Source organism: Triplophysa dalaica, chromosome 13 (genome assembly GCF_015846415.1).
Source record: "Triplophysa dalaica isolate WHDGS20190420 chromosome 13, ASM1584641v1, whole genome shotgun sequence".
Taxonomy (NCBI): domain Eukaryota; kingdom Metazoa; phylum Chordata; class Actinopteri; order Cypriniformes; family Nemacheilidae; genus Triplophysa; species Triplophysa dalaica.
In genome coordinates this window covers 5,382,711-5,454,799 of record NC_079554.1, presented here as the reverse complement: position 1 = coordinate 5,454,799, position 72,089 = coordinate 5,382,711, and the positions used below count along the sequence as shown (strand labels likewise).

The following is a 72,089-nucleotide window of genomic DNA, read 5'->3' as shown; positions in this document are numbered from 1 at the left end:
AGCTGAGTGCCCTTGCACTTTTGAGAAGTTTCAATCATTAATCACTTAATGTGATTAATGATTGAAGTGCTCCGAGGATCGGCATCGCTGCCGGCGGCTAGTTTGTATCCTCTGACACTTGCTTCACCTCTCATTTGTTCCTGGTCTTAATATTAGTGTATTCTACTATCACTGTCGTTGCCGAATTATTTATAACTTTATTTTCTAAATCTATATTAATTGAAGCGTAATGCCGCTAGCATATTAGCGTGTTAGCTTGCCTTCTGTTTACGTTGTGGAATATCATCTCCCCCTATTTGTCTTGTGTGCTAACTGTTTCTCTTTTTAAGTGTATATACTAAGACTCATCAAGCAACCTTGGTAAGTTAGGATTGCACTTCATACCCGGTGAGTTATGGCTTCTATTCCTATTGTTGTTACTTGATCCTCATGTCATATGTTTAGCTTAGCCTTCTCTGTCAGCGGCGAGGGTTTTACATGTGATAAATGCAGGGAAGTAATTAGGCTGACGGAGAAGATCTTAGAATTAGAGTCTCACATCCAATCTTTATTTGAGGATAGTAAGAGTGTTAGGACTGTAGAAAACACTTCGGATGCGAGCAATGTTAGCGCACACAGCTCGGTTCCGGTTGAAAATCCCCCGCAGCTGGGAAACTTTGTGACGGTGAGACTGCATAATCGCAGGACAAAACATCACTCAACCGTTCCGATTAAAGGTTCGAACAGGTTTGCCCCGCTCAGTGACGCACCGACTGAGAAACCTGCTGAAAGTGCCCTAGTGATCGGTGATTCTATTGTCCGGAACGTTAACACAGAGACACCAGCCACCATAGTCAAATGTTTACCGGGAGCCAGAGCGCCTGACATCAAGTCAAATTTAAATGTGCTGGCTAAAACTAATCGTAAATTCAGTAAGATTGTTATTCACGTCGGCACAAATGATGTTAGACGTCAATCGGAGATCACTAAAGATAATATTAAAGAGGTGTGTGAGCTCGCAAAAACGATGTCAGACACTGTAATATTCTCTGGCCCCTTACTGCTTACCGTGGTGATGAGATTTATAGCAGATTATCATCACTAAATGGCTGGTTGTCTGAGTGGTGCCTGCAGAATAATATAGATTTTATAAATAACTGGAAGAGTTTTGAGGGCAGACCTGACCTGTTGAAACGAGATGGTCTCCATCCCTCCTGGGATGGGGTTTCCCTCCTCTCTAGAAATTTGGCACACAGTCTTAATAATGCTAAAGTCTGACTACCTAGGGCCCAGGTCAGGAAGGAGACAGAATGGCTTAACCAACTGTCTGCTTGCCGTCTCGCGTTACAGAATACACAAAATATACAACATGTAATAATCCCTTTTTACAAACAACATAAAATAGAGACTGTGTCTGTCCCCCGGATTAGCAAACATAAGATATGGCGTAAACCTCTTGCAAGTAATTTAATAAACGTTAAACAAATCAAACATCAACAAAATACAGATAATCAACTGTTACGACTCGGATTGCTTAATATTAGATCTCTCTCAAATAAAGCACTTTTTGTTAACGATTTGATAACCGATCATAAAATAGACATGCTTTGTTTGACAGAAACATGGCTAAAGCCAGATGATTATATAACTCTAAATGAATCCGTTCCCCAAGATGATTACTATAAACATGAGCCTCGTCTAAAAGGTAGAGGGGGAGGTGTCGCTGCACTTTACAATAATTCTTTTATCACCTCTCAGAAGTCTAATTTTAAATACAATTCTTTTGAAGTCATGGTACTTCACGTATCGACACCTAATACTAAGGACAAAACATATTTAAAATTTATTTTAGCTATTGTATATAGGCCTCCAGGGCACCACACAGATTTTATTAAAGATTTTGGTGGGTTCTTATCAGAACTAGTACTGGCCACAGATAGAGTCCTTGTCGTCGGTGACTTTAATATCCATGTAGACAATGATACAGATGCCTTGGGACTGGCTTTCAAAGACACTCTTAACTCCATGGGCGTTAGTCAACATGTGTCAGGACCCACTCATCTTCGTAATCATACTTTAGATTTAATACTTTCTTATGGTATAAATGTGGACGATGTTAAAATCGTTCAGCAGAGTGAAGATATTTCGGATCATTATCTGATATTATGTTCGCTTCAATGGCCTACGGCTGCAAATCAAACTCCTTGTTACAAATATGTTAGAACGATTACTTCAACTACCAAAGATGCGTTTCTCGATAATCTGCCTGAATTTTCAAAAATATCTAGCATGCCTTAAGCCATCAGATGTATTGGGTAACTTAAATGACGCGAAATGGACGGCACCAAATGGACGCTGATTTTTCCCAGGTCGCGCGGCGGTCCCGAAACGAAGGGGAAGTTGCCCGAACGCGATCCGCAGTGTCTCGGCGCGCCCACGCCGCCCGGGGACCACGTGAAAAATGCCCGAAAAGCGCCCCACGGAAACAAGGTTAGGGGCAATACGAGGCGAAGCAACCAGAGGGCGACTGCACGTACGCCTGTAACCTAAACGTCCCCTTGCAGCCTAGGGCCCGGCTCCGCACCCGGCGTACACGAATCACCTACGCATCCCCCTTGCCACCTATTTTGGGCGGGGCATCCCAATGGACACGCCTCCGTCCACAAAACGCCTATGCATCCCCCTTGCAGCCTAAACGCATCGGAGGCCCACCCGACGCCCCGGACGCCCCCCGAAGCCCCAAAGAACCCGAGACGTGGCGTTCTCGTTGCCGGCCGCCGACTCCCGCTCCGTATCGGTGCCGACTGGCCATATTCGAGCCGATAGGCCCCGAGCGGCGGTGCGACGCACGCCCAAACACCCAAGAGCCCTTCGCTTTGAATTTCGAGTCATAAAAGCGAAATGTGTATCCAAATCTAGTTTTCTCACACCTGCGATTTATTCGAAAGCGGCCCCGACTGGTGCACAGGGCGAGAACCCAGTCCAGTGGTCTTGTCTACTTCGGCAATGAGTTATACAGCCTAAACCAGCTGCAGAGTGCCATAGAGACATGGTCCTTCGTGATGATGCACTTTAAAGCTCATCTTTGTGCTCCAGAAGCATAAAAACGGTGTGTCCATTATTTACCTATGGAGACCCTGTCAAATAAGTTATGTGTGGCATGTACATTCCTAACTTATTTTATGGGGACCTCGTAGGTAAACCATGGACAATGCCTAGTTGTGTTAATATTCAATGACTTATTAAACTCAAACCAACTGTAAAGCACACAGGAGACACTGGGCTTCGTGGTGATGTGCTTTACAGCTCACAGTTGTGCCCCATAAGCCTAAACAAGGTGTGTACATTTGAAACCTTCGGGTAATGTGTCAAAAGTGTTATGAGTGGGATGCATTTGACTTATTTGGCCACACCTGTTAATTACAGCGTTATAACACCTTTATTAAGCTTAATATCGGTTTGTCCATTATTTACCTATGGAGACCCTGTCAAATAAGCTATGTGTGGCATGTACATTTGTAACTTATTTAATGGGAACCTCGTAGGTAAACCATGGACAATGCCTATATCTGTTTTACCTGTTAATTACAGTGTTATAAGACGTTTATTAAGCTTAATATCGGTTTGTCCATTATTTACCTATGGAGACCCTGTCAAATAAGTTATCTGTGGCATGTACATTTGTAACTTATTTAATGGGGACCTCGTAGGTAAACCATGGACAATGCCTATACCTGTTTTACCTGTTAATTACAGTGTTATAAGACGTTTATTAAGCTTAATATCGGTTCGTCCATTATTTACCTATGGAGACCCTGTCAAATAAGTTGTCTGTGGCATGTACATTCGTAACTTATTTAATGGGGACCTCGTAGGTAAATAATGGACAATGCCTAGTTGTGTTAATATTCAATGACTTATTAAACTCAAACCAACTGTAAAGCACAAAAGAGACACTGGGCTTCGTGGTGATGTGTTTTACAGCTCACAGTTGTGCCCCATAAGCCTAAACAAGGTGTGTACATTTCAAACCTACGGGTAATGTGTCAAAAGTGTTATGAGTGGGATGCATTTGACTTATTTGGCCACACCTGTTAATTACAACGTTATAACACCTTTATTAAGCTTAATATCGGTTTGTCCAATATTTACCTATGGAGACCCTGTCAAATAAGCTATGTGTGGCATGTACATTTGTAACTTATTTAATGGGGACCTCGTAGGTAAACCATGGACAATGCCTAGTTGTGTTAATATTCAATGACTTATTAAACTCAAACCAACTGTAAAGCACACAGGAGACACTGGGCTTCGTGGTGATGTGCTTTACAGCTCACAGTTGTGCCCCATAAGCCTAAACAAGGTGTGTACATTTGAAACCAACGGGTAATGTGTCATAAGTGTTATGAGTGGGATGCATTTGTCTTATTTGGCCATTACCTGTTAATTACAGCATTGTAGAACCTTTATTAAGCTTAATATCGGTTTGTCCATTATTTACCTATGGAGACCCTGTCAAATAAGTTATCTGTGGCATGTACATTTGTAACTTATTTAATGGGGACCTCGTAGGTAAACCATGGACAATGCCTATATCTGTTTTACCTGTTAATTACAGTGTTATAAGACGTTTATTAAGCTTAATATCGGTTTGTCCATTATTTACCTATGGAGACCCTGTCAAATAAGCTATGTGTGGCATGTACATTTGTAACTTATTTAATGGGAACCTCGTAGGTAAACCATGGACAATGCCTATATCTGTTTTACCTGTTAATTACAGTGTTATAAGACGTTTATTAAGCTTAATATCGGTTTGTCCATTATTTACCTATGGAGACCCTGTCAAATAAGTTATCTGTGTCATGTACATTACTAACTTATTTAATGGGGACCACACTTTATGTCTTATTGCCACACTTTATGCCACACTTTATGTCTTATTTAATGGGGACCTCATAGGTAAATAATGGACAAAGTGTACATTCATAACATAGAAATGGTGTGTACATGAGACACCTACGGTGGCACCGTCAAATAAGTTATGACTGGGACTTCCTGTGACTCATCAAAACACCGGAAGTGACAGTCATAACTTATTTGACAGTGGCGTCGTAAGCTGTCATTGGACAATACTTTAAATGGAAACATTCTAGAAACAACCCATAAAGATATATTACACAATTCAGTCTGTTAAAATGCTTTTTTTGCATACAAGTGAACTTTTGATAGAATTATGTCTCTGCCCAGCTTTTTATTCTTATTTATGCTTTATTTTTGTGCAAATGATTTGGGGCTTCGAATGCTAGTCCTTCACATCATTAAGTAACACATATTCAAAGGCCATACCCCTCGCAGTAGGGCAAATGCTCGAAATAAAATCACAAAAAATATTCCCAAAAAATTAACGTCTCACATTGTCCCCAAAACGGGCAATATAGCACATAACGTGGCCGTACGCACTCGGTACGCTAGGAAACGAATGAGGGGGCTGTGACTAGACATAGAATTTGAATTGGGGTCATTTGAACCTCCAGGGTCAGTTCTTTGGTCATCGTACGATAGCCACCTATGAGCACACCAGAATAAGTTACGCGTGTCAGAGGCTTCCGTACGGCCCGCGCAGGCCCCAGGAGCCCGAAACCTAACATAAAGTTGCGGCACGAGGCCCTCGACGATATACCGAGGGGGCTAGGTCGTGATGCAAAGTTAAATATTTTTCCTTATTTTTCATGCATTCCATTTCCTCTCGTCGATCTCTATGGGCTGTGGGCCTGAAAATGTTTCATTTTAAGACTTTGAACAGTTTTTGTGTGACTATCTCACAGATATGCATTCTAGAAGCACCCCAAAAAGATATATTACACAATTCAGGCTGTTAAAATGCTTATTTTGCATACAAGTGGACTTTTAATATAATTATATCTCTGCCCAGCTTTTAATGCATAATTATGCTTTAATTTTGTGCAAAAGCTTTGGGGCTTCGAATACTAGTCCTTCACATCAGTAAGCAACACATATTCAAAGCCCATAGCCCTCACAGTAGGGAAAGAGCTCGAAAAAAAATCACAAAAAATATTCCCAAAAAATTAACGTCTCACATGGAACCCAAAACGAGCAATATAGCAATTAACGTGGCCGTACGCACTCCGTATGCTAGGAAATTAATGAGGGGGCCAGGACTAGTTATAGAATTTGAATTGGGGTCATTTGAACCTCCAGGGTCAGTTCTGGGGTCATCGTAAGATAGCCACCTATGAGGACAACAGAATAGGTTGTGCGTGTTAGAGGCTCCCGTACGGCCCGCGCAGGCCCCAGGAGTCCAACACTTAGCAGAAAGTTGCGTCTAGTAGCCCTTGACGACATACCTAAACGGCTAGTTGGTGACATGCTATTAAATATTTTTTCTTCCTTTTCATACATCTCTCTTCCTCCCATTGTTCTCTATGGATAAGGGGTTAGGCTAAGGGATTGGCAAATAATTCCAGGAAGATATGGGTCTCGGGAAGTGTCTAGAGACAAGGAACTCGAGATCCCGATAGGGGAGCCCCTGGCGGTCAAACTTTTCGCATATCCAGGCCCTGTGACCTTTTGACCCCTGTATTCTTGAGCGTACATTAGTAGTCTATTTATAGGCTGTCGGTGTCTTTTATGGCAAACAGAGCGGTCAAATAGGTCGGAGGGGCGCGGAACTCCAAGACCCGACCCGGGGGCCTGTGACGGGCCACATACGTGAAAATTAGGCCAATCGGACCATTCTGCGGCAGTGTCCATCATGAGCCTATGAAAATGAATGGGATAGGTTACGAGTGTCAGCGGCCCCTGTAGGGCCCAAGGGGTCTCTAGAGGCCCCCAAAGTTATGTTCTGGTAGTCTGTAGGCCCCTGTTTCACATACCAAAAGAGGGGCTTTCTAGAGCCAAAGCAAACATTTTTCAGTGTGATTCACATAAATCTCTAAATCAAGCCTCTTTGACTAAAAGACACAAAGAGGCTCTTTCATTGGCAAAATGAACCAGAGTGAGGTTGAATCTTTTTTTTACAAAAATGGCACCTAGAAGTGACCTAGAATGACCACACTCGCTGTCAAGGTTCTTGGGACCCCCATCGTATACCCTGACGGACATCGAGGCCCTGTGACCTTTTGACCCCTGTATTCTTGAGCGTACATTAGTAGCCTATTTGTAGGCTGTCGGTCTCTTTTCTGGCAAACCGAGCGGTCAAATAGGTCGGAGGGCCGCGGAACTCCAAGACCCGACCCGGGGGCCTGTGACGGTCCACATACGTGAAAATTAGGCCAATCGGACCATTCTGCGGCAGTGTCCATCATGAGCCTATGAAAATGAATGGGATAGGTTACGAGTGTCAGCGGCCCCCGTAGGGCCCAAGGGGTCTCTAGAGGCCCCCAAAATTATGTTCTGGTAGTCTGTACGCCCCTGTTTCACATACCAAAAGAGGGGCTTTCTAGAGCCAAAGCAAACCTTTTTCAGTGTGATTCACATAAATCTCTCAATCAAGCGTCTTTGACTGAAAGACACAAAGAGGCTCTTTCATCGGCAAAATGAACCAGAGTGAGGTTGAATCGTTTTTCACGAAAATGGCACCTAGAAGTGACCTAGAATGACCACACTCGCTGTCAAGGTTCTTGGGACCCCCATCGTATACCTTGACGGACATCGAGGCCCTGTGACCTTTTGACCCCTGTATTCTTGAGCGTACATTAGTAGCCTATTTGTAGGCTGTCGGTCTCTTTTCTGGCAAACCGAGCGGTCAAATAGGTCGGAGGGCCGCGGAACTCCAAGACCCGACCCGGGGGCCTGTGACGGTCCACATACGTGAAAATTAGGCCAATCGGACCATTCTGCGGCAGTGTCCATCATGAGCCTATGAAAATGAATGGGATAGGTTACGAGTGTCAGCGGCCCCCGTAGGGCCCAAGGGGTCTCTAGAGGCCCCCAAAATTATGTTCTGGTAGTCTGTACGCCCCTGTTTCACATACCAAAAGAGGGGCTTTCTAGAGCCAAAGCAAACCTTTTTCAGTGTGATTCACATAAATCTCTCAATCAAGCGTCTTTGACTGAAAGACACAAAGAGGCTCTTTCATCGGCAAAATGAACCAGAGTGAGGTTGAATCGTTTTTCACGAAAATGGCACCTAGAAGTGACCTAGAATGACCACACTCGCTGTCAAGGTTCTTGGGACCCCCATCGTATACCTTGACGGACATCGAGGCCCTGTGACCTTTTGACCCCTGTATTCTTGAGCGTACATTAGTAGCCTATTTGTAGGCTGTCGGTGTCTTTTCTGGCAAACCGAGCGGTCAAATAGGTCGGAGGGCCGCGGAACTCCAAGACCCGACCCGGGGGCCTGTGACGGTCCACATTCGTGAAAATTAGGCCAATCGGACCATTCTGCGGCAGTGTCCATCATGAGCCTATGAAAATGAATGGGATAGGTTGCGCGTGTCAGAGGCTACCGTACGGCCCACGCAGGCCCCAGGAGCCGGAAACCTAACAGATAGTTGCGTCACGTGGCCCTCGACAACATACTGAGGGAGCTAGGTCGAGAAGCAAAGTTAAATATTTTTCATTATTTTTCATACATCTCTGTTCCTCCCGTTGTTATCATTGGGCCTTTTGCCTGAAAAAGGTTAATTTTCAGACTTTGAATAGATTTTGTGTGACAATCTCACAGATATGCATTCTAGAAGCACCCCAAAAAGATATATTACACAATTCAGGCTGTTAAAATGCTTATTTTGCATACAAGTGGACTTTTAATAGAATTATATCTCTGCCCAGCTTTTTATGCATAATTATGCTTTAATTTTGTGCAAAAGCTTTGGGGCTTAGAATACTAGTCCTTGACATCAGTAAGCAACACATATTAAAAGCCCATAGCCCTCACTGTAGGGCAAGTGCTCGAAAAAAAATCACAAAAAATATTCCCCAAAAATTAACGTCTCACATGGAACCCAAAACGGGAAATATAGCAAATAACGTGGCTGTACGCACTCCGTATGCTAGGAAACAAACGAGGGGGCCGTGACTAGATATAGAATTTGAATTGGGGTCATTCGAACCTCCACTGTCAGTTCTGGGGTCATCGTACGATAGCCACCTATGAGGACACCAGAATAGGTTGTGCGTGTCAGAGGCTCCCGAACGACCCGCGTAGGCCCCAGGAGCCTGATACCTAACAGAAAGTTGCGCCACGTGGCTCTCGACGACATACCGAGGGAGCTAGGTCGAGACGCGACGTTAAATATTTTTCATTATTTTTCGTACATCTCGATAGCTTGCTTGGACCTCTGAGTGCCCTCGCACGCCTGGTGCGGTCGGCGTGCATATCCGACGACTTTTTGTCAGATACCCCACGAGGGCGCGTTTCGGCACTTTCGCGGTGTTGCGCCATCAATAGGCAGCAAGGGGCGTCAAACTGCCAACTCTAGGTGCGCAACGGACGAGAGGAAGACTGTGGTAGAGTTAGGTGGTTAGGGGACGCGAAAGGCACCTTTTGTAGCTAATGATGAAGATTAGGCAGTTAGGGGGATGTTTAGGCGTTTTGCGGCCAAGCGCCATCAATAGGCAGCAAGGGACGTCAAACTACCAACTCTAGGTGCGCAATGGACGGTGAGGAAGACTGCTGTAGAGTTAGGCTGTTAGGGGACGCAAAAGGCACCTTTTGGACGCAGTGATGAAGATTTGGCAGTTAGGGGGATGTTTAGGCGTTTCGCGGCATAATGGTACATTTCGCAGTACTTTACCACCCCTTGTGGTGTCCGCACGATGCCTTTGATGGAAAATGGACCCTAAACTACGATAAGGGAAAAAGTGCCACTTGACATCGCAAAGTGCGCGAATTGGGCGTCCAAATGAGGCATACGATCCCTTCGCACCCCTAGTCGTCCAATGGCAATCAATATGAATGGGGTTTTGTCCACCGTTTACCTAACTTCCCTTACATGAGTAAAAAGGTTGACGATTTTGACAGTACTATTGAAAATTTTAACTCTACTTTCTCGGAAATATTAGACACAGTTGCTCCTCTGCGTTTAAAGAAAATTAAAAATAGCAGCCCAACACCGTGGTATAATGAACACACTCGGACTCTAAAAAAAGCGTCCCGGAAAATGGAGCGCAACTTTAAGAAAACTAATTTAGAGGTATTTCGTATAGCATGGAAGGATAGTACTCGAAATTACAGGAATGCCATAAAAACGTCTAGATCCGCCTACTTTTCAACACTAATAGAGGAAAACCATCACAACCCTAGGTTTTTATTTAACACCGTGGCTAAATTAATAAAAAATAAGTCGTCATCGACGTCAGATGATTCTGATTATCAGCATAACAGTGATGAATTTGTGAACTACTTCACGAGTAAAATCCAAGATATTAGAGAAAAAATTATAACAATGCAACCTGTAGTGAAATCCGCTGAACAAACTAACTACAGCACCCCTAAGGAGAAATTGCAATTATTTTCTTCAGTAGATCACGATGAACTGTCTAAAATCATTAGATCATCTAAATCAGCAACATGCATGCTAGACCCTATACCTACAAAACTACTGAAAGAAATGCTCCGAGAAATTATAGATCCTCTTCTCAGTATTATTAACTCATCTCGGACATTAGGACATGTGCCTAATGCATTTAAGGTGGCTGTTATAAGACCTCTTTTAAAAAAAAAAAAACTCGACCCTAAAGAACTAGGGAATTACAGGCCTATATCGAATTTACCTTTTATATCTAAAGTTCTGGAAAAAGTAGTCTCAACTCAATTATGCTCCTTCCTCCAAAGAAATGACATTAATGATGAATTCCAGTCTGGATTTCGAGCATGTCACAGTACAGAGACTGCTTTGATCAGAGTTACAGATGATCTACTTTTAGCGTCTGACCGTGGCTGTATTTCATTATTGGTGCTGCTAGACCTCAGTGCTGCATTTGACACCATTGACCACAGCATACTTCTACATAGACTCGAAAATTACGTTGGCATTAACGAAATAGCATTGAAATGGTTTAAGTCTTATGTATCTGACCGTTTTCAATTCGTAGCAATAAACAATGAGGTGTCCCGCAAATCACAAGTCCAGTACGGTGTCACACAGGGCTCAATCTTGGGGCCTCTGCTCTTCGCATTATACATGCAACCTCTAGGAGATATAATAAAGCGACACGGAATTAGCTTTCACTGTTATGCTGTTGATACTGAACTTTATATTTCCTCGAAGCCTCATGAAACCCAGCAGTTCGATCGAATAAAGGATTGCATAGTTGACTTAAAAATGTGGATGAGTAACATTTTTTTACTACTAAACTCGGACAAAACAGAAGTGTAACTTACTGGACCGAAAACTGCTATGCGTAACAACCAAGAATACTGCTTAACGATTGACGGATGTCGCATAAAATCCTCGTCATCAGCTAAGAATCTTGGCGTTGTATTCGACAGTACTCTGTCATTTGAAGGCCATGTTGCCAACACCTGTAAAATTGCATTTTTCCATTTTAAGAATATATCCAAATTACGTCATATGCTGTCACTGTCAGATGCAGAGAAATTAATTCATGCATTCATGACATCAAGACTAGATTACTGTAATGCACTTCTAGGTGGTTGCCCTGCGGGCCTATTACAAAAACTGCAACTGGTTCAAAACGCGGCAGCTCGAGTTCTTACACGTACAAAAAAGTATGAGCATATAACCCCGGTTCTGTCAACCTTGCACTGGTTACCTATAAAGCATCGCATTAACTTTAAGATCTTGCTTATTACCTATAAAGCCCTACATGGTCTAGCGCCGCAGTATTTGAATGAATGCAGAACAGTACTCTACTCTCAGCCAGTCTTGTCTCTTTGTTCCAAGGTTACCGCAGGATGCAGTTCATGCCCAGACCTGATGGCAGAGCTGAGAATGGGAAGCGGTGACCTGAAAAGAGCTAAGAGGATAGAGCTGGATAAAGGACGCGACAACTTTGTTTTTCCTACAACATTTAAAATGCTATTAGATTGTTAATGATAATCTTAAATCCTTAATTTTTATATTTTTATTAAGCCTTGTTGTGCAAGCACTGTTGAGCCTGTGCAGAGGCAGCAGCTTTTGCCAGAGGGGAACTGGAATCCCCTGGTTGGGCCTGGGTTCCCCTGAGAGTTTTTTTCTCGATGGGAGTTTTGGGATCCTCACCACCGTTTGCATATTGTTTTGCACTATCTGCCTGGCCGGGGGGGGCTGCTTTAGAATTCATACTTGTATTCAATGTGTCTCATGTACAGCTGCTTTGTAACAATGAAAATTGTAAAAAGCCCTATATAAATAAAGTTGAGTTGAGTTAATGTCATATGTATAGACACCATGGCAAGACAAAAAAGGACCGCCATAAAACAAACCTCAACCCCAGAATGTTATTTTGTCATATTAGGTTAAGGATTGCAAATTTGAGAGCACTGATTTTTCAAGTCTGTGTGCACACTTAAAATGGCATATAAAGAATGGTAAAAATGTGATCTGTCCTTACATAGGTTGTGCTAAATATTATTATATATCAACCTTTTCCTCTCATTTAAGTAGAACCCATACATTTTCACAACCTGATACTAGAAGTCATACCGCACCTGACAGCCAGCAAAATGAGCGGTGCACATTGTCTGTTGAAATGCTCCCTGAAGCTGTGCTTGATGTGCAAGACACGGAGCAGAATGCTGTGCCTGACTAAGGGGAGTTTTTGAACAACTTAGCTCTATTTTATCTTAAAATGCAGGCTAAAATGCTCCTTCCTGCTAGCACTATTTAGAAAATCATAGAGGAATTTCAGGAGGTGCACAGTTGTGGAATGAAGCATGTACTTTCAAAGGTTAATGAGAGGTTAACTTTGCAAAACCTGCAGAAAAACCATGAAAGCTAAAACTTTGATAAAAGAATCCCCCTCATCATTGTCAATAATTCTGTACCAGGATTCCTTTGAAGTTGTCAATCCTCTTGGTTCTGGCAAAAAGAAGCATAAAATACTGGCTGTATACTTGACTCTTGGTGCAATTTTACCCCACGATCGCTCCTGTACTGATCCGTTGCTGTGCAGGGAGGAAGACTTTCGTTTCTTTGGCCAAGAGAAGATATTTTCCCCTCTCTTAGCTGATTTTAAAGATATAGAAGAGTTGGGCTTTGAAACTAAGGATGGTAGCAGTCTGAAAGGAACACTGATAGCCATATCAGGGACAATCCGGGATCACACTCTATCGGAGGATTCACAGAGAATTTTAGCAAAAGCAAAAACTTCTGCCGTTATTGCATGATAGACAGGGACACATTTAAAAGACATCCTGGAAAACTAGGCCCAAAGAGAACATTTGAGAACTACAGCGAGAGTGTTGAGCAACTTAAGGGTAGCCAATCAATAGTCAATGGAATCAAATTTGATTCGGTTTTCAACAACCTAACACACTTTCATGTGTGCAGTCCAGGTCTCCCATCTTGTTTGGGCCATGACCTGTTTGAGGGGGTGGTCCCATTTGACTTGGCAATGTGCATTAGCCATCTTGTAAATGTTGAAAAACACTTTACATATGTCCAGTTGAACAGGTGTATTTCACAGTTCAAATATTCAGGGAGTGATTTGAACAACAGGCCATGCGAAGTTAGGGAGGATGGGGGAAAACTTGCAGGTCACGCAGCACAGAACTGGTGTTTTTTACGTTTGCTTCCTCTTTACATTGGGGATCGTATTAAGGATCCAGTTGACAACCAAGTTTGGCAACAGTGCCTTAAACTGAGAGAAATACTTGAGCTGATTTGTGCACCAAAAATCAACCAAGGCCAGATTGCTTACCTTAAGATTCTCATTGAAGATTATATACAATCCAGAAGCACCATGTTCCCTGACACTCCACTCAAACCCAAACATCACTATTTGGTGCACTATCCAGAGCTAATTCTACAATTTGGCCCTCTAATTTGACTGTGGACCCTTCGATTTGAAAGCAAGCACTGCTATTTCAAACAGTGTGCAAGGAGACTACGCAACTTTAAAAATTTGTGCAGCTCACTTACAGAAAGGCATCAATTATTGCAGGCATACTTATGCTCAGGCCAGTAACAAGCAACTTTGAAAAGAGGCTCTATAGTCATGGTATTCAACATGCACTCAGCAGGACTTTGACCAGCAGGGCAAACATAACAGAGTTATCTGCTGTGGTGTTCAAGAATACTAAATATTCTAAAGGGATGGTTGTGGCAGTGGAAGTTAGTGACAGTGGAATAGTATTTGGAAGTATTGCATTGATTTTACTTGATCAAAACAGAGTGCTCCTGGTTTTGGAGAAGCACCAGTCTGTTAAACTGGTGGATGTTGGAGTTCATTACCTGATTTGAGAGGGTGACTACATTTGTGTGGGCATAGACAGTCTAATTGACTATTACCCACTACCAGTTTATGAGTTTTGTGGCTTTTCAGTTGTTGCCCTTCATCACTCTATTTGTGTTTAATTTTGTAGGTGTCACAATGCCTGAAGCTGTTGTGGATGCAATAACAGCAGCACTCCCAAAACTGGATGAAGATCGGCTAAAATCCTTGCTTGAGCGACTGCTTTTGGTTGTTGGAGTAGAAGAAGTTGCAGATCTAATTTATGTTAAGGAGGATGACATAAAGGACATCCTGACACCCCTACAGACCCGCAAACTCATAGATTTCTTTCAAAGGAGAGGTTTGTACAGTTTTGTAGAAGTTAAATATAACACTTAAAATCAGTTTTATATTTTCAAAATTTTATGCACTAGGTTATGTACTGTTGCAAGGGGGGCGTGGTTTGATGCGGTCTGCGGCGAGAGGGCGTGTCGGGAGGATGACGGTAAGTAAGCAGATCAACGGCTTAGTTAAAAAGCACCTGATTCTCGTTCTAGTAATTGGCGAGGAGACGCATTTAAGGCGCGATGGAAGGAGCAGGAGAGAGAGAGAAACCAGGCTGGGAGAACGGACGCAAGAAAACTTAGCCGGATGCAACGTCGAGGAGTATCCGGAGGAAAGAAAGAGTCACAACCAAAGAGTGTGTGTTTATCTGTCAGTGAATAAGTGAGCGGGTCTGCAACCCGGAAGTATTGCAGCAATAAAAGTATACTTACGTTTTCCCAGCCATGTCGACCCCGCCTCCTTTCTTCCTCAGACATTGAACCTTTTTACAGTGGTGCCGAAACCTGGGAAGAAAGGAAGGAGCCGCCACCAGCATGCAGTCGCCGCCAGGATCGCCGTTTGCCGAGGTCATCAGCTCTCTCGCCGGTCTCCACCAGGAACATCATCAGGCCCTGTTGAGCCTTAGAGAAGACCAGGAGAGATGTTTCCAGGCCCTCATCCAGACCCAGCAGGAGGACCGGGAGTCGTTCCGGAGCTGGTTGAGCCAGGAAGGAGGCCACCCAACATCGGCTGGTTCACCGACGGTACAGTTACACAAAATGGGAGCCCAGGACGAGCCGGAAGCCTTCCTGGACTTATTTGAGAGGTCCGCGGAACTATCCGGGTGGCAACCGGACGCATGGGCAGCCCGCCTCATCCCCTTCCTGTCTGGAGAAGCCCAGATGGACGCCCAGCAACTTCCGGTTGAGAACCTCCTTTAGTACGCGGACCTCAAGAAGACTATCCTCGAGCAGGTGGGTCGGAGTCCCGAGCAGCACAGACAACGGTTCCGGTCCCTGGAGTTCGGGGAACGTTCTCAGCTGTTTGCCTTTGCTCACCAGCTCCAGGATGCCTGTCGTAGATGGTTGATGACCAGAGCCAGCACCGTTGATACCATTATCGATCAGGTGACATTGGAGCAGTTCGTGGCCAGGTTACCCAAGAAAACCTCCCAGTGGGTCCAGTGTCACCGCCCGACGGTGTTGGCCCAGGCGATCCAGTTGGCGGAGGACCAGTTGGTGGCGTGCCCCGGGGCCGGCGTAGGCCTACCATCACTTTCTCTCTCTCCCTCTATTGTCCCTTCTCCCTCTGTCAAACCCGTTCCCTTTACCAGGTCTCGAGGGACGTTCTATCCGCGTCCAGCGCCGCGGACTCGGCTCTTCCCAGAGGCCGGACCACACGGGGGCGTAAGGTCCTCGGAGGGACCCTCCGGCCGGCCGGGCAATGGCGCACATACTTCTTACCTTCCGCCAGCCTCTCCTCGACAATTCGGGGGTCTGCTTCCTGCCGCTGGGGCGGCGGGGACTCCTGGGCCGGCCTGTTGATGCTACCCGATGATGGAGGTCGGTATGATGGTGCGGGTGCCCGACAATCCTCAGGCTGCCCTCGGTCAGGACGGGCTGTACCAGATACCTGTGAGTATCAGGGGGGTACATATCAGGCCTTGGTGGATTCAGGATGTAACCAAACCTCAATCCACCAAAGCTTGACGTGTCGTGAACTACCCTTTGGTGCCGGTGACCATAAAATTTCGGGGACAAAAACATAGGATAGAGGTGGCTATTAATGAGCACCTCCGACATCCGCTAATTTTAGGGACAAATTGGCCGTTATTTTCAATATTAATGGGACAGTTATGTGCGGATGTTTCTGGGCGTAACCAAGTGCGGTGGGGAGGCAACCTGTATCCTATCCATATTTCGCTATCTTGAAAGACCGGTTGTATCAAGTGACCCAGGACACTCAGTCAAAGCAAGATACAACCCAATTAGTCATACTGAAGAGCCGTCGTGAAATGCTTTTCCAAACTGCTCATTCTAACCCAATGGCGGGGCACCTGGGACAAGATGCAACTATAAATCGCCTAACGACCAGTTTCTTTTGGCCGGGCATTCATGAGAACGTGCGCAGGTGGTGCGCGTCTTTTCCTGAATGCCAGCTGGTAAACCCACCGGCCACTCCAAGGGCGCCATTATGCCCACTTCCCCTTATTCAGGTCCCCTTCAAGAGAATTGGTATGGACCTGATCGGGCCGTTAAAGCGATCCGCACGAGGGCATCGATTTGCATTAGTCATCGTGGATTATGCAACCCGATACCCTGAAGCAGTGCCGTTGCGTAATATCTCAGCAACCAGTGTTGCGGACACCCTGTTTCGATTAATCTCCCCATGTCGGAATCCCTAAGGAGATTCTAACAGATCAAGGCACGGCGTTTATGTCACGGACACGCCGCGAATTGTACGTATTATTGGGGATTAAGACGATCCGGACCAGCGTCTATCACCCACAAACAGACGGACAGGTCGAGCGTTTTAATCGGGGAGGTGCGTCCCCAAATTGATAAGACGGCAGCGATTGCAACCGCCCCGAGACCCAAGACCAAAAAGGAGGTGCGGCAGTTCCTGGGGCTGGCGGGATATTATAGACGGTTTGTGCCCAATTATTCGGACCTCACCAGCCCGCTGACTGACCTCACTAAAAAGGGGGAACCAGATACCGTCCAATGTAGCAATGGAGCAGTGCCAGCAGGGGTTTACCCAGGTGAAGGCTGCTCTATGTGGCGGACCGTTATTGCACTCTCACGATTTCTCACTCCCTTTTTTGTTGCAGACTGATGCCTCGGATAGGGGCGTGGGCGCGGTCCTGTCCCAGGAGATAGACAGCGAGGATCGTCTGGTGCGGTACATCAGTCGAAAGCTGTCTCGGACTGAGATGAGGTACAGCACCATCGAGAAGGAATGTTTAGCGATCCGGTGGGCGGTCCTCACCCTCCGTTATTATCTTCTGGGGCGGGAGTTCACGCTCTGTTCGGACCACCCGCCCCTCCAATGGCTCCACCGCATGAAGGACACCAACGCGCGGATCACTCGTTGGTACCTTGCTTTGCAACCATTCAAATTCCAGGTGATCCACAGGCCAGGGACCCAGATGGCTGTGGCCGACTTTCTCTCCCGGAGGGGGGGGGGGAGAAGGCTGCAGTCCGGATGGAGCCTCGGCCTGAGTCGGGTGGTGGGGGTATGTGGCAAGGGGGGCATGGTTTGACCTGGTCTGCGGCGAGAGGGCGTGTCGGGAGAATGACGGTAAGTAAGCAGATCAACGGCTTAGTGAAAACACCTGATTCTCGTTCTAGTAATTGGCAAGGAGACGCATTTAAGGCGCGACGGAAGGGGCAAGAGAGAGAGAGAGAAACCAGGCTGGGAAAACGGACGCAAGAAAACTTACCCGGACGCAACGTCGAGGAGTATCCGGAGGAAAGAAAGAGTCACAACCAAAGAGTGCGTGTGTATCTGTCAGTGAATAAGTGAGCGGGTCTGCAACCCGGAAGTATTGCAGCAATAAAAGTATACTTACGTTTTCCCAGCCATGTCGACCCCGCCTCCTTTCTTCCTCAGACATTGAACCTTTATACATGTACATACAGCCATAAAGCCCAAGTAATCAGATGAACCTCAAATTGTTACTCAAAGTCACTCTCACACACTACACTCTCACACAGCCACACACTACACTCTCACACACCCACACACTACACTCTCACACACCCACACACTACACTCTCACACAGCAACACAATACACTCTCACACACCCACACACTACACTCTCACACAGCCACACAATAAAATCTCACACACTACACTCTCACACACCCACACACTACACTATCACACACCCACACACTACACTCTCACACAGCCACACACTACACTCTCACACACCCACACACTTCACTCTCACTCAGCCACACACTACACTCTCACACACCCATACTACACTCTCACACACACTACACTCTCACACACCCACACACTACACTATCACACACCCACACACTACACTCTCACACACACTACACTCTCACACACCCACACACTACACTCTCACACAGCCACACTACACTCTCACACAGCCACACACTACACTCTCACACACCCACACACTACACTCTCACACACTACACTCTCACACAACCACACACTACACTCTCACACACACACCCACACACTACACTCTCACACAGCCACACACTACACTCTCACACACCCACACACTACACTCTCACACACACTACACTCTCACACTGCCAAGACGACACTCTCACACACCCACACACTACACTCTCACACACTACACTCTCACACACCCACACACTACACTCTCACACAGCCAAGATGACACTCACAGAACTGCTTACACAATTGTCTTTTTTTATCATATTTATATATACCAGACTGTACTGTTTTATTTTTTTTATCCCACATTTTTTGAATAAGAATGCAGTGAAATTGATTTATCAAAGGAGTCCCTGGACTTTGTTGACAAAACAAGATTGTTTCCGGATTTTTTTTTTAATCCAAATAAGTAACATTGTTTCTTTCTGTCCAGGTCATTCAGTCATGACAGCATCCAGGTGGATGCTCTCAGTTGAGGGAAAAGTAGTAATGACACTGGACGGCAATGACAACTTTGTAGCTGTCTTTGCAATGTTTTTTGCAAGCTACTACATCCTCAATATTGAGTACCAAGAGGCTGCTGCTTGTACACTGCAGTTTGTTCAGAGGCAAGTGAATTTTCTGTTTAGTTAGGTGGGGAACAGTAGAATAAGAGCAAAAGGTTTCAGGAGTAAATTCATGGCTGAGTTGAGTGTATTTGAATCTTCTGCATATTTGTAAACATAATACATATAGGCATATTTGTTGACTTATTGTGTTTGATATTGCTAACAGGTTTCTGGCCAGAGTCAATCCTGAAGATGGGAAAAAATGCACATCCAGAAAGGGAGTAAGCAAAAAGACAGGGAAGGTGGTGCAGAGAAAGGCGGTGGCCATTAACCCCCATGTTAACAGCTTCATGTAGTCCCTGATGGAGTTTGAATGGAAGACTTCAAACTAAACATTTTTAGCAACAGACCAGTGTTCTCTTAGCCCTAGTTTAATGACATCTGTTACTTTGTTGGTATTGATTCTGTTGATGTGTAATGTTGTAATGTTTAACTTTTTATAGTCACTTAAATGTTGTAATACATACATAGTCATTATTCAATTTTATCAATATAAATAATTATATATAAATTTCAATGAAATTATTCAATAAAAAATATGTTTGATGCAAACATTGCTTGGATTGTCTTTTGAATTAAAATGTCTAATATAGCAGTTTTGTATTATGAATAACTAAAGATTTATATCTAAACTAGCTAGGATATATAATATTTTTTTTTATTAAATAGTAATAATGTGGCATTAAAGGTATTACAGCAAATAACAGTACAATACAAATACAGTAAAAATAGACTAAATTACAAAATATTGTAAAAATACAGTAAAATACTGTTTTGTAGCTATACAGTAATATTCTTTGTACTGTAATAATGTATTACAGTACAGTACTGTAAATCAAAATACAGTAACTTACTGGCAACCGTGCTGCCAGTAACGTACTATTAAAATACAAGGAAATCGTCAACAGCGTGTAATATCACAAAATAAATTATAAAAAATGTTTTCCACTTGTTTATTGTGCTAAGAAATCATTATTGGTGTTAATTTAATGTTATAGCTATTCTTAACTGTGATGATTATTCATACTAAGATTTTTTTCAATAAATTGGTTCACTTGACATGTATAGGTGGCAATTTTAACCTTTCTTAAAGGGCAAACTTCTCTTTTCTTTCGCTGTGAGTGAATGAAAGTCTCACGGTACAAAGGTGCACAAGCATGAAACAGATTGTCGTAAATCGACGCAAAACAGAATTATCATTTGCGCATCCGCGTTTTCTACTACATCATTACATGCGCGGATGGGTCGTGCAGGCATTCCGGATCATGTACCGAGTTTAAGTACTATCTAGAACTAAACTTCAAGCTTTCCTGTAGCTCAGTGGTAAGAGCATTGTTTTAACAAGGCAATGTTGTTGGTTCGATCCCAGGGGATTGCATATGCCTAAGTATATATGTATAGGTTACTGCAATGTAAGTCGCTTTGGATAAAAGCATCCGGCAAAATGCATAAATGTAAATAGACATCATAGTGACATAGACAAGGAAGATGGAATAATGGCTTTAAATACTGCAGACATATTCTTTTAAATGTTCTCTAGCACACCTAGAAAATACTGTAATGCACTCAAGTGTTTACTATAGTAGCCTATATTAATGTATATAGTGATAGTAAGCAGTTGTAGGCTGTATTATGGAAATTATATTTCTTATGTACATTGCAGTATTCTGTTTTATTAAATCTTGTAAACTGACAAGCTGTGGTATACTATAGTATCTATACTATATTTACTATGGTAATGTTCAAAATCACTATAATATCTAATAATTTCACTACAATTTATTGTAGCAAATGCTTAGTATACTACACTATTTTTTCACATGCGGCGAGACAGCTTATGGCTATGAGAGCGAGTGCAGCAGAGCACACCAGTCGATGAGTCGCGGAGCACTGTTGGAGTAGCAGCGTGTGAGACAGGTCGATGACCGGCTGCGAGGGACTATCGTGAGCGAAAGACTACCGTGAGGGCTGAGGAGACGAGTGAAAACTGACGTGGTTCTTCTGCCGTGAATACATTGGACTGGATAGCAGCCCTTGCTGTCCAGGCATGCTGTGAGTACGTTGACTTTCATCTAGCAGTGTGCCTTTTAAATCCAGTTTTATTGCCGGTAACGGAAGAGATCGAGCTTGCTTGCAATAATTCTACTTGATGAGTGACTTTGAATCAGCCAACATTTTAAGGAGTCTCGAGTGAAAATTCGCCTCTCTGTGGGACTGAGAGTATACGGACGTCAGCTGCAATTCAGATGCCCAGCAGAGACTGAGTTGAACTTTGATTGTCCCCTGAGCTCGGATTTTTGGACTTTGGACTTGTTTCTTTCTTTGTCTACCTTATTTTTAAATCGTTTTCCTTCAACAATTGTTATTGAAATAAATTAGTTTCTGCTGTTATTTCTGGGTGTTGTTTTCCGCTGTTCCATTCCCCGATAGAGAACCTGTTCATGATAGTGAGTTCCTGGGGTCTCCGTTTCAACTCTAGGTGGCGTAGTCGGCTACAACAAAAGTTTTAAATATAGATTTTATTAATTAGCTATCGGCCGCTGACATAAGGACCAACTTAAACCAGCGCAGGACCACTTAAAACCAGCACATGACCAGCGAAGGACCAGCCAAATGACCAGTTTAAAAGAGAACGAACCAGCTACCATTCTTCAAAACCTACCCAACCAGCCTATGCTGTTTTTTTTCAACAGGGAACAGGTTTATGGAGAAAGAGAATTGTTGATATTAACAGTCGCGCAGACTGTAACACCCCCAAAATGAGAGATTTTGCTTTTTAATGTGTGTAGTAATGAAGGAGAAAAAAAAACTTTTAATGATGGTATTAAGCATCAGATGTTTTGTTGTAGATTTATATTTAGGCAAGTTGTTTCTGGGCTCTGTAAAGCTGAACTACCCCGCCTCTGTATTATATAGAAATGTTAAATAACACAGTATATTCATTACGTATGGTGTGTATATATACAGTAAAAAATAAATAAATATCCATAATCAGTTGAACTACAAACATAAGTTTCTACTGCATAATGCTTGGGTGACATAATCACAATATAAAATAGAGAACTATAAATAGTGTCTTAAGAGTGTGTGATCGACTTCATGTGGCGCTGCACAGACCATCAGTGCATCAGCATTCTGTATGACATCAAAGTACCGCTGGAGTTATAAGAAAGCACTGCTAACAACCTCAAGTCGGCTTGCTTGCTTGCGTAAACGACATCAAAAGCTGGATGGGTGATACTTTTCTTCAGTTAAACCAGATGAAGACTGAAGTCACTTTATTTGGCTCCCCTCATTTGGTCAAAACCCTGTCCTCTAGTTTAGGACCTCAACTCAACTCACTCAACTCAACTTTATTTATATAGCGCTTTTTACAATTTTCATTGTTACAAAGCAGCTGTACATGAGACAATTAATACAAGTATGAATTCTAAGGACCCTTGCAAGTAAATATCCGTACTCATGTAAAAAACTTGAGTGTTGTTTTCGATTCAGTGTTAAAATAAACTCTGTTGTGAATGCTAGTTTTCTAATGCTAGTTTTTTCTAGTTTTTAAACTGAAATCTTTTCTATCTTTTGGTGATTTAGAGACCGTTATTTATGCATTCATTTCTACAAGGCTTGATTATTGTAATGCTCTGAATGCTGAGGCCTGTTGCACGAAAGTAGAATTAAGACATCCGGGATAAATGACACAGCTGAGCTCAATGAAGCCAAAACATGTGCGTCCAGGCTTAATTGGTTGCACAAAGACCAAGCCAGGATGAGCAGACACGGATTCATTAAGCCAGGTGAAACCAATCCTGGATAGGTGCGCGCTCACGGCTCACTGAAATAGACCCCGCCACAGATCACAGATTAACTGATTTACCATGGCAACTAGAGCCGCGTACTTTTCCCCTTCGGAAGCACAAATCCTCATGGAGGCATACGATGAGGTAAAAGATATAATTAAGAAGAAAGGCAACACCGCCACAGTGATAAAGCAAAGAGAAAAAGCGTGGCAAAGTATTGCAGACCGCCTGAATGCGTAAATAGTGCACAATTACACACTCACCGCTCCGCTGAAACATCACAATTACAATTCAAATATTTAATTCACATCTCCAAAAACGCTGTTCTACTGTAATTATGAAACGGTTACATTTTTAATTGAAATGCACCGCAGATATGAGTGAAATTGTGTAAAGTAACTCCATCACACTGTATAAAGCTATGATAAATTATTACTAAAGCCTTACATTATTATTTAACGTTACCACGCTCAGTACGGTTTAATCTTAGCCGTTGTACTCTGTTTCTTATGTTTTTGTGTTTCTCCTGCTTTTATTAATGTAAAGCTGCTTTGACAGAATGAAACAAGTGTGAAAAGTGCTATATAAATAAAATGTAATTGATTAAATAGATGATCTATAATAATAATCACTTTAATTTATATAGTGCCTTTCAAAGGACCCAAGGCCTGTTGCTCACTGCACTGCAAAAATGTCTTTCTTACTTAGTATTTTTGTCTTGTTTTCAGTTAAAAAAAAAAAATATCTAAAAAAAATCTTAAATATTTTCTTGAGCAAAATTACCTAGGAAAATAAGCAAAAAAATCTGCCAGTGAAACAAGAGAACTTTTCTAAAATTAAGTGTTTATGGAAAAAGTAAACTTATTTCAAAATAATTTTTCTTATTATATTGACAGATTTTTTTTTGCTTGTTTTAAGCACACATTTACTTAAAGTTTATATTTTTTGTCTAAACTATACTTATTTTGCTAGGTCATTTAGGTGAATTCTCTGGTGTGTTGCTGCCAGCCTTTTCTCCTGACACCTTTCACAGACCCCCAGGAAGCACAGCAGGCCTACAACCATGCCCATGCCAGGACCAGGGCCAGAGTTGAAATGACCTTTGGCCTCCTGAAGGCACGCTCTCACTGCCTTCACAAATCAAGGGTCAGCCCTGTTAGGGCATGTGATATTACTGTGGCTTGTGCGGTCCTCCCCAATGTGGCCTGCCTGAGGAAGGAGAGGGCCCCCAGAGTGCCACCAGCCATGGAATGGGACAATCCGGCAATCTTCCCTGATGACGACAGTGGTCGGCTGCTGAGGGACCAATATGTGTTGAATTATTTTAGTTAGTATGTGTGCTTTCAATTTTGGTTAAATATGTCCTGCGGTGGCAGAGGAATTTGGGTTTTCTTGGGTTCGTTTTTTTAAGAATTTGGCCTCTTATGATGTGTGTGCGGTATACTGTGTGTAATACAAGGCTGCAGGGAGGCTACTGCATCCATTCATTTGTCTGTTCAGTTGATGTGTATGGATTTGTCCTGCATTTATTTTAGTGTGCAGACATGCAGGGTGTGTTATATACAGACCTTTGAATGTATATGTATCATTTTGTATAATATGCTTTGATTCTGTGCTTTCCATCTTGTAGAGTCACTGTGACTTCAGTTTCAAAAGGAGCTGATGGTTTACCTGCTTTGTTTTGTCCTTATTCAATAAAGGAACATAATGTTACACATTGTGTTTTTATGTTTATATGGAATGTGTATTTGTTTATATGACAGAGTACTAGGGCCACACTGAGGAAAAAGGATAAAGTCATAAATTTATGAGGCTGGTTCTTTCTGCAGAAAAGCTACATATTCTTTTTACAGTTTTGATACTTATGACAATGTGATACTTAATATTCTGGCACATCAGCATGTCTTTCTTTATGAAACTGTGACGGGGTGAAGAGACACGACACGCACACAGCAAGGTTTCGAGCAACCCCAGTGGGAAATTTATTATAAAACAAAAAGGTACTTCGTACAAAAGGGTAATGTCTGGGGTGCTCGTCTGCTGCCATCTCAGGATCCGTGCTTCCTCTCGCAGATCACTTCCTCCGTCACTCACTCGGGGGAAGCGAATACTCCACGTTAGGCGTTGTCAGAGCCAGAACCCCGAGTATTAGGAACACGTAGCTTATATGCCCGGCAGCTAATCAGCGTCAGGTGGACGCAATCAGCGTCAGCTGCCGAGCCGTTTCCCAGGCGACGCTGATCCTGGACCTGCGCCTCGCCACATTCCCCCCCCCTAAGCGTCGACCTGGTTCCCGGACAGCTCGGGAAAACGATAGGGGTGGGAGGGGAAATGTCGCCTGTCAGTCCGACCCATACTGACTGGAAGACGGACTGACAGGCTGGAAGATGGACGGGATCGTTGGCTACTCCATGCGCGGGAATCCCTTCTAGGCCACACTCTCGGACGGCTGGGCAGCGACCTCTGTCGGCTGGGCAGCATTCTCCGGCGGCTGAGCCGAACTCCTTGGCAGCTGGGCCACGCTCTCTGGCGTCTGGGCCGCGCACTCGGTTGGCTATACAACCCTCTCCGGCAGCTTGATTGCTCGGTCGGGCGGCTGGGCAGCGGTCTCTGGGGCTGGGATCGTCCCTGTTTTCGGGGCCGTCGATCTCTCTCCCTCTTGTCCTCGTCGTCCTCGGGTTTCTCCCTCCTGGACCACGGCGAGAGAGAGCGTATCCGTCCTTCTCCGGGGCTGAGGAAACACTGTAGGCAAGACCCTTGCACGCGCCGGTCTCTCGCTTCCATGCCCGCATTCTCCACCAGTGTGACGGGGTGAAGAGACACGACACGCACACAGCAAGGTTTCGAGCAACCCCAGTGGGAAATTTACTATAAAACAAAAAGGTACTTCGTACAAAAGGGTAATGTCTGGGGTGCTCGTCTGCTGCCATCTCAGGATCCGTGCTTCCTCTCGCAGATCACTTCCTCCGTCACTCACTCGGGGGAAGCGAATACTCCACGTTAGGCGTTGTCAGAGCCAGAACCCCGATTATTAGGAACACGTAGCTTATATGCCCGGCAGCTAATCAGCGTCAGGTGGACGCAATCAGCTTCAGCTGCCGAGCCGTTTCCCAGGCGACGCTGATCCTGGACCTGCGCCTCGCCACAGAAACCATACTGAAGTACAATTTTACGAAATGCCCCACATCTGTCATTTTAACAACTGTCCTCCTTTAAAACAACTGGTTACAATATTATGACTTGTCTTTTTTTTTCCCTATGTGGCCGTAATATTCTATAATTTTATATATAGCCTTATAGTCTATGGGAAACTGTAAATTATCTAATGATAGCAACATCATCTAAAAATCATTATTTATCCAAAATGATTGAAATTAATGATCACAAACGTTTAAATAATGACAGTGGGTCTAGTTATATGTGATAACAATGTATAGTGAGCAGTGAAATAACTATTGGTTTCCATTTGTGGTGACTGCTGACTGACATTAGGGATGAGATTAAATAGATCCTGGAACTTAGCCTGGTCTGGAGCAGGCTAGCTCCACAGAATAAATCTCCATGGTAATTTATACCATAACATATCCTCCTGCCCCCTATCCAGCTTTTGTGCAACCGGATTACGGATCAATTGAGCCAGGATCACCAAGATATCCTGGCTTAATCCCTTATCCTAGTTTTGTGCAACAGGCCCCTGGTGTCGACCAGTTTTCCCTTTCATGTTTATGTGGTGATGCGATCGCCCGATCTACCTATGCTTTATGAGATGGTACGGTCCAGGGGTATAAAAGTAGGCAGCACTGGTAAGCCAGATAGGTGTGTCCTACAGGGCTTCAGGAAGTGTCGTTATTTCCTGTGGGTTGGGCTACACGTCTAGCAGGTAAGAGTTACCAGTGGCAGTTAAATCGTAGAGATTTAATGTCGAACAGGGTAAATGGAGATTCATTTAATTACAGTGTGGCTGAGGAGTACTGGGGGCACTTTTGAATGGCTGGTTATTTTTTGGCGAGCTATTAGACAAGTTCCGCGTCAAATGCGTGGTGCATTACGGGTCATTGGCTGCAGGTTCGTTACTCTCTTTCACATGTGGGGTTATGGGAATGTATTTTCCATTTAATTCATTCGTTTGTTATATTCTTGCAGTGACTTGGGGTGTTGCAGCAGGCTGAACCGGCTGAACGGGCGTCATTTAAAGGCTGAACAGGCTGAACAGGCGTCATTTAAAGACTGTGATTCTCCCTTATGGAGTAGCGCTATCATGCTACCTGCACGTATAATGACTGTCTGAACTGGAGTGTTTCTGGACGGGAGATAAACAGTGTCACTACTATCCGTGCTGATTTGTTCAATTTACCTTCTTTCTCATCTAACCACATAGCGGATGCCTGAGCCGGGTTATCCCCGGACAAAGTGGACAGTTCGCCGCTGTTCGGGCTGATTCACGCTGATTCACTCTCTCTCTCTCTCTCTCTCTCTTTGCCGCGCCTGGGACCGTGTCTTTGTTCCGGGTTTTAGGCGAGTGATACTCTTACTTAAGGGACAGAAACTTCTAGGAACTAATTATTTTGTTTCTCTCGACGTGCCTATGTGAAGCGTTCCGCTTCTCGCTGCTGACAAAGCTATAGGCAACGACATTGAACTCTCTTTATTTTCTCCTCGCTCTGCGGACTTCGAGAGGGGTGATTACCGGACTAGAGGATGATATGCAAATTATAATCTGTTATTTTGTGGTTAATTTGTTTTGCTTAAAGTGATTTGTTTTGAATTTGTTTTTTTGTTTTTGTTTGTTTCATTAATTTACTTCTGCCCTAGAGTTGGGGAATTGGTCGTGGCCGAGATCCTCTGTGTGTGGTCCTGTGGTTGGTTTGTTTGCAGTGTTCACAACAGATGTTTTCGGCGTGGGGTGACGTGAGTGAGCACAATGGTTTCTGAGTGATCGGATCCATCGGACGCCTTTCCCCAATTCTGGGCTGGAGGATTTTTGTTTGTGTGTGTGTGTCTTTTAGTAATAATAAGTTGATGGCATGAGTTTTAAGGCTTTAAATTAAATGTTAACTTGTATTTTATATTGAATGTGAAATAAATGGTTTGCCATCTCCCTTTTGTCTGTATCCGTCCCAGCCATTTGTATCTCTTTACACCGCATGCCCTCGTCACATTTACAACTGGTTCAAAATGCTGCAGCACATTTCTTAATGGGAAGCGGGAGCATATCACCCCTATTTTAGTACATCTGCATTGCAAATTTAGAATTGAGTGCAAGGTTTGTATTTAAAGCCTTGCATGGTTTGGCTCCAGTTTATATCTCAGACCTTATTTCTCCATATTCACCTCAGAGATCTCTTAGATCTTCCTCTGAAAATCTTTTAACTGTCCCTTTATCTCATTTTAAATCTAAAGGTGATAGAGCATTTTCTGTTTTTGCCCCTAAGCTGTGGAAAATCTTTGTTTTCCTCTTCCCTATCTGGATTTAAAAGATTCTTTAAAACATATCTCTTTTCTCAGGCCTTTTCATAGGTGTTGTATATGCTGGTCTTAGTGAGTTAATTTTCTTGTTTCTGTTTTTACCTGGTTTAATGTTGTTTCTTTTAAATTTGTTTTCCTCTTTTTATTTTTTACCATTGTACTATGTTATTGTGAAGGTGCTATCTAAATAAAAATGACCTTGACCTCAAGTCGGTCAAAAATGTGCACCCAAGTGCCTAATACCCTATAAGGTCTGCACTTCCTGACATCACCAAATGTGGACTCAGAGAAGGTCCTCTCTCCTCTCTCCCCTCTTCATCTTCCTCTCACTTTTTCCATTTCCTTTGCATTCACTCCTCTAAGGCCCTGTCCCAAATGACACTCCAGTCTTTTGGACCTCCTCTGAGTGACCACTCAGAGTGCAGAACTATAGGGGACTAGCACGAGTCGACAAGGGTACATGGGAGTGCATTTTGGGACAGACTTGAGGTTGTCATGCCGAATAGAGGAAGCGATGCTTTCTAATTGCTCTCGCGGTAATTTGATGTCATCCGCTGATCAGTCTGCACAGCGCTACATGAAGTTGACCGCATTGTTGTCCCGTTTTGTTATATGTACATTTATTCATTTAGCAGATGCTTTTATACAAAGCGACTTACAGGGAGTTCTGGGAGCAATAAAACGAAATGTCACACAGGGGCAATAATACAATAGGTGCTAATACCAAGTTTCTAGTTTCCACAAAAGCCAGAACAATACCTGTTGAGAGAAAGAGAGAGAGGGTTTTTTTTTTTATTAATTTCCCTGTGAAGTATTTACAGAAGAGATGGAATTTTTAGTGTTATATGGGACAGGACATTCCGGTTTTCATAGTTCTGTATTTAATATGGTGATCGTGCCACCTGAGCAGTAAGCAGGAGATTCAGATTCATTCCTTCATTCAAGAGGAGATTTGTTTTCACTGACTGTACCACGTTACACATATCACAATGCACAATAAACACAACTTCAATCAATTTATACATAATTTACACCAGAAACGAATACAAATACCGCTCATATCCTATGCCACATATACACCACCACCTTAAAACACATGTACACACACATGATAGCGGCAGCAAAGAGATTTAATCTACGATTCTTGTGAGTTTGTAATTACAGATTAAATCTCTGTGCCAGAGTACCAGTGTACCTCACTTCTGTGCATTTTGGGTGGGGGACGCTTTTTTGTGTCAGTTTGGGGCTGTTTACATCTGGAATTAAGATTTGTTTGTTTGTGCAACAAGGCATGTATATTTCACTAATGAAACTATCCATACAGTTTGTGTAATAAATCTATTTATAAACATGGGCTATTATTTATTTCTTTAAAAAAATATTCATAGATATTTAAGGAACATTTTACGTTTCGTTTTCTAATTTGTTAAACATTAAATATATAAAGTTCTGTTGTATAGAATGTTAAACTGTTTTTCTACACATTTTTTAAAAAGGTAATGATCAGAAGTACAAATCAGTATATAATATGTGTTCAGTGAAAACGTTTTGAGTGTTAGACAACGTCTTGGTTACGGATGTAACCTCAGTTTCCTTATGGAGTGAACGAGACGTTGTGTCGAACCGACAGATGGGGTTCGCCCTTGAGAACCTATCACTTCCGGAAATCGATGTATAAAAGGGAAATTGCATGCTGCATTCATTCACCTTAGTTCTGAGGAGCCTCTCACGACTACTGCAGCGGTCGGCACATGTTTGTGGCAAGAAGGACACAAAGTCTTGTTCCCTCCATCAGGGAACTGAGGTTACATCCGTAACCAAGACGTACCCTTTCTGTCGGTTAGAGCTATATGTGGATAACTCAGAAGGTACCTGGCCTAAGGGGCAGGGCTGCTCTGCTCAGCATGTCCGCAGGAGATGCTTGCTTAGTGATGGAATGCCTGTTCTTCGCCCCGTGGAGGAATGAATGGATGCCAAGTAGCACTGACATTACCTATGGGGGGGGATGTGCTTTTGCAGGCATATGCCCTATCGGCTGCCGGTCCTACATGTTGTTGTGTAGGGGTCCACAATCCAGTGTGCTACTCTCTGTTTGGAGACAGCCTTCCCCTTCTGCTGACCTCCATAACAGACAAAGAGCTGATCAGAGCTCATGTAGCTGTGTGTGCGGTTCAAGTAGAGGCGCAGTGCGTGTACTGGACACAAAAAGGATGGGGTTTGGTCTTCCTCCCGAGTGGGGAGCGCCTGCAAGTTCACCACCTGGTCCCGAAAGAAAGTGGTGGGAACTTTGGGCACGTAGCCAGGAGAATCACTGGGCCCGAATTCTAGGCAATCAGGGGACAAGGAGAATGCTTGTAGGTCCCCTACCCTCTTGATGGAAGTGAGTGCTATCAGGAGAACCGTCTTCATCGTTAACTGAGGAAGAGCGGCGTCTCTGAGGGGCTCGAAGGGTGGCCTCTTAAGGCCTGACAGGACAACGTCAAGGTCCCAAGAGGGTATGGAGCGCAGACGAGACGGATTCCGCCTTCTCGCGCCCCTTTGGAACCTGATGATCAGGTCGTGCTGACCCAGAGACTTTCCAGCAACTGAGTCGTGATGAGCGGCAATAGCGGCTACGTAAACTTTCAGTGTGGAAGGGGAGAGGTTAGTCTCGAGTCTCTCTTGTAGAAAGACACGTTCCTGATCAAGCAACTGCATGGGTCTTCTCTGCGAGAAGAACACCAGTACGAGAAGGGGCGCCACTTATAGGCGTAAAGCCACCTAGTGGCCGGAGCCCTAGCCTGAGTAATGGTCTCAACCACTGCTGGGGTTAGGCCACTCAGCATCTCCTTGTCCAGAGGTCTGACCTAGGAACGTGCCCTTCCCCTGAGAAAGCAGGTCCGCCATCAGGGATATCGGCCAGCTGTGCGCCAGAGAATTTGTCCCGAGGGGGAGCCTCGGACAGGGAGTACCATAGCAGGCATCCTGTGTGTAACAAATCTCAATAAAATGGAAGGAAGGAGGCGGGAACCGGCAAACATTTAAACATTTAATAAAGTAATATAACAGCCGGCGGCCCCTCACGGACGACCGCCGGCGAACCAAACATAATATAAATACAAACATAACACAAGTTTGGGCCCGGTCCTCTCTCTTCGACGGTCCGGTCGCTCGTTCCTTTTATATGCTCCCATCTCCTACGTGATTCGAGGCCGGTGTGCGCACAGCTGGCGCTAATTCACAATTACTCACCGGACTCGAACCACGGTCTCGCCCCGCCTACTCTACTACACTGTGGTGTCCAGGGAGGTGATCATTTCTACTTGAGCCTGCCCGAACTGACCCCAAATGAGCTGGACTGCGCGGGGGTGGAGTGGCCTCTTTCTGCGTGGCGTCGACTGACGAGAGAAGGCGTCGGCTGTCTGGTTCAGGTCGATTGGGATGTGTGTGGCTCTCAGGAAGCGGATCACCTGGTGACTCCACCGGAGGAGGCGTCGGGCGAGTCGTGTTAGTTGCCATGAGCGCATGCCACCCTGATTGATGTACGCTACGGCAGCTGTGCTGTCCAACTGGACCAGCACATGCTTGTCCTGCACGAGAGGTTTAAGCCGCTTTGGTGCAAGTAGCACAGCCAACAACTCTGGGAATTTGATATGCCAGCACAAGCGGGGGCCCGTCCACCGCCCGACACTGCGTGTACACTTCACCCCAATCCTGCAGGGAGGCGTCGGTCGTCAACACGACGCGCCTCATGCCTGCCTGAGAGGGACCCCTGTCCTTAAAACGGTCATTGAAGATCAGGGGGTTAGGGTGCGTCGGCAGAGAGGCGTAATGGCCAAACGCCTGCTGCCAATGTGCCACGCTCTCCAGGGAACTAGACTCTGTAGCCAGTGTTGCAGCGGTCTCATGTGCATCAACCCGAGGGGTATCACTCCCGTCGAGGATGCCATGCCCAGGAGCCTCAGAAATTGTTTCATGGGGACACTGACTGGTTGAAATGTTTCAGGCAGTTCAACACTGGCTGAGTGCAACCCGTCACGGATCGACCAACCAGCGATGGAAGGGCTGGGGTTGGGCCCAATGGTATTCTCGGTCTCCCTAGGGTCTTCCCATGAGGGCAGCTTATGCTTCCGCCTCGGCTGCTAGCCTCCCCACACGCCTCTGTAGCTTTGAACCGCCAGCCTGACAAGCAGGTCTGTCAACGGTGCCGTAATGGCACTGGACCAGATGGCTGCTTGCCGGACCTGGATTATTTTACCCTGTTGCAAGTCTTGTCTATGGTGTATTATGTGTATCTGTTTTTCTCACCACTTTCCTCATGTTATGCTGTATTTTTCTTCTTAAATCCACAGTGTTACACTGTACTTGTATATGTGTAATGACAATAAATTGAATCCAATCTAAAGACGACCAGGGCTGCTGGGAAGCATACGATGCACGGGATCTCAACGGCCAGAGGGCAGCCGAGTCACGGCGGGAGGCTGTGCTTGATAGCCTCGGTCTGTTTCTTTACTTTAGAGAACTCCTGCTCGACAGTATCACCAAACAGCCCCCCCTTGCAAGATGGGTGCGTCGAGGAGGAGGACCTTCTCACCGTCACTCAACTGTGCAAGGTTCGGTCAGAGATGTCTCTCTTGGACCACAAGTGTTGACATTGTCTGACCCAAGGCCCGCACAGTCACATTGGTCGCCCTTAAGCGAGGTCGGTGGTGGTGTGGAGTTCCTGCATAAGCGCTGGGTCAGTCTTACCCTTGTGGAGCTCTCCCAACGCCTTGGCCTGGACCTGCAGGATGGTCCAACTTGGCCCTCAGGAGTGTAAGCTCGACACCAGAGATGCCGGAACCTAGACGCTTTGAGCCCCCCAGGTGGCTGGCCTCTGCGGTGCACTTCGACGTAGCCTCTATCTGCCCCACCATCGAGGAAAGAAAGGGTGGCCGAACTAGCTTGACGTGCACGCGCCGAAAAAGGGAGCGTTCCCAGGTCTCACTGAGTTCCTGCACTTCCTGTAAACATGACACTGGGGATGGGCACGGCTTGGAGCCGTGCTCAACCTTGAGTCACCATGTATCCCGCCACGAGCACTGGGAAAGGCATTGCGGTGCACTGCAACCCAATGCTCACGGCGGCCCGGGAAAACATGGCTGACATTCCGACATCCGCTTCTTCCTGAGCTCATTCCCGGAGGAGGGAGCTGCAAGGAACCGTCAGAGTCAGATGTCAGTAAGTCACCATGCTGCATGGGACATCTCATAATCATGCACCATTTCCGATATGTGGTTGAGGAACGAGACGGTAGGACCGTCTATTGGGGAACGGTCAGACGAGACGATGTGCGAATGGTCTGCGAGTCAGTGGCTCACGGATTTAACGCTCACAGTGATCCTCACATAACCCTCTCTGCTTGCCGTAGCGGACTGCAGGGATGTAGCCACTGCTGTCACGGAACGGGAGGCAGGCAAGGTGGTGGCTGAGTCTTGTGGGAACACAGTCCATGAAGCAACGTCTGAATCGTGAACCACCTGCGGTGCGGGTAGAACTTATCCACAACGGCTGCCAGAGCGTGCTGGAAACCCAAAACTTGAGGCAGCCATGGTGTCCGTCCCCCCTCCTCAATGAGTGTATTGCACCCATGAGAACAGTGGGACATGCCACGCTGGAGAAATTTGCTCTCTTAGAGAAAAAACGCGAACACTACTGGAACTGCCGAGGCGCCCAGGGGAAGTCGCCGCAGGAAGGGACTGCATCACGTTGTGAGAATCAAGCAGTAATTCGGCGTAGAGGTGAAGTCTCGAAGTCGACCATGTGTGAAGGCTCCGAAGAACAAAAGGTGAATGAATGCAGCACGCTGTCTTCCTTTTATACTCCGATATCCGGGGGCGGAGTCCGGCATGAAAATTTTATTCGCCAATTTCATTGGCCTTTTTCTAAACAAGACGAAGTGATGGATCAAGGGTGAACCCCATCCATCGCTTTGAGACAACGTCGAGAGACTGAAAGAAAATGAACTTCAGTTTAATAGTTCTTTACTGACATAAGAAATATTATACAGTTCATAAAGTTTGTACTATTAAATACTACAAAACAATAAGAGACGTAACATAAGAAATGCAAGTTATGTAATGAGAGGAAGCAGTGAAACCAAGTATAAAATAAAGCCCTATTTTAACAGATCGGATAACAAGCAGAATCAGAATGTATCACACCGAAGAAAATTCACACAACTTCTTAGAACAAAAGCATCAAACACCCCCCAAACCCCCCACTCAGACACCAACACTACCACTCATCCTTGTTATAACATTGAATTGGAGAGGTCTGTGAAGTTAACACAATAATCTATGGGAGAGATTCGATTTATAAATGACCTCCCCACATCAGTATTTCATGTGAAGGAAACGCACAAGATGATTTTACTCAGATGTATTGTCTTATTTCCCGGATGTGATGGCAAGGCTTTCGTAAAGTTTGTATAGCCTATACTTGTATTGCGTGAAATGATATATGAACGACCTGTCAGCATTTGAGACCAGTGATCCGGAACCGAACAAAAGATCACCACGATAGTTGGTCTCAAATGTTACGATGTTAGTTTGGGTAGGAATGGCTGCACGTCTAAATTAATGATGAAACAGATTCTGCTCACTGTGACTGGTTGGAGGAGTACTAAACTCACTTTGCTGGGAAATTTCACCTACCACAGGTCACAATAATGAGCGAGGTTGATCATTGACCAATAACTGTCTGTCTGTCTAAAAATATAATAATAATATCTTCTTCACTTTCTCCTTTGCTTACTCCAGCTTTAATCCTCCTAGTAGAATGGCCTTGTAAACTCAAAGGTTCATAGCCTTTGTTAAAATCAGAGAAGTACATGAACTTCTATCTTAAATGTATGCTTTTATATAAGAACAAAATGTAATATATTTAAAAACTTTTAATGTAGTCTTTTATATAAGAAAACATGGTAGTATACTTAGAAAAACCACCATACATATCAAGATGCTAATTAGACAGCATGATTATTGCACTCGTGTGCCTTAGGCTTGCCACAATAAAAGGTAACTCCAAAATGTGGGGGTATCCGGGGGCCCGAAAACCAGTCAGTATCTGGTGTGTCCACCATTTGCAGTGCAACACATCTCCTTCGCATAGAATTGATAAGGTTGTTGATTGGGGCCTGTGGAATGTTGGTCCACTCCTCTTCAATTGCTGTGCGAAGTGCTCGACCTGATTTAGCCAAGTGGTTGATGTCCTCAGGACAACATATTTTGTTGACCTAAGGACATTTTTTTTATAAATTCAATATATGTGGAGCACGCCATTGTGTAGTCCTAACAAAGAAAGTGGTGTACTATACTATACAACGATAACGTCTTGGTTACGTATGTAACCTCAGTTCCCTGATGGAGGGAACGAGAGGTTGTGTCGAGAACGACAGATGGGGGTTCGCCCTTGAGAACCAATCAACTCTGACTACTATAGAAAAGGCCAATGAAATTTGGCGAATGAAATTTGCATGCCGGGCTCCGCCCCCGGATATCCGGTATAAAAGGATGCCGGCGTGCAGCATTCACTTACCTTTTGTTCTGAAGAGCCTGAGAGCCTCTCACGACTGCAGCAGAATACGATACGTGTTTGTGGCATAAGGGACACAACGTCTCGTTCCCTCCATCAGGGAACTGAGGTTACATACGTAACCAAGACGTTCCCTTTCTGTAGGTCTCTCGACATTTTGTCGAGAACGACAGATGGGGTTGCCTATGGAAAACGCCACAACGCTGTATCGCGTCACAATCTCTAGCGAAGCGACGGTAACAAGCCTGGGCGTGTCAGCTCGATGCTTTCGCAAAACTGTAACCTTCCAGTGTGGTGGTCGGGGGGTTCCAGAGCTTTCTTGGAGAAAGATGGGTACAGCCCTGACCGGTAACCTTTCACGGACGGGGCCTTAGCTCTCTACTGGCGAGAGGCCGTCCGGCTCGGGTTTACACCGGGTGAGCGCAACTCTTAATCAGAGAAGCGCTGCAGAGGCCACCTCCTACCCGTGGGGAGGAATATGGTGGATAAGGTATGGTCTCGTCCTTGGAGGAGAACGCATGGAACGTGCGGACTGGGTAGTTAACCGCGGGGTGGAGGTCCACCCGGGGAAGTTCATTGGTTACCAGGAGTGGGAACCATTCTCATGAGGATACATCACACGGAACAGCCCACGGAGGTGGTGTTACAGACGTCCGGTAGCACTAGGTCCGGTTAGAGCTATCTGTGATAGCTCACATGGTGTCCCGGCCTAAGGGGGAAGGCTGCTCTGCCCAGCCAGCCGCCAGGGTGTGCTCGTTTAGTGATGGATCCTCCCCTGAGGTTTTTTTTCTCGATGGGAGTTTTGGGTTCCTCACCACCGTTTGCATATTGTTTTGCACTATCTGCCTGGCCGGGGGGGCTGCTTTAGAATTCATACTTGTATTAAATGTGTCTCATGTACAGCTGCTTTGTAACAATGAAAATTGAAAAAAGCGCTATATAAATAAAGTTGAGTTGAGTTGAGTTGGATGGAATACCTGTTCTTAACCAGTGTTTGGGTAAGAAGGGAGGTTGGTGAGATACCTATTCTTAGCCATATGTTTGGGTAAGAAGAGAGGTAGATAGCACACTGACCCAACCTGTTAGAGGGTGGAAAGGTGCTTTCGCAGGCATACGCCCCCCCGGATGCCAGTCCTACATGTCGCCACGCAGGACGTGGGCTGACACCGGGTTTACGCGAAGGTTGTTAACCCTTGCGAAGGTGTTTGGGCGTAGCCCAACCCGCAGCTCTACAGATGTCTGCTAGAGAGGCGCTTCTGCCAGTGCCCAGGAGGTGGCTAAAACTCCGTGTGGAGTGAGCCCTCACTGCCAATGGGCATGGGAGATTCTGAGATCGGAATGCCGTCGTAACGGCGTCCACGACCCAGTGCGCCAGCCTCTGTTTGGAGACAGCCTTCCCCTTCTGCTGTCCTCCAACAGACACGGAGCTGGTCAGAGCTTCAGAGATCTGCGTGCGGTCCAGCACGTACTGGACACAACACTGATCGGGTTGGGTCTTCCTCCCCTATGGGGAGCGCCTGCAAGTTCACCACTTGGCCCCGGAGGGAGTAGTGGGAACTTCTTGGGCACGCATCTGGGCCTGGGTCTCAAGATAACGTGAGAGTTTCCAGGGCCGAATTTAAGGCAATCCGGGGACACGGAGGATGCTCGGTGGTCCCCTACCCTCTTGAAGGGAGTGAGCGCCGTCAGGAGGGCCGTCTTACTCTGTGAGGAAGATCAGAACCTCCGAGGGGCTCTTGGGGGGCACTGAGGCTCCCCTGGACCACTTAGGGTCCCAAGAGGGTATGGATCGGAGATGAGGCGGATTCCTTCTCTCGCGCCCCTTAGGAACCTGGTGAGCAGGTCGTGTTGCCCTAGAAACTTTCCACCGACTGAGTCGTGATGAGTGGCAATAGCGACTACATACACATTCAGTGTGGAGGGGAGATGTTAGTCTCCAGTCTCGTAAGAAGGAAAACACAATCCTGATCGAGCACCTCAGTGGGTCTTTCTCATTGAGAGAGACACCAGGACGAGAAGAGGCGCCGTCTAGAGGCGTGTGACCGCCTAGTAGATGGGGCCCTAGCCTGGGTGATGGTCTCTGCCATAGAGGGGGAGTAGCCATCTCAGGATCTTCTCGTCCCGTCTAGAGACCAGACATGGGTGATCCAGAGGTCTGATCTGGGATTCCAGAACGTGTCCCTCCCCTGATAGAGCAGGTCCTCTGCCAGGGGAATGGTTCAGGGGGAGTCGCTGTCCAGAGCATCAGCTCTGAAGCCAAGTGCGGTTAGACCGGTGTGGTGTAACCAATAACACTTGGTGCTCCTGCTCCCTGACCTTGCACAGCGTCTGTGCAAGAAGGCTCCTGGGGGGGAAGGAGTGCTTCCGCCCATCCCGCGGTCAGCTGTGCGCCAGGATATCCGTGCCGAGGGCAGGGAATACCAAGTGGGCAAATGGTGGTGTTACGGGAGGCGCTGGGCCTACCCGAACAGCCTTCAAATGAGCTGGACTGCGCGGGTGGAGTCGCCACTCTCCACGAGGCATAAACTGGCGAGAAAGCACGTCGGCTGTCTAGTTCAGTTTGCCCGGGGTGTGTGGCCCGCAGCCTGACGATCTGTGTACGCTACAGCTGTAGTGCTGTCCTCGGACCAGCAAGTGCTTGTCTCGCACGAGAGGCCGTAGCCTGCTCAGTGCAAGTAGCACAGCCCACAACTCTTGGCAATTGATATGCCAGCGCAGACGGGGGTTCGTCCAACGAACCCGTTACACACTGCACCGCACCACTGCAGGGAGACGTCAGTCGTCACCACGACCTGTCTCATAACCTGCCCAGAGGGACCTGAGTCCGTCGAAAAAGTCATGGAAGACTAGGGGTTATGGTGCGTCGGAAGCAGGGCGTCATCACCATGCGCCTGCTGCCGGTGTGCCACGCTCTCCTCGGAACTCGACTCTGAAACCAGTGTTGGTGCGGTCTCATGTGCATCAACCCGAGGGGTATTAACCCGCGAGGACGCCATGTGTGCCAGGAGCCTCTGAATTATTTCAGGGGGACCGCTGTCTGCCTAAAATGTTCATTTCAGACAGTTCAACACTGATTGGGCGCAACCTGCGGACAGGTGCGCCGACATGGTGAGAGAGCTGAGTTCCATACCGAGAAAGAGGATGCTCTGCACTGGGGAGAGCTTGCCCCTCTCTTGGTTGACCTGGAGTCCCAATCGATCTAGGTGCCGGAACACCAGGTCCCTTTGTGTACATAACAGATCTCACAAGTGTGCCAAGATAGGCCAGTCGCTGAGATCGTTTAGTACCCACTCGCCTTCCTCCCCTCAGGGAGAAAGGGTGGTTTCCACGATCTTCGTGAAGACCGTGGAGACAGGGACAGACCGAAAGGGAGGACTCTGTACTGATATGCCTGCCTCTCGCACGCGAACCGTGGGAACGGCCGGTGTCGAGGAGGATCGAGACATGAAAGTAAGCGTCCTTCAGGTCGATTGCCACGAACAAATCCTGACACCTGATAGATGTCAGGACGCCCTCTGTGTGAGCACCCTGAACGGCAGCTTGTGAAGGTGCTCTGTTCAGGGTACGCAGACCTCTGGGGGCAACCCGCCGTCTTGGGAACGGTGAAGTGCGGGTCGTGATCCACTGAACATCATGGTTTTGAGGGACGAACTCTATGCCTGTTTTGCCAGAAGGGTGGTGACCTCTACCCGAAGTACGGAGGCGTCCCTGCCTCTGACAGAGGGAGAAATGATGCCCCAAAGCTTGGGAGAGTCTCTGGCAAACTGGATCGAGTAACCAAGACGGACCGCCCTCATTAGCCAGCGAGACAGTGTGGACAGCTCTCGAGCTCCCAGGGACTGTGACAGGGTGACCAAGGGGACGGTCTGCTTCATCATTCCCACGGGGGGGTTCGTCGGCTGGCGGAGCTAACCATGTCGCGGGGGTCCCCGGAGGGAAGGTTGGCTCCGCCTTTTTACCTGCCTGGCGGGACAGTGGCACGCACTGTCGGTTTGAGAGTGGTGACAGCCGTCGTATGTGTACGACCTCACGCCTCGCCAGGGTGTGAGGTCGGTTCGCCGAGCACAGTCCAGTGGAGTGTGCGATAGGCTGTAAGTACACCCGGGGAGAACAGAAAACTCTGTGAGTAAGTGGGCGCCAAGCCCTGAAAAGGGCCCGGCTTTGGTGACGAGGCAGGAGTCGTCCCGTACCGACCGATCAGAGCCGTGGCTGTGAAGGTTCGGGCCCGATGTTTTTCTCCCTTGGGTCTTCCCATCAGTGCCCCTTCTTGGGAGAAGGTTGTTGACGGGGTGGAGGTTTCCCCCTCGACCTCTGCTTCCGGGGTGCCGCCTGTGGGGGCACAGGAACCGGAGCCGATGTCGAAGGGGTCCTGGGTTGCAGGGAAGCAGACGTCACCTGAGATCTCGGAGGCCTGTAGGCGGCCGAGTCGCGGCGTGAAGAATTTTGACTAATTGCCACTGTCTGCTTCACCGTCAAAAACTGCTGAGCGCAGTCCTCGACGGTGTTACCAACAACCCACCCTGCGAGATGAGTGCATCAAGAAAGCGGACTTCCTTCGAGTCACTCTTCTGCACAAGGTACAGCCGGGGGAGTCTCTCCTGGACCACTACCGTGGACATCGTCCGACCCAGGGCCGGCGCCGCCACCTTAGTCGCCCGTAGAGCGCTGTCAGTGGCGGCACGGAGATCCTGCATTATACCCGGGTCGGCCTTACCCTCGTGGAGCTCTCTCCACGCCCTGGCCTGGCGGACCTGCAGGATGGCCACGGCGTAGAGAGAGGAGGCAGCCTGGCCCGCGGCAGTGCAAGGCTTCGACACCAGTGATGCCGAAGTCCTACACGCTTTGGACGGTAGGCGTGGCCGATTCCCCCAAGGAGGTAGCCGCCCGCGGCACAGGTGCACCGCAGGCGCCCATTCCACCCGGGGGATCTCGACGTAGCCTTTGGCTGCCCCACCAACGAGGGAAGTAAGGGAGCCGGAGCTGGTTTAACTGGAACGGTCCGTGAGTGTAGCGTTGCAAGTTTTACACAGCTCCTCATGCACCTCCGGGAAAAACATGGCACCTGGGGTGGGCGCGGTTTGCACCGCGCTCCGACCTCGGGAACCACGCATCCCCGCGTTAGCATGAATGACATCACTTCTGCTTCCTCCTGAACTCGACTGCTGGGGGTGGAGCTCGGATTCGGCAGAGTCGGATGCCAGTCTCCCTCCGATGCTGCGAGCGACATCTCATCTACGTCACACATCGTTTCCGAGTGTGTGCGTGAGGATCCGGACGGTATGCCACCGCCGGTTGGGGAACGTTTAGAAGAGCGAATCGGGGTGCGATCGGCCCGTGAGCACTTGACTGGCGGGTTTACGTTCGCAGAGTTCCCCATATCACTAACGCTGCTACGTGGGCTGTCATCAGGGCCGTAGCCACAGATGTCACAGCCCAGGTAGCAGACGAAATGGTGGCTGGTTCCCGTAGGAAGACAGCTACCCATGACCGCAACTTCTGAATGACAATCTGCCCGCAGCTTTAAACCAGCTTTGACTAAAAGTGAGGAGTTTTATCAATATTAGCTGACGGCTTCAGCAGGAATCTTTCAGTCATTGACGGGATGAGCTCCTCGCAGGCGAGTTGCCAACATTGAAGATGATGCGCTTTGCGTTGTTGTCGGAGGTGGGGGCCGCAAGAAATGTTGTGAATTTTCTTAAGAAATGCACCAATTGTATGACTGAATTGTGAACGCGATACGGTTAAAGGGAAAGGAACCACAAAAGTAGCTTAGAGACGTTAAGCAGGAGAACAAGTGGGTATACGCTAATATAGATCTTAAGAAGTCGTTTTACGCAAACAGCGCTGTGGAAAAAGTAAGCAAAGGCGCATGTTTGTCTATGGCCCCGACTACACCACTGGAGAACCCCTGCTATGCACAGGACTTCTACTGAAGTAGACGATGATCCTTTTGTGTTATCGCTCAACAATGCAGTCTCCGTTCTTGTTGAATTAACAGTTTCATTGTCCTATGCAATGTCCATGTCAATTTCCTCAGGGTTCCAGTGTCCTCTGTCCGGTACCAGGCGTGGTTCAACAACCTCAATGTTACCTATAAATGTGCTACTCAACATCTGATTAACATGTCGTTTTACACAGTTTCCATTTACATCCACCATATAAGTTACTGGACCCAACACTTTTGAAATTGTGCCCTTTAACCACTTCTCCCCTCCCCTGTAATTTTTTACCGGGCTTGTAAGTGTTTTTATATGGATCACTGTCATGAACTCTCATGTGAGACATGGCGTGGGAACCCAGGTGCAGGCAGAGGCAGGAACAAACAAGGAGGTGAAGGGGTTAACAGATTTATTTAACAAATAACAAGACTAACAAAACAGGTAAAACAAAACCCACGAGGGGGAAAACAAGACAGGATAATATATATATAAATAAAGACAAGGACACTAACCAACTAAACTAAGAAAACAAACACTGGATACAAACACTAAACTACACTTACTTTGACAAGGGAATACAGGAAACGGGAACAAGGACAACTTGGCATAGCGACGAGAACAAGAACATGTACAGCATTCAACGTACAAGAACACGTAATCACATTCAGCATAAACACATTCAATGCACGAGCAACAAGACAAAGAAACATGAGGGCTCTTTATAGGGGAAGGTAATTAACACTAACTATGAAACAGGAGGGTAGGGCAACGATGACACGACTGGGGAGAATATGGAAAGCCACAAGGGTCAAAAACATCTCTCCCCACATAAAACCATCAGGCAATGCCATGGCTCCACTTGAGACAAGAATAAAACATGACATGGTAGTGGAACCATGACAGATCACACTGTATAACCTGAGAGAACTGTGGCTTGACCAGAGACAATCTGGTTCGAACTGACCTTTTTAGAAATAAATCTGCAGGTGTCTTGTGAGTAGCAGTATGAGGCGTATTGCGGTAGCCATACAGAAAATTAGCTACTGCTGAAGTGATTTACCACCTCCTGCTTTGTTCTTTGCAAGTGCTCGTTTAAGGTTCTGCACCAACCTCTCAGGTAAGCCATTAGAGGCAGGATTTCAGGCCATGTAGCATGAGCATCCATTATCACTAAAAACATTTGCTGTTGATACTCAGCAAAATCTAAGTGAATTCTCTCCCATGGTGCTGATGACCATTTCCAAGTGTGTACAGGGACAGAGGCAGGCATACTTCTCTGTTGCTGACACACATCACATTGACTCACTAACTCCTCAATGTTTACATCAAGTGAGGGTCACCAAACAAAACTTCGGGCCAGTGATTTAATCTTAATCATACTCCAGTGATTATCATGAAGTTCTGCCAACAGTCTCCCCTGTAATGTTTTAGGTATAACTACCCGATACCCCCAAAGAAGACATCCCTGTTCAAGAGAAAGCTCAAATCTCTTAGAAAAATATGGTTTGAACATGTCGTCAGGACAATGTTTCGGCCAACCACACATCACATGTTCCTTGACCTGTGTAAGCACAGAGTCAATTTCTGTTTCTTGTGCAATTTCTGTTGCTTTGACTGGTAAGTCATCAAGGTATGACACTCTAAACACTCCACTGGATCTGCCCGAATCTTGTATGGGAAGTCTCGATAGCGCATCAGCATTCCCATGCAGTTCTGATCTTTTGTACTGAATTTCTGATCCGTACGGGGACAAAATTAATGACAATCTCTGCATCCTAGCAGCTGCAAGTGTAGGTACCCTTGTTGTGGGTATTTGAGCCTAATTTCGTTCAGTTATGGTCAACATTCTAGAAGCGAAAGGGATAGGTCTTTTACTGCTGTCACTCATTAGGTGAGAGATTACTGCACAACTCCTACAGGAGATGCATCGAATGCTAAAACTAATGGTAGCTCAGATTTAAAAAGAACTAGTACCGTATTTGACATCAAGTTCGTTTTACACTCAGAAACACTGGCTGCTATTCTCCGACCACACCCAGGGCACATCTTTATGCAAAAGCTCTGTCATGGGCTGAATGTGGGTGGAAAGATTAGCAATGATTTGCCATAGTAATTTAACAGAGCTAAGAAAGATCTGAGTTCTGTCACATTGTTTGGAAAGGGCTGCTTATAATAGGCTACCTTATGGTGTTGCTAGTACATCTGCAATTTTCCAAAAGATAATGGATCAGATATTGCAGGGGATGGATGGTGTCATCTGTTATCTGGATGATATTTTAATTACAGGACGTGACACACAATTAATTACAGATTTCATTTATTTTAATTAAAGGCGTATAACCTTAGAGTCCGAAGAGATAAATGTGTGTTTTTTCAAAGCAGTGTCTCTTATTTGGGACATATCATTGATGCAGAGGGGATTCACCCCATGAAAGAAAAAACAGACTCAAAATATAAAAAGCAATATATTTTAACAATATATTATAAACAATATATTTTGAGTCTGTTTTTTCTTTCATGGGGTGAATCCCCTCTGCATCAATGATATGTCCCAAATAAGAGACACTGCTTTGAAAAAACACACATTTATCTCTTCGGACTCTAAGGTTATACGCCTTTAATTAAAATAAATGAAATCTGTAATTAATTGTGTGTCACGTCCTGTAATTAAAATATCATCCAGATAACAGATGACACCATCCATCCCCTGCAATATCTGATCCATTATCTTTTGGAAAATTGCAGATGTACTAGCAACACCATAAGGTAGCCTATTATAAGCAGCCCTTTTTGGGTATTGATAGTTAGATAGCTCTTACAGCTTCCTCTAGAGGAACCTGTTGATACGCTTGAGACATATCCAATTTTGTGAATTTCTGACCTGCTGACAAATTAGCAAAAAGGTCCTGTGTTCTAGGTAAGGGATACTGCTCTACCTCCAACCAAGGGTTAATGTTAATTTTGTAATCTCCACATATGCGTACACTGTCATCCTTTTTTGGAATACACATGGGAATGGGAGCTGCCCATTCGCTGTAACTGACAGGAGAGATCACACCTTCTTCTTTTAACTTGCTCAGGTTCTTTTCGAAATTTCTCTCAAAGCATACGGTACAGTGCGAGGTTTGCAAAATTTTGGCATAGCCTCTTTCCTTACATGAAGCTTAGCACTGATTCCGACAGTTTTGTCAGAACAGTTCCCTTGCATATCACCTCCTCCGCAAACCTCTCTGGCTTGTGACTCCGCAGCGTTGTCGAATCTCTCTCTTTGTTGCTGGGGTGCGATGCGATTAACACGGATCGTTGCTTCTCGCGTCCCGCGAAGGTCTTCTTACCGACGGCGCACTGCTGTCTCGTAACACGGTAACATTCCAAGGGCTTATTCCATCTGGCAGGCTTGTTGTCGAGCTTCCCTTCCTGACGCAATCGACAGGCTCGCGCTATGTGTCCTCTTTTATCACACTCGCGACCGTCAACATCTTTGAATGTACAAGAATCTGGATGGTGCCCGTTTCCGTTGCACCTCTAGCACGGTTTTGCCACGTCTTTTTGTTTCACGGATCCCTTCTTTTCCACGACATGTGTCTTGTACGTCCTTGGCGTGAACGTATCTTTAAAACCATTAGCTGCGAAATACAGTTCTAGCCTTTCTAAATAAGTGTCAAACTGTTCCTCACTTTCATCAATGTGGAAATCCTCGGGCTTACCAAAAGCCATTTTTACTGACTGTCCGTAGTTGTCCTCTAACGTGCTGACTCTGTCTTCAGCCTCATCGAAGTTACTCATAACTCTGTCCTTTCCGTAACAATCTCATCCTCGTCACCAAATCTGTTGTGTCTTGGGGAACAGTCCCTTGGGAGAGATTACAAGATAGAACATGGTGAGAAACAATATATTCAGCAGAAAGATATCCATCCTGTTCCTAGTAGCCGTATAAAAAGTAATTACCAATTGACACTTGGCAATGTCCACATTTCGAGTCTTTTTAAAATACTTGAGGCAATCGATAGAAACGTTGGAGAAGGTTTTGCTATTTTGAATGTACATGTTATTATGCATCAGCATGATGATGTCTGACATGAGCCCCGCTTTGCAGCAACAGTCCAAAATTTGAAAAATCACAGACAATCGGTACAATGTACAGTTCTTTTAGGGTGTTTGAAGCAATCAGCGTTACAGACACAGCTACAGTCAGGATACTTAATGTGGTTGTAACCTTTATAACAGTATGCGCAAATGTAGTTTGTACTGATGAACGCCTTCAGATTAAGAATAATGTTAAAGTGCTCGTTGAGTAAATAGAGTAATATTGTTTTCAGATGATGTTCGCTCGGATTTAAAAGGATCTCCTTTGTCTAACATACCTCTTTATACCCTTATTCTAATTCTCAATATCCAATCATCTATCATAATTTTTGCAGCCACGAGACGAGACAAAGGAGACGGGAGATCAACTAAAGATCAACAAAAGGATGTTTCCGCAGTAGAATTTGAATTACGGACTTCTGGTTCTTCTAGTGAGCGGAAGCATTCTGGGAAATGAAGTCCTTTTCATAAGCCGCATTTACTCGCAAATCGACTACAATTTACAAGACTAAAATCTTTATGAATTTGATCTCTCACCTGAAGCAGACATGCTTCAACCTGCTTTGCAACCAATGGTGGGTTTGTGGAGGACGATGTATTGATTGAGCACACTATTTTATCAGATGCTCTTTTAAAAGGTTAAAATTCAAGAGGGGAATGAACCAGGGGTTATGTCAGTTTTCACTCTGTTGTGCAAGCTTAACCTTTACTCCTGAAAATGTGTATGTAAATATGTATTTAATGTAGGGCAAAATTATTTTAAATATGTGTTTTTGTATACTTGTAGTTATACAAAGTATAAAGTTTGATATCAATGAATAATATTTTATGCATAGACAAGTTGTTTATAGGAATTTTATTTTGTGTTTCTGTTTTCCGGCAAAGGCATTAAAAAACGAAATGAAAAATAGAATACATGAAAGCAATTTTTAAACAAAATAATTTAAAATTACGATTAATAGGAAGTAATATTTTACAGATTATTTGAGAAAGATGCATTTGGTGTGAACCAGTACAGTGCTCAGGTTGTAAATGGATGACTAATCAAATGTGTTTGGTTATGTTTTAGGGCTTTTTATGCCTTTAATGGGATAGCACAGTTAGAAAGGTGACAGGAACGAGTTGGGTGCAAATGGGGGAGCGTGTTCAGCATAGGACCATTGAGACGGGAATCGAACCTGGGTCGCTGTGAGCACACTGGCGCTATATGGCAACGGATTAAGCTCAGGGCTATCGGCATCAGCTAAACAAATCTGGATTACATGTTGGCTATACTGTTTAAGCACATCTGATATTTTATGGAACCAGATTCCAGGCATAGGTGGCTTTAGGACAAATCATTTGTTAACTGCTGCTGCTTCACACTTGTGTATATGTTTTGCTTTATTTTTCATTCATTTTTTCGTTCATTAAGGTGTTTTTTGTAGAAAATTGTTTCTGGATCCTGTCTGGTGGATTTACTTTTCCAACTCATTCTCTTTGGGTGTTTGGTTAGCCTGTTTTGTTTACATATACTTATACGTTTTTCATTTGTAACATGCTTTAAACACTGGCTGAAATAATAAATTAATTATAAACAAAAAAGTTAACTTTACATAGCTCTATAATTATAAGAAACACAGTCAAATGACCCGGATACTCATTATGTTGTAGTGTCAATGAATGTGAACCTGATTCCTCCAAAACATTCATTTGTATCTATGTGTTTTGTCCCCTTTCTTGATCTAAAATACAATTAATGCCAAGGATTGTTTTGCTGTGTTATTCCTAAAAGTATTTGTACTTCATCTGAAACTATTTTTACAGTGCTATTACTGCTTGCAGTGTAATTTGATTATTCAGTTTTATTTTAATACATTTGTTCTCAATGCAATTGACAACAAAACAACAAGGTTGAACGCATGTAAAATATTGTCATTAATTAAAATAAGTAATACAATTTCTGTGTAGTCTAGTAAGTAAATGCCACTGGATATAGACAGCAAAACATGAGTGTTGTAAGGTTAAAACACCTGACACCTGAGCAAAGGAGGTAAGCCAACAACAGAAAGCACTGAAGGGCCCTTATCAACCAACAGAACCCATATGACTGTTATAAATTGCTCTGCTAATGCTTATTAACTGATTAAATAATAAATTGAAATATTACACTTTGGGCAACTAATTTGACTAGCATTATAAACATTTATTGTGGCTTGCAATGAGATCTTTACAAAGATTAGCAGGCTTATGAAGATAGGTAGTAGGTTTTGCTTGAAGAAGGACATCACTCTGCTGGATTGTAGATCTTGCCCATGAAGAGGATACTCTTGGTGCTATCTTCTACAATCAACACCAAGAAAGGCCGGTTGAGGGTCACAGTGTCTGGCAGGGACATTGGCATTATTTCTATTGTAGTTACAGCTGCTGCCTCAGTGCCTTTCTCATCAACACTGAGAACTGCTTGATGGACAACCTGAAGAGTGGGTCAAAATGTGAGAAATGCTCTCTAGATATATTTAGTGCATTTAAATTATGTAAAATCTAACCTTTATTAGCATACTATGGCTGATAATAACAGAGACCGATTTTTCAAACATACCTGTGATGCCTTGACTTTGACCTCCTCTGTAATTCCAGTGAAATCTGCTTTGTCACTGAACGCATCAACTATTCCCATTCCCTCCAAAGTCTCTTTCAGCTTGAATGTTGCAGAGATGGAGAATTTGGGCATGAACAGGTCCACGGAGCTACAGGGCAGAAAGGTTATATATGGTCACACATGGATAATTAAGAACCATGAAAAGGTCAGAGTACAGAAGCTGAATTTTAAAGCTACAGCTAGTGATACCTTCTGAATAGTTTTTCATGCCAGTTCTTTAGATGGTGTCTGCAGATGAAGTCCTCCACCTCCTTCAGCTTGCCATCATCAGGAAGAATGATCATCATAGAAGCATTGCCTTTGTAGGGTACCATCAAGACTGTAATGTGGTTTTCATGGTCCTGATAGATGTCATAGCGCCCATTTCTCTTCATCATGTCTACTTCTACTGTGGTGTTCTTGTCCACATGGAATTTAGCTCTGTGTGTCTGCTTTACATCAAATGGCTTGTCCCATTTTCCTACAAGAACAAAGTGCAGCTCAAAATCAGTAAAAAAAAACAAGATTTCTACAAAGATCAGTATGTATATATTATTAATTTAAATGAAAGCGTTTCACCTCTGAAGTACATGTAGTTAATCAGCATCATCACCGAGCTTGGGTCCAAGTCCTTCACCATATCTGTTATTTTGTCATGGGTTTTCTTGGCAATAAACTTGTTAATCTCTTGTGCTGCAGTGTCAGGCTTGGAGAAATCAACACTGAAGGCTTCACTGCTATAGTAATGGTGAATGTCCTTAAGGAATTGATCAATTGCTTTGAAGTCTTCTTTGATGGCCACACCAGCACCAGCCTCCAGCTGCATAGCATCCTGGCTGTGTCCAAGCATGTGGAGCAAGTGCTCATAACCATCATTGACCTGTTGAGGTTGCAAATTACTGTAACCCAGACTGTTATATATCTGGGAATGAGTGTCACTCTTGGCACCCACAGCCAGCATGCTCAAAGCCATGGTGATACCAACAGGAGAGAAGAAAATGTTCTTGCCCTGGTTTTCGGGAAGTAAAGCCAGTTTCTTGTAGAGAGCAAAGGCAAAATCAGCATTGTGTGGAGCAAGTAGATGGCAGGCATCATTGCCCTCATGACTGGGGTGAGGTTCATTTTTCCCATGATGAAGATGGTGGTGGTGGTCGGTCGAATGGTCACTGTGGTCATGGCCATCATGGGGTGCAGCCCATACAGTTGCCACAAGCAGTGCAGCAATTACACAGCAGAATACCTTTTCTCTCATTTTCACAATACTGTAAAAACAAAGTTGAATGTATGTGGTTTTATCCATATTTCTGAAAAAAAGAGTTTTTATCTATAATCTAATAATTTAACCTCCCTTTTATAAATTGCTTTGAATAAAAGCATCTACTAAATGTAACTTTTATATTTGATGTGGTAGGTTATACTTTAAAAACATGTGTTGTCAATTTTAATACATTATAAAACTAAAAAAAATACTTAACCTCACTTACCAAGTCCTGTTGACAGGCACATTTTTGGATTGGGCTTTGACAATTTATAGTTTTTCAAGCATCAGCTGAGTAACAACTTTAAACATTAACCAGTTTCCACCCCATTCTATGAACACAATCACTTACGGTTATCTGCTCTACATTAAGTGATGCAACACAGTTTTGGACTTCTGCATCAGGGGTTTCAATGCTGAAGTTGTGTGTTTGTTGGTTGAGAAAAATAGATTATCAATCAGCAATCTTGATTAAAATGACTGTTTGGAATCTACCTCTTTGATAAACTAGTCTTTAAAAAGCTGGCTGCTTGTTTTTATCCTGATGATGAATTGCACAGCAATCACAAGCCACTTGAAGTTTCCTTAAATTAACTAAATGGTCAACTTTAAAGGTAAATTTTACTTAATGGACCAGTGTGTCTTTTTTTGGATGATCGATTGACAGAAATTCAATATAATATATATAACTATGTGTTCAGAGGTGTTTAAAGACCTTATATAATGAAGCTTATATTTTTATTACCCTAGATTGAGCTATTTCCCTCTACTACATACATCTTGGGTCTCTTGCATCTAATTCTCTATGTTCTGTCAGCCGTCGTAGTGCTTCAAAAGGGAGGGGTGGAGTGAGCTGTTGATTGCAATTTGCAACCTCAACGCTAGATTTCACTGACTGTTCCTTAACACAGCATCACACTTCCCAGTGACACACAGTTCGTCATAAATAGATAAGAATACACTTAAAGTACATTTAAAGGGGTGATTCGCAGAAAATATGTGTTTTTCTTTGTCTTTGGTGTGTTATAAGTTGGCCATGCATGTATTAGACACGTAAAATTGCAAAAATATAAGTGTCAGATCAAAAGATGTATGTTATTTACAAGCGAATGCTCACCCAGACCTGCCTGAAATGCCTCGTGTAACCACACCCCGGTGAATCTACGTCAGATTGTAACATGATTTGACTAAGAACGCCCAAATGTATACATAAGAAAAGTATTATACCTGTCAGTACAATTGCTTTGGATCCTGATGTTCCAAATATGGTAAGAGGCGTTACATTTCCATGCAGTATTTGACCAATCACTACGCACTAGTGAACTGGCCAATCTTTTCAGAGCGATGAGCTTTGTAAAATATCAGCCTGTTTCAGGGAGGCGGAGCAAAGAGGTGATACAAACATGCACGGTATGTGGAAAATACAGCGTTTTTTAACCTTAAATCGTGTATACACATTGTATTACATCTAAAGCAAACAATAATATTTGTTTTAGACGCGTCAATTCACCCCTTTAAATCAACTGAAGAAACAATAGCATAAGTTTAAAAAGCATAGACTCAATTATTTATTAGAAAATGTACATGAACTACATTCATTCACTCATTCATTCTATATTTTGAGTTTTCAGAATGGTTAAAAAACGGAACCCTCACCTGAAACACATGATTGGAAAACATAGAGTGAACTAGGCTTCTGAATGGAGTCCCTGAAGTAAGGTTTTGTTGTTTTCTGTCTCTGGGAATCAGATCTCTGCTAACATATCATAGGAAGAAAGAAAATCATTGTTGTAGACAACCCAGATTGCTATTCTCATTCTATTTTAATATCAGGTTTACAAAAAATACAGCTTGTTAAGATGGCTGTTTACAGAACTGCATGTGGTCATAAACTTTAAATTGAATACAGTTTCTTCTGTACTGGATTGCATCTTAATGCAATCTTATATACAGACATGTAGAGTTAGAGAATCCACGTGTTTGGGCTTTAGGTTGAAAAGCTATAATAGGTTATGTCTGTGTGCGACTGTCTGTGTGCAGTAGCTTCACTATATAGTAGACCAGTGGATGTCCTTAAACATCCTTAGCCGCACCACCTCCTCTTCATTCACCACTGATCCCACTCACCTACATTTGGTTTATTTTTATTGATCAACATTTTTTTAGTGTGTACATGTTCAAAGTTCATTTTACACGCTGTGTTCAAAGTTGATGGCTTGGAGGCTCACATTTTAAAACCTTAATTTCCTATTGGAATGGACATATTATTTCTAGTAACTGGAAACTGAGCCCTTGGCATCAGAAGTTTTTTTATGTTTTTGGATTATGGAATGGTTTTCATTTAGCAGCATGTTTGTCGTAATACTGAGTGGGATCAATTATTTGACCATTTTGCCTTCAATGCTTCTCCAGGTCTTGAAAGGAAAAGAAAAGTATATGGAAGCCCAACTGCTCAAATGGTTCTTAGTCTATGTGAGGCCATAGATGTCCTTGTTATATTTATTTGGGCAGAGCACAGTCGCAGCAGAGATTTTCGTTCAGTTTATACTTTCAGAGCATCAGAGCACCAAAGAAACCAAATACAATGTCCTTCATACAATTGAAAAACTGCTATATCTTAGGCTTGCCCAATTGCCTTGAAGAACGAAAGATAAGCAGCTAGGATAGTTGCGTAAACAAAACTATACCAAATTACTTGATAGCAATCTTACACAGAAAACAGTGATTCATGTAACTGGCCGAACTCCTGTTTGAGATGCTGAAAGAGATATTGACATTGACTAGTGACCCTGAAGTTAAAGGTAAACAATCACACTTTCTAAGAAGCTGTTGGCTGCCATAGTGGACAGTTTAGATTGTTTTATCTACCGAAGGGTCTAGTGTCAGTGATATGGTCATTCTTTGATTGCAAAGACAAACTCTGTCTTAACATTATGTGAATTTCCCTTGTGCTAAAGGTCTCTAAGCCAAAGTCAAGAAAGCAGTGCGATTAAATTTTAAACCTGAAACCTATTTTTCATGATTTATTAACTTGTCGCCCATTAAATATTTTATAAATATCAATTTGCACGTTTATATCCATACTGCACATACTTCAATCCATTTCCTGCATTTGGGCCATCATATAAGATATTACTTAATATGAATTCCCTACATCCTACCTGTCCAAATGTTCTGCCCAAACAAACCGCGACTGGTCATGTGACTCTTTCGTACACCAGGTGACCTTTAAAAATGGCAAATAGTGTTACCATTTGCAAACATCGTATTGCCTGATTAAACACCTTATGCGAGCGGGAACCTTTTTTGCCATTCATTGGAGTTTTTGCGAAATCAACATGTTTCCATTGGGCAAATTTTCAATGCGCTATTTCAATTTGTGTGTTTGAAGGGTAATGGAAATTCAGCTACTGCCAGAAAAGGAAAGAGGAAGTACCACGTTACTATGACAACACATTGCACTCTAACACCTGTCAAATTAGTTAAAATGTTTTCTACATGATTGTAGTAGAGTAGGCGGGGCGAGACCGTGGTTCGAGTCCGGTGAGTAATTGTGAATTAGCGCCAGCTGTGCGCACACCGGGCTCGAATCACGTAGGAGATAGGGAGCATATAAAAGGAACGAGCGACCGGACCGTCGAAGAGAGAGGACCGGGCCCGGACACATGTTATGTTTGTATTTGTATTTATACTTGTGTTTATGTTATTTCGCCGGCGGTCGTCCGTGAGGGGCCGCCGGCTGTTTTTATTCCTGTTATTAAATGTTTTGAATGTTTGCCGGTTCCCGACTCCTTCCTTCCCTTTTATGAAGATTTTATTACAATGATTTTAAAAGGTGAAAAGTTGCTAACATTCTACCCTTAACAATGCCCGAAGAGTTAAACAAAATTAACATTTCTTGCCTTATTGTTATAAACGTTTAAAGATCACTACACACTTTTAATCCTATTTCCTACATATGCCTGCTGTGCAAAAAAAAAACACGTAACACAAAATTGTAAACTGTTTACATTTAAACGGCACACTCAAATAACTCACATATTTGAGTTTTCAGATGCTGCAGTTAATTCAAATATGAAATGTTGGGCGACAAAGAAAATTGTGGGTTATCTCTAGCAACGAAGGATATATCTCATGTGACCTTCGAATTCCTGTGAAGGAGACAGCTTCGATAATGTAGCAGCTTTCGCTTAAGACCTCCAGAGGACACGGCCTTTTGAAACTAGACACAGTTATTGTGTTCTGTTCTCTTTTACCTGGTTTCTTATCTGTTAATCAATTCATGTTTCATCTGTGTTCCAATAGTTCCTTTGTTTGCTTATGTTTTTAAGAACTGTATTTTCCTGAGTTCAATGTTCAATGGTTTTACGATGCTGTCATTCTCCATGGATTTATTAAAGAACTCTCCCTTGGATTATTCTTCGTTGTGCGTTTGTATTTGCATCACATTTTGTGACAAGTATACAGTAAGGTTCAGAAGCATTTGGACTATAACAGAGTTTTTATGGTTTTGTCTTTATAGTAGTGGTGGCGAGATGAAGCCTCATGAAGCATTGAGGCTTTTCAGCCAAGTGGTTCACAAAAGGGTTCATTTCACGAGGCTTAATTTCCTCACAAAACCACCTGGTGGCCAAAGAGTGTAAAACAAGCAGATACATTACAGATGTGCTTGATGTGGTCTCTGATACACGTTATTTGCGCCAGTTAAGGCTTGGAAATAATGGTGAAGAAAAAAAGTATTTCCACATAGACAAATCTATTCATATGAATATAATGTGTATTTTCTGGTGTTAAGTATTGATTGTATGACACAACTTTGTAATAAACGTATTTGCCTGAAATGAATGATGCTTTCAAATGTGTAAATCAAATATTTGGTCATAATAGGCAGAAGGGACAATATTATTTTTCAAAAACTGTTCAGAGTCAACAGCCTGGAAGAAGAGGATAATGAATGCGTGGTGGAAGGGTAGAGAAGCAAAACAGAGGAGGAGGTAGAAGAGTACATAGGTCCATTCCTGAGGAAATCAGGGCCACTATTGTGGACGATGTTGTCAATCACGGCCTTTCAATGGTTCAGGCTGGTCGAAGGGTGCAGCCAAATGTTTGGAGATCAACTGTGTTAATCATTCAAACATTTAGTACAGAGAACAGGTGAGTCCACTTGCACTTAAAGTACTGTACAATGCACTTTTGACCACCACTGAATATTTACAGTGGATGCTTGTATGTATGTAGCCTACAACAAATTTTTCATATATTCCCCAGTCTGTATTAGCATTACAATTTGCATGACTATTTTTCCCACTAGGACAGCAAGACTACGTCACCGGGGTGGCAGAGGCCCCTTTTTACACCTCAATAGGAGCAGGCTATTTGCAACATGGTCCTAGAAAATAATGCAATAATACCAGGTACAACAACTGGTAATTTCTAAAACTAATTTTGTATCTTAGTACACTCTCAGAAAAAAAGGTACACATTGGCAAAATGGTCTTGTATCTTTCTAGGTACAAGAAAGACCTCTGATGATACTGTTCGGTACCTTTTAAGGTACAATTGAAATTAAGGTACACTTTTGTTCTCACATCAAGGGTAGAGTAACCTTATTGATAGATAACTCATTTTTATTACACATGCAAAAAGCATACGATATGGATTTTTTCTAAAGTAACAAATTGTTACCTTATAAAAATTAAACAACATTTGGTTTTACTCAATTTACTTAAAAGTTTGTTATAATGTCAGTTGTAATACAAAACACTGACAATTTTGTTAAATGAGTATTTAGTAATTATTGTGATATCTAAACAATACCTCTGACAATTTGGAATAAATGCTTTTAAAATATGTAAGAATATAAATTTGCAAAAATCCAGCCACAATTAGTATTGCTTGCTATGTTAATTATTAGGCATAACAACAACACCGATTGGCCGAAGTTAACCGCCGCATATTGTTCCAGAACTTTCAATCAGAGCGGAGAGCGGGAACCAGGTTGGAAGCGAGTGTTTCTTGGTGTGTCTTTTTAGTTCAAAATAACTGTCAAATTCACCAGCTGGAGTTCTCTCTCAAATCCACTGGAGGGCACTCCCCTCATCACCCAGACTGTCATTGCACACTACATTTCCCATAACCCATTGCCCAGACTCATTGAACACTGATCATTCTCACCTGTTTGTAATAACCTATGTCCATATAAGCCTGGTCTGTTCTTTCAATCATTGAACAGTCTTGTTTTTGTGTTACACTGCATTTCTGAGCATTCTTCGGCTGGATTATTGATTTTTGATCATTGGATTTGTTTATTGTTTTGGAACCTCTGCCGCATGCATCAACCCATGCTTGTGACCTTGTTTTCTGCCTGCCCTGACCATTGCCTGTGTTCTATGTGGAATAAAGCCGCATTTAGATCCTCACCTGTCAAGTTTCGGAGCAGTTCGTGACGGAAGACTTCGCTGCATTAAGGATCTAGCAGCAGTAACCGAGTACAGGAAGGTTTCAGGTGATACTTTTGATAATCATTGGAGGAAACTGTACGTTTGATATATCAAGCTGGTCGCAGCATTGAGGATATTGTTAATTCATTTCTTTGTCTGTGCCAATTTGTGACTTGACGAGGAGGATTTAGAGCAATGTTTTTGGTCTGGACTAGATCAGAACATCAATATACCCTAAATGTCCACAGCCCGCTCGCAGGACGGCCGCCAGTCCACAGCCCGCTCGCAGGACGGCCGCCAGTCCACAGCCCGCTCGCAGGACGGCCGCCAGTCCACAGCCCGCTCGCAGGACGGCCGCCAGTCCACAGCCCGCTCGCAGGACGGCCGCCAGTCCACAGCCCGCTCGCAGGACGGCCGCCAGTCCACAGCCCGCTCGCAGGACGGCCGCCAGTCCACAGCCCGCTCGCAGGACGGCCGCCAGTCCACAGCCCGCTCGCAGGACGGCCGCCAGTCCACAGCCCGCTCGCAGGACGGCCGCCAGTCCACAGCCCGCTCGCAGGACGGCCGCCAGTCCACAGCCCGCTCGCAGGACGGCCGCCAGTCCACAGCCCGCTCGCAGGACGGCCGCCAGTCCACAGCCCGCTCGCAGTACGGCCGCCAGTCCACAGCCCGCTCGCAGGACGGCCGCCAGTCACAGCCCGCTCGCAGGACGGCCGCCAGTCCACAGCCCGCTCGCAGGACGGCCGCCAGTCCACAGCCCGCTCGCAGGACGGCCGCCAGTCCACAGCCCGCTCGCAGGACGGCCGCCAGTCCACAGCCCGCTCGCAGGACGGCCGCCAGTCCACAGCCCGCTCGCAGGACGGCCGCCAGTCCACAGCCCGCTCGCAGGACGGCCGCCAGTCCACAGCCCGCTCGCAGGACGGCCGCCAGTCCACAGCCCGCTCGCAGGACGGCCGCCAGTCCACAGCCCGCTCGCAGGACGGCCGCCAGTCCATGTGTTCAAGTTCGAGTGTTTGATTTCAAACCTGGTAGACACCCATCTGATGTCTGCCCGGAGGGCGGGTATCCACAAAGTCCAGAGTCCGATGGTACCAGAGGTAGCTGGTCCTGAAGCTCTTCCTGCTGAGACTGCTCTGCTGGTGATTGTTGCTTCATTGGGTTGTGTCTGGGCTGTGCATTGCTCTCCCGTTCCAGATGCTTATTGATGAGATGCAGCTTCCGAGTTTTTTATTAGAAATAGAAATGGTTCTGTGTTGCAGTAAGAAGTGAAATTTGCGCTAATGGCGGACCACACATACTCTGCACACGAGCCGACAGGGCGTCAATATGTGTCGTCAAAAAAGAGAAAATACGATGCAGCAAGGCGGAGTCGAAACAAAAAATGGCAGAAAACTTGAATAAACATAGGCACTGAAAAAGGAGGGCACTGAAGCAGGAAACGAGTTTGCTAAGCGACGCCGAAGTTGCCAGCTTTCTGCTGGACCGGTAAGTTTGTCTAATATCTGTAATATAAGTGAACTGTTTGTTTGATAGCTTTAGCTAATAGATGAGCATGATCATCAAGGGAAGTAGCGTTTTTCCTTGTACATTTTTAGCACTTTGTAATTGTAACCTTGTAAGTCCTTGTTGCATGGCCGTGTGCCAATCAAGTTAGAAATCATGTTTACAATCATAATTTGCATAAATCGGGTGTAAGTTATATTATAATACTGCTTAGCTTCCACATCCTCTCTTCTGCGGTCCTCGTGGGTAACGTTAGGTCCTCTGCCTCTCCAACACCCCTACCTCTCCGCCCTCTTCCTCTCCCTCTTACTATCTGTGTTAAGTTCTATGATTGACTCTGTGATGATGAGGAAAAACGTCTGCTAAGACTTTCACGGTTAGATTACATGCCTTTAGCATTAGCAAGCCGTTTCAATAGGCTGTAAATTACGAACCAAGTTACCGTGCCAAAAAATGCTATACAAAATAAGCGAATAAATCACTGACACAATGTTAACAAGTAACAATAATATTCACTATAACAATAAGATTAAATGAATTAAGTAAATTTAATTTATTTATTTTTCTTTGTAAATAAACCTTGTCACTTGACTTGCAAAGGTTAGTCTCTGCTGTCTTGGACGATGACATTTCTGTCCTGTGTCTGTAACTTCAGTCTGTTGTTCGCCTGTGAGACGTAGATTGCAATTATCAACACCACTGATAATGGCCGCTATCATTTACGGAACACTTTTGTCCTGTGACTGCAACCGTAGCATCTAATGGGAGGGAGAGGGGGGTAGCGGAGCTGGAGGTTGCAATTTCCTACATCGCCAATAGTGACCTCTGAAACTTGCACACAGAACCTTTAAAAGAAAATTCAAAATGGAACGATCCCCACTTGTTAATGAAGAGGAGGTAAAGAAGACAAAAGTGAAATATGGCCACAGTGTAAAGAAACCCGGAGAAAAAGATGCTAGTTGTCAAAGAACCAGCAGATCTGTGGTAAGCAGTGATAAATGACAATAGACAACTCGAAAATAAATATGTATCTTTAGTTTTTAGATATGTATCCTCTAGTTAATTTGCATTGTTTCAAAAATGGGACTTACTTCAGTCTTCAATTTTTCTGGGTTCAATTCAAGCATACCAAAATGTGTTTATGCAAGTCAAATGTGAGTAAAACTGTCCTCTTATGTGTCATAGTTTATCTTTTTGTAGTATGTTCCTCTGCACTATTAATCAAGATATTAACCGAGGTGGGGCACCATCAACCCCCACGCAAGAATCCACTCATTAAAATATGTATATATTAAAAGGTTTTATAAGAATGAAACACAGCAATTTACAATATACTATTTTACAAGAATTACAAATTAACATGACACTTTTGTAGAATAGAACACAAAAACAACTCCTTTCCATCAAGTATTTTTTAACAATTAGGCCTACTGTAGTTTAGGCGCACATTCAATTCAATTAAAGTTTATTTATATAGCGCTTTTCACAATGTGTATTGTTTCAAAGCAGCTTTACAGGGGCAAACAGGAAAAACAGATAAGTTAGAACACAGCACAGTGCATGGTGTTTATACAACGAGTAAGATCATTCTAATAAATAATATCTAATTTCTAAATAAATGAATAAATATGAATGCAGTCTCCCGGTGAGCAGGCCAACACTGCCCTGCTGTGGCGAGGAACCCAAACTCCAATGATTTATTAATGGAGAAAAAAACGCGGGAAACCAGGGTCAACGGGAGGGCCAGATTCCCTCTGACGTGTCATAGCTGCACTCAAACTGGTGACATGTGATTTTAGTTTAGCATTTAATACCAAATATTGTAACTTCAGCATTAATAAGACAAATAGTCCGTCTTTGCTCTTGGTTGGGGATGTAGTGGTCTGAGCTGGGATGGTCCGATGGTCATATTTCTCTTGGGTGGTGGTGGAATTGCCTTAGATGGAGCTGGGATGGTCAGTCATTCTGCAGCTGTAGCTGCCGTAATCTCAAATTGGGGATGGGCATCTGTTGGTCGTCTGGACATGGTGGAACTTCTTCCTACCTCGGGATGGGCCTCCGAGGCAGAGGCCGAAAGAGAATAATTAGCGTAGCTGCTGTTCATTAACTATGCATTAAGTGAAAGCTTGGCTGAAAAGATGTGTCTTTAATCTAGATTTAAATTGGGAGAGTGTGTCTGACCCTCGAATAGTATCAGGAAGGCTATTCCAGAGTTTAGGTGCTACGTATGAGAAAGCTCGTCCCCCTTTGGTGGATTTTGTTATTCTAGGTGTTGTCAAAAGTCCTATATTTTGAGATCTTAGAGAGCGTGATGGGTTGTAACGTGATAAAAGCTAGGTTAAGTAAGTAGGTGCTAAACCGTTCAGGGCTTTGTAAGTAATTAAAATAATTTTAAAATCAATACGATACTTAATGGGTAGCCAGTGAAGCGATGATAAAACGGGGGTTATGTGATCGTATTTTCTTGACCTAGTAAGAACTCTGGCAGCTGCATTCTGAACTAACTGTAGTTTGTTTATCGATGATACAGGACAATCACTAAGTAGAGCATTACAATAGTCAAGCCGTGAGGTCACAAATGCATGAATAAGCTTTTCTGCGTCTGCAACACAAACTATTTCGTAATTTGGCAACATTTCTAAGGTGGAAGAAGGCTGTTTTTGTGATATTTGAGATGTGATTTTTAAATGACAGGTTGCCGTCTAATATAACGCCTAAAGGTCTTTAACTGTATTTGTTGGAGTAACTGTGCAGCTTTCAATTTGCAGGCTGTAATCGGAGATATTCTGTTTACTTGATTTTGGTGCCATAAGTAATAGTTCTGTTTTGCTAGAGTTTAAAAGGAGGAAATTACTAGTCATCCAATGTTTTATGTCTTCAATGCACTCTGCCAGTTTGGATAGCTTAAAGGAATCATCTGTTCTTGATGAGATGTATAGCTGAGTATCATCTGTGTAACAGTGGAAGCTAATTCCATGTTTTCTTATAATGTTGCCGAGGGGCAGGATGTATATGGAGAAAAGCAAGGGTCCTAAAACCGATCCCTGAGGTAATCCATAATTTACTTGCGTAAGATTTGACGATTTCCCATTTAAATGGACGTATTGATATCTGTCTGTTAAGTAAGATCTGAACCATTGCAGTGCCTGTCCCTGAATACAGATATAATTGTGTAAACGATCTAGTAGTATTTTATGGTCTACAGTATTGAAAGCAGGACTAAGACTAGCACTTTGGACTAAGACTAGCACATGCTTTCTGTTGTAACGTTACATTTCAGGTTTTGATGTATTGGAAAAAAATCACTAACATTTTTTTAACAGGTGTAAATGTTGTTCGTGCCACAAAGTCGGGGTACAGGGACACACACACTATAGTTTGCATGTATGTATTCACATTAGGGGGACAATGGAACAATGTACAGATTTTCAGGACTTTAATTCACCATAGTGGCATTCATCCGATTACAATATATAGAAAGGTTATTCATAAGAATAGCATGCAACGTTATTGTTACTATTTTAACTGCTACAGAGCTATTCAAACACTCTGTTTAAGCACAGTAGGTGTGTATTCTTCTTTCAAACTATCACATAAGTACTGCGACAAAAGTGTACTCAACTAAAAAGGACACCGATGAATTGATTGCTATAGTGATGACACCGTTCTTCACTTTCACTTTAGCCTTACCTCCGTATTATTAGCATACATTATCGGCACTATAACACCTTATTTCTGATTATTATGCCATGTGTATATATACCTTTATTAATCAGTGCTAATCTCCGCATTTTTAGTCGCCGCTATACAACAAATTCGCTATACATCATTCCTGCTTCCATCTGTTTGAAGATTAAAGTGTAGGCCTACACGAGAGACGACACTTCTCATAACAGTCACTTGTGATTGTCTGAATGTTAGTTACACAGATTTGAGTGAATTAACAAGCCAACATGGACGGGAATGCTGGCGGAGGTGTGTCGAAAAAGTGCAGAGGACAGAACCAATTTAATCTGGAAGTGTGGGGTGTTCCCGCATGTGGTGCCACGCCTATTCAGCGCAGATGTGAATTAAGCCTTAAAAACTAGTGCTAATGTACATTATACATTTACTAAAAATAAAATATTTCGGGTTTGTTTTGAGTCCCTAAAATATTGGTGCCCCTGGGCACTCACCCAATTGCCCATATTGTTTATCCGCCTTTGCCCATTCCCAAATTGTGGGGTTCTTCTCGGCATGGAGGTGGAAGGTCTATGATCGCCATACTCATACTCCAATTACCTTGCTGGCTGCAATGGATGCATTGCAAGGGAGGTTATCCGTTGTGAAGTAGATGAGAGAGAGAGAAAAGACTCAACAGCGCTGCCTAATGATGAAATGTATACTGCCCCACAAAGGCAAAATTGAGAAAAATTACTTTAAAGTTTTTACACCGGCCAGTCAATCTTGTTGTGGGTAGATTATTGGTAATGCATTTATGTAATGCCTTATTATATTTACATTTAGTCATTTAGCAGACGCTTTTATCCAAAGCGACTTACAAGTGGGGTAGGTAGTGGAAGCAATTGGGACAGCACAAGTACAACAAAAACATAAGTGCAATCAAAAAGAAGAATGGTCTCATATAGCCTAACACAGTATACAGAATCAATCATTCATACTCATTTTTTTTTTTTATGGGTAGAGAAGAAAAGAGTAGAGAAGAAAATAGAGTCAGAACAGATCAGTAAGATGTTGGCGGAAGAGATGTGTTTTCAGGTGTTTCTTAAAGATGGCTACAGAATCTGCAGATCTTGTAGCAGTGGGCAGATCATTCCACATAGGTGGAACAGATCCGGAGAAGGTGCGCGAGAGAGACATAATGTGTTTGCAACTTGCCGATGACATAACGATTTATTTGCGAGATAAAACAGAAATAAATCTGACACATCAACAATCTCTGCCCTTCCTGGCAAAAGAATGAAAATTAATCAGTGTTGACTATATGTGGCAGTATGAGGAAGTGAAGGCATGGCGATTTACATTTGGGATAGCCAATCAGCGACCAGTGCCGGCTATTAAGATGTGGTTGGCTTCCACATCATATATAGTCTTACTCTATGGGCCATGCCTTATTGGTCTACGTAACCTTGTGTTTGTTGTGAGCTTATGTATTGTTTGATTATTTCAATTTGTTTTTGTTTTACTTTGTACAACTCCCTTTTTGATTCTTATCTTTTTCTTATTTAGGTTGAGTATTGGTTTGTTTCATGATTTGATTTTGATTTAGTTTTGTATTTTTTGAATCTGTAATTTTTTTAATCTTTCTTTCAGGAGCTGGGGTCCCACGGGTGAAAGGTCTCTAGTGGTGGTGGTGCTACTTCAAGGCTTGCCGTGTCGTGTGATCGTGTGATCTGAGCTCACGGGTGGTGTGTGGGTAACCCCAGCCCTATGTAAGTGTGCGTTTAATTTTCTTACGTGATTGTTTTGTTTAAAGTTTATATTTTTGGTTTATTGATTGAGACAATATTCTCTTGATGTGGTTGCTTATGGTGATTTATAATGATTTATAATTTGAATTGATGTAATTTCTCTTTTCTTTTGTATGCTGTGGTGTGCTTGGGCCATTAAATTGAGCTATTTTATTCTTGTCTTTTATACAAATGTCTACGTAATAAACTCTATTTTTGTACTGGATACGTCTTGGTTACGTCTGTAATCTCAGTTCCCTGATGGAGGGAAAAAGACGTTGTGTCGAGAACGACAGATGGGGTTCGCCCTTGAGAACCTATCAACTCTGACTACTATAGAAAAGGCCAATGAAATTTGCCGAATGAAATTTGCATGCCGGGCTTCGCCCCCGGATATCCGGTATAAAAGGAAGCCGGCGTGCATCATTCATCACCTCTTGTTCTGAAGAGCCTGAGAGCCTCTCACAACTGCAATAGAAACGATACAGGTTTGTGGCATAAGGGACACAACGTCTCGTTCCCTCCATCAGGGAACTGAGGTTACAGACGTAACCAAGACGTTCCCTTTCTGTCGGTCTCTCGACGTTGTGTCGAGAACGACAGATGGGGTTAACTATGGAAAACGCCACAAATGCTGTATCGTGTCACAATCTCAGCGAAGCGACGGTAACAAGCCTGGGCGTGTCACTCGAAGCTTACGTGAAACTTGTAACCTTCCAGTGTGGTGGTCGGGGGGTTCCAGAGCTTTCCGGAGAAAGATGGGAACAGCCCTGACCGGTAACCTATCACGGACGGGGCCTTAGCTCTCTACAGGCGAGAGGCCGTCCGGACGGTTTACACCGGGAAAGCGCAACTCTTAATCAGAGAAGCGCTGCAGAGGCCACCTCCTGCCCGTGGGGAGGAATACGGTGGGAGAAGTATGGTCTCGTCCTAGGAGGAGAACGCATGGAACGTGCGGACTGGTAGTTGACCGTGAGGTGGAGGTCCACCTGGGGAAGCTCATGGGTTACCAAGTGTGGGAACCAGTGTCATGAGGGTATGGCAGACGGAACAGCCCTCGGTGGGGGTGTTACTGCGTCTGATAGCACAGGTCCGGTTAGAACTATGTGAGATAGGTCATGATATGTCCCGGCCTAAGGGGGAAGGCTGCTCTGCTCAGCCAACCCCCAGGGGGTGCTAGCTAAGTGATGGAAGGAATGCCTGTTCTTAACCAGGTCTGGGTAAGAAGGAAGGCTGGTGAGGTACCAATTTTCTTAGCCATGGGATTGGGTAAGAAGAAAAGGAGGTAGATAGCACACTGACCCAACCTCAGTGAGGGTGGGAAGGTGCTTTCGCAGGCATACGCCCTCCCGGATGCCAATCCTACATGTCGCCACGTAGGACGTGGGCTAATACCGGGTTTACCCGAAGGTTGTAAAACCTTGCGAAGGTGGTGGGCGTAGCCCAACCCGCAGCTCTACAAATGTCTGCCAGAGATGCGCCTCTGGCCAGTGCCCATGAGGTGGCTATACCCCGAGTGGAGTGAGCCGTAACCGCCAATGGACATGGCAGACTCTTTGATCGGTATGGCGTGGTGACGGCATCCACGACCCAGTGCGCTAATCTCTGTTTGGAGACAGCCTTCCCCTTCTGCTGTCCTCCGAAACAGACAAAGAGCTGATCAGAACTGCGGAAGCTCTGCGTGCGGTCTAAGTAGAGGCGCAGTGCGCGTACTGGACACAACACGGACCGGGTTGGGTCTTCCTCCCCGATGGGGAGCGCCTGCAAGTTCACCACTTGGTCCCGAAAGGGAGTAGTGGGAACCTTGGGCACGTATCCGGGCCTGGGTCTCAGGCGAACGTGAGAGTAGCCAGGGCCGAAATGAAGGCAGTCCGGGGACACAGAGAATGCATGGAGATCCCCTATCCTCTTGAAGGATGCGAGCGCCATAAGATGAACCGTCTTACTCGAGAGGTGAGGAAGATCGGAAGCTTCCAGGGGCTCAAAGGGGGGCTCGGATAGGCCCCTCAGGACCACGTTAAGCTCCCAAGAGGGTATGGAGCGGAGACGAGGCGGGTTGCGTCTTCTCGCGCCCCTTAGAAACCTAGTGACCAGGTCGTGCTGCCCTAGAAACCTTCCGTCCACTGAGTCGTGATGCGAGGCAATAGCGGCGACATACACTTTCAGTGTGGAAGGGGAGATGTTGGTCTCCAGCCTCTGTTGTAGAAAGGACAGCACGATCCCGACCGAGCATCTCTGTGGGTCTTCTCCTTGGGAGAGACACCAGGATGAGAAGAGGCGCCATTTATAGGCGTATAACCGCCTAGTGGATGGCGCCCTGGCCTGTATGATGGTTTCAGCCACAGCCGGGTGTAACCTACTCAGGATCTCCTCGTCCCGTCCAGAGACCAGACATGGAGGTTCCAGAGGTCTGGTCTGGGATGCCAGAACGTGCCCATCCCCTGAGAAAGCAGGTCCTCTGTCAGGGGAATGGGCCAGGGGGGAGTTGTTGTCAAGAGCATCAGCTCCGAGAACCAAGTGCGGTTGGGCCAGTAGGGTGAAACCAGTAACACCTGTTGCTCCTCTTCCGTGACAGAGTCTGTGCAAGGAGGCTCACTGGGGGGAAGGCGTACTTCCGCTTGTCTCGTGGCCAGCTGTGCGCCAGGGCATCCATGCCGAGGGGGGCCTCGGTCAGGGCGTACCAAAGCGGAAAATGGGTGGTGTCGCGGGAGGCAAAGAGGTCTATCTGTGCCTGACCGAACCGCACCCAAATAAGCTGGACAGCACGAGGGTGGAGTCGCCACTCTCCGCAAGGTGTGTACTGGCGAGAGAGCGCGTCGGCTGTCTCGTTCAATACGCCTGTGATGTAGGTGGCCCGCAGGGAACGGATCACCTGCTGACTCCACAGGAGGAGGCGTCGGGCAAGTTGTGATAGATGTCGAGAGCGCACGCCACCCTGGCGATTGATGTAAGCTACGGCCGTAGTACTGTCCAGGCGAACCAGTACGTGCTGACTTTGCACTAGAGGCCGGAGCCTTCTCAGTGCAAGCAGTACAGTCCACAACTCTAGGCAATTGATGTGCCAGCGCAGCCGGGGGCCCGTCCAGCGCCCCGCTACTGCGTGCCCGTTGCACACTGCACCCCACCCTTGCAGCGAAGCGTCCGTTGTCACCACGACGTGCCTCGTAGCTTGTCCGAGGGGAACTCCCGCTCGGAGAAAGGTCATGGAAGACCAAGGGGTTAGGGCGCGTCGGCAAACAGGAGTTACCACCATACGCCTGCTGCCGGTGTGCCACGCCGTCCTCGGAACTCGACTCTGTAGCCAGTGTTGAATCGGTCTCATGTGCATCAATCCGAGGGGTGTTATAGCCGCGGAAGATGCCATGTGTCCCAGGAGCCTCTGAAATAGTTTCAGGGGGACCGCTGACTGCTTGAAATGATCCAGGCAATCCAACACTGACTGGGCGCGCGCTGCGGACAGCTGCGCCATCATGGTGACAGAGTTGAGTTCCATACCGAGAAAGAGGATACTCTGCGCTGGGGAGAGCTTGCTCTTTTCTCGGTTGATCTGAAGACCCAATCGATCTAGGTGCCGGAGCACCATGTCCCTCTGTGTACAAAACAGATCTCGCGAGTGTGCCAAGATAAGCCAGTCGTCGAGATAGTTGAGTATTCGCACACCTCTCTCCCGGAGAGGAGAGAGGGCGGCCTCCACGATCTTCGTGAAGACTCGTGGAGACAGGGACAGACCGAAGGGGAGGACTCTGTACTGATATGCCCGACCCTCGAAAGCGAACCGTAGGAACGGCCGGTGTCGAGAAAGAATCGAGACATGAAAGTAAGCGTCCTTCAGGTCGATTGCCACGAACCAATCCTGACACCTGATAGATGTCAGGATGCGCCTCTGGGTTAGCATCTTGAAAGGCAGCTTGTGGAGGTGCCTGTTCAGGGTACGTAAGTCCAGAATGGGGCGCAACCCTCCGTCTTTCTTCGGAACGATGAAGACCGGGCTGTAGAACCCGCTGAACATCTCGGCTTGTGGGACGGGCTCGATCGCCTGTTTCGCCAGGAGGGTGGAGACCTCTGCCCGAAGCTTCGAAGCGTCTCTGCCTCTGAGAGAGGGGGAGATGATGCCCCGAAACTTGGGAGGGGCCCTGGCGAACTGGATCGAGTAGCCGAGACGGACCGTCCGCATTAGCCACCGAGACAGTGTGGGCAACTTCAGCCAAGCTCCCAGGGACTGTGACAGGGGGATCAAGGGGACGGCCTGTTTCATCATTCCCACGGAGGGTGGTTCGTAGGCGGGTGGAGCCAACCGGGTGTCGCCGGAGATTCCCCAGGGGGGATGGTTGGATCCGCCTTTTTGCCTGCCTGGCGGGACAACGGCACGCATTGTCGGAACGAGAGTGGTGACAGCTGTCGTATGTATGCGGCCTCACACCTCGCCAGGGTGTGAGGTCGGTTCGCCGAGCACAGTCCGGGGGAGTGTGCGAACGGCTGGAATGAACGCACGGGGGAAACAACTCTCTTTGTGAGCAAGTGGGCGCCAGGCCCTGATAAGGGCCCGGCTTTGGAAACGAGGCAGGATTCGTCCCATACCGACCTGTCAGAGATGGTACTGTGACGGTCGGGCCAGATGTTGTTTTCCCCGGCGTCTTCTCGTCAGGGCCGCTTCCTAGAAGGTTGCTGGCGAGGAGGGGGCCTTGCCTTCGGAGTCCTCTTCCGGGGTGCAGCCTGGGGGTGCACCTTAACTGGTGTCGGGTTCGAAGAGGCCCTGGGCTGTCGGGGACCAGGCGATGCGCGGGAAGTCGAGGGCCGGGGGGCCGTCGATTCACGGCGCGGAAGAATGTGGCTTATCGCCTCCGACTGCTCCTTCACCGCCGAGAACTGCTGAGCGAAGCTCTCGACGGTGTCACCGAACAGTCCACCCTGCGAGATGGGTGCGTCGAGAAAGCATACTTTGTCGGCGTCACTCATACTCGCAAGGTTCAGCCAGAGGTGTCTCTCCTGGACCACCAGAGTGGACATCGTCCGACCCAGGGCCCGCGCCGTCACTTTAGTCGCCCTTAGAGCGAGGTCAGTGGCGGCGCGGAGATCCTGCATGACACCCGGGTCGGCCCTACCCTCATGGAGCTCTCTCAACGCCTTCGCCTGGTGGACCTGTAGGATGGCCATGGCATGGAGAGAGGAGGCAGCCTGGCCCGCAGCACTGTAAGCCTTCGCTATAAGGGAAGCAGAAGTCTTACAGGCTTTGGACGGGAGACGAGGTCGGGTCCTCCAGGTGGCAGCCGTCTGCGGGCATAGGTGCACAGCGATGGCACGCTCCACCTGGGGGACTTCGACATAGCCTCTGGCTGCCCCACAATCGAGGGAGGTGAGGGAGGCGCAGCTGGTCTGCGAGGAGCGAGCCGTGAGAGGGGCGCTCCAGGTCCGACACAGCTCCTCATGCACCTCCGGGAAAAATGGAACCGGGGGTGGGCGCGGTTTGGCATCGCGATCTGACCCCAGGAACCACGTGTCCAACCGCAAGCGTTGGGGGAGGGGCAATGGCGTACACTGCAGCCCAATGCTCGCGGCAGCCCTGGTTAGCATGGCCGACATCTCGACTTCTGCTTCCTCCTGAGCTGTGCCCCCCGGGGGGGAGCCCGGAGTCTTCACAGTCGGATGTCGGCATCTCTCCCTCCGATGCTGCGATAGACATCTCATCAGCTTTGCGCTCCGTTTCCGAATGCGCAGAGGAGGACCCGGACGGTGTGCCACCGCCGGACGGGGAATGTTCAATAGAGCGTGCTGGGGTGCAGGCGGCCCGTGAGCGCTTGGCTGGCGGGTTTACGTCCGCAGGAATCCCCAGATCACTAACGTTGCTAACCGGGTCAGAAATCTGGCCTTAATCACAGATGTCACAGCCCGGGTAGCAGACGAAATGTTGGCTGGTTCCCGAAAGAAGACAGCCAACCGTGACCGCAACTTTTGCATGACCATCTGCCCGCAGTGCGGGCAAGATGTGTCCACTAACGCTGCTTCGGCGTGCTGGACGCCCAGACACCTAACACCGCGCTCGTGCCCATCCCCCTCCTCGATGAGGGTACCGCACCCAAGAGAACAGCGGGACATGCCGTCCTGTAGAGGATTAAGTCCTGAAAAGGACTGTGGAAATAGCTCTGACACCACTGGAACAGCCGAGACACCCAGGGGAAGATCGCTGCAGGAGGGATGATCCGCTGGAAGGTCGTAGATCCGGCAGTGTGTTGTAGTTGTAACAAGATGTAGATATAGACATATCTGGAGTTTGAACTCATGAGTCGATGGCTCTGAAGAACAAAAGGTGATGAATGATGCACGCCAGTTTCCTTTTATACCGGATATCCGGGGGCGGAGCCCGGCATGTAAATTTCATTCGCCAAATTTCATTGGCCTTTTCTATAGTAGTCAGAGTTGATCGGTTCTCAAGGGCGAACCCCATCTGTCGTTCTCGACACAACGTCGAGAGACCGACAGAAAGGGAACCCGTGTTCTCAGCCTACCTTAATTTATAAAGAGAACGAATCTGTGTGATCTTAACTTGTGGGGTTTATTTTTAGTTCCTGGGTTTACCCTCCCAGGTGGCGTAGTCGGATCTTTAAGGAGTAGATGAACTGGTTCATTTGTGAACCTGTCCCATTTTTGCACCGCCACATATACATGGGCTACAAATAGCCTGTCTAAATTGGAGCTAAATCGTGGCCAGATACAAATTAGTTAAACCAAGTGCCTAAAACACTATTTGTTTTGTATACATGATGGAATGTCATACATTAAATCTAAAGAATATCTTTTGTCTAAAAAAACTTGTATAAAGTTCTAACAAATGTACAAATAAACTAAAAATGGCATTTGCGTGAAGGAAAATATGCAACTTATGCAGAGAATATGTGAAACGCTGTAAATTAGGTTTTTAATGTTTAAGAAACATATAGAGCTACTGTGAGAATCTGGACGCACTGACGATCGGTCACAGACCTACATTAAAAGGGGTAAGTGTTTTTTTCTATACAGTTCTTTATTACTTACCGAAATCTAACGCTTACCCTGTAGGATTCTTGTGTGTTTAACTTCATGTTAGTGGGAGTTGATTCTCCCATTGTTGTAACAGTGAGGCTGGCGACAGTAATTAATAAAATAATTATTAATGCACGAATGTGAATGGTTAATGCAGTCTCGATCACACTGTAATTTGGCATCGAAGTGTTAGTTTTGAGGAGGCGTTGTTACTCACAAAAAATAAAATCTGTTTAATGTTTATTCTAAAAGATAATATTCTTATAGTTTAAATTGAAAATATTATTGATATCACTGTTACTGCATGATATATTGAAATATTGTTATCAGGAAAAAGACGGTGAATTTAATATCCACCTCTGATCACAATACAATACATACAGCACTGTTGAAACGGTTGGTCGATTGAACACGAGGGTTTTTCTTTGTTTTGTCTGTACTGTACTGTTTTATCACCGCCGGGTTTGAAGTGTAAGATGGGAAATTCTGTTTCAAGGCCACTGCCGGGCGAAACGCCAGTCGCATTTATGTACAGAAATAATCAAGGATTTTATACAGATCCATATGTTACTAATTTCGCAGGATGGTCGGAGGGAATAAAACCGAAAATTGATATTCGCTATCCGAGGGAAGGGTCCTTTTCGGATGAGTGTGTTACTGCCAAAGGGTATGTCACAGGAAGGCTGGGGAGACCCAATATGGGATTATCCATACATGAATAAAGCTTATGCAGTATGGAAAGACATGAAAAAGGTTTGGGACCAGGGTCCGGAAAAAACAAAAATTGTTGCGTAGGCAAATCAAAACCGGTGGCCATTAGAAAAGCTGCCGGGATACACTGCCCCTTGCCAAAAACAGACTTCTCCCTCTGCACCATCAGTGTCGATAAAACCAAAAGAGATGAAACCGGAAAAATTAATTGATAAACCTAATGTAACTACAAACCCTCAAAATTTAATGGTTTGGGTACGCGCTGGAAACACGCTAAATGATAGACCGTTAAGAAAAGTTTGCCTTCCCCACAATTATCAATTGAAAATGATAAAATCACAAACAGCGATACGGGGGCAAACCCACATGCGTTGTTTGGGAAACATTTACAGATGTTGAAATATTTTTTTAGACAGAAATTTATCAAGAAACACTCTTATCTAAGGAGTCAACCGGTCTTATCTTTTGAAACAGGCAGCAAGAGACTCAGCTGCTCAATTTTTTGTGCATTTTAAGAAAGCATGGATTGAAGATTCTAAATTGCCATTAAATAATGACATTAAGCCTCTGTTTTTTTAGCACTCTGTTTTTTTAGCACTCTGCAATTTCGCTTGAATCATAAACAAGCGCAATTGATCAGAATAACGACTTCAAACTTGCATGATATGACTTTAGAGAATGCCATGTTTATAGGCTATCCAGGAAAAAGGAACATTGAACAAACGTCTGTAAATCCGCAATTGCCGCATCCTAGCCAAAGGAAGAAGTCAGAAATAATCTGCTTTGATTGCGAAGGAGGGGCCATTACAAACGAGAGTGCAG

At 45.1% G+C, this 72,089-nt stretch overlaps 1 protein-coding gene and 1 long non-coding RNA gene across 2 annotated transcripts; one reads left to right on the top strand and one right to left on the bottom strand.

The window, feature by feature from the left end:
• The first annotated feature begins 20,627 nt into the window (after positions 1-20,627).
• Positions 20,628-25,079, top strand: LOC130434593 (uncharacterized). The gene is made up of 3 exons (XR_008908690.1): positions 20,628-20,752; positions 21,264-21,481; positions 24,196-25,079. It is a non-coding gene; the product is annotated as an uncharacterized LOC130434593 (long non-coding RNA).
• A 23,013-nt stretch (positions 25,080-48,092) lies between these two features.
• LOC130434952 (alpha-1-antitrypsin homolog) lies at positions 48,093-50,164 on the bottom strand. Its single transcript, XM_056765381.1, has 4 exons — positions 49,468-50,164; positions 49,099-49,369; positions 48,850-48,997; positions 48,093-48,723 (listed from the first exon to the last, which is right to left on the bottom strand). Exons 1-4 carry the CDS (start codon positions 50,138-50,140, stop codon positions 48,535-48,537), a joined length of 1,281 nt encoding a protein of 426 aa, XP_056621359.1. The 5' UTR covers positions 50,141-50,164; the 3' UTR covers positions 48,093-48,534.
• Positions 50,165-72,089: the final 21,925 nt, after the last annotated feature.

Bases quoted from the DNA above. Each gene is read 5' to 3' on its own strand.
- LOC130434952 (XM_056765381.1), bottom strand. From the start codon at position 50,140: ATGAGAGAAAAGGTATTCTGCTGTGTAATTGCTGCACTGCTTGTGGCA. The intron at 49,370-49,467 runs GTGAAACGCTTT...TTGTTCTTGTAG, and splicing joins TAACTACATGTACTTCAGAG to GAAAATGGGACAAGCCATTT. The intron at 48,724-48,849 runs GTATGTTTGAAA...CCCACTCTTCAG, and splicing joins TCAAAGTCAAGGCATCACAG to GTTGTCCATCAAGCAGTTCT.